The sequence below is a fragment of the Electrona antarctica genome, assembly GCF_951216825.1.
Source record: "Electrona antarctica genome assembly, chromosome: 2".
NCBI classification, from domain to species: Eukaryota; Metazoa; Chordata; class Actinopteri; order Myctophiformes; family Myctophidae; genus Electrona; species Electrona antarctica.
The window spans coordinates 33,089,229-33,150,176 of record NC_136807.1 but is presented as its reverse complement, the minus strand read 5'-3'; the positions used below and the strand labels follow the sequence as shown (position 1 = coordinate 33,150,176).

The window sequence follows — 60,948 nt, the reverse complement described above, 5'->3', positions numbered from 1 at the left end:
ATGCAGTTTTGACTAGGAGAAATGTGGGTTTGGATATCTAAAACATATATTACAGACAGGAGGGTGGTTCTATTAAAAGTTCAAATGGCTTGCCATAAAAGTGATGTCATTTCTCCTAGGAAGAATGGCGTTATGGATATCTGAAATGGCAATTCTGGATAGGAAGAATGTCATTGTGGATATCTTAAATTACAGTTTTGGATAGGAGGAATGTCATTGTGGATATCTGAAACGTTAGTTTTGACTAGGAAGAACTAAATTACAGATATCTGGAATACACATCCAGTCTAGCTATTAAATGTTAAAACGGCTTGCCATATGTACCTACATAATATTTGGTCAGTCGGGACTTGGTTGTATGGTAGTGAGTACAGCACTAGTACTCTGACAACGCATATATTACTACGTTCAACGTAGTAGTGTTATATTTATTTATCTAAATCAGTTTTACCTCTACACCAGGGGTTCTCAACGTGGGGTCTGGGGACCCCCAAGGGTCCTTGATCCCTGATAGTTAGGAACTCAGAGAGTGTACACATGGGGACATTTTCAGAATACATTTAACTCTCAACAAGCATTTTCAACCATATCTTCTTCATATTATGGCACCATTTGTGAGTTGGCTCTGTGTCTCATTGGTGGGCTTTGAACATTTCAAAGAAACCGACCTACCAATTATTGATGGGGTTTCAAAGCTAATGGAAACTGTCAGCCATGCATTCTCTTCCTGGAAAGAACATGCTGAAATTGAAGCCATTGTTCTTACATCAATAAAAGGTATTACCACCTCTGAGACAGAGTAAAGTAGACAGAAATTAAGCCTAGTCTGAGCATTTACTAATTATGTGGAATGTGGATATTATGGATAAAGGTTGAAAATGGGCGAAGTGAATCAAATGGGGGGTCTGTACCTAATGTATTATTAAATGCATATCAACTGGGGTCCTTTGAAATGAAAAAAGTTGATTCATCACTAATCTAAACTAAACATTTTAAACCTAAATATTCCTGGGATCGACTGAGAGAGCAGCACGAGGGTTAAACATGCATAACCCTTTAGCAAGGGGTTTGGTCCATTGCTGCCGTGATGGCCAACAGCAGTAGGAAAGGAAAGGAAGGGGAGGGAGCAGGGAGCAGGGAGGGGATTCTAACAGAACGGAGAATCTAAACACCTGCACACTTGATGGTCACTCCAGGCAGTCGGACAGCAAGAGCCTCAGAAAAGGATAAAAGGACCACCACCGTCTTGTCAGTGTTATTGGAATCAATATCGGACAACTTAAAGTTTTAGACACAGTGTTCGGGGATTAGTTGTTTTGTCTTGCGACTGACCTGGCTGGCATTTTATTTATTTATCAAGGGAATTTATTGAAGACAGTTTCGTGCCGCCTGGAGTTAATTTTGCTCGTCGAGATCTGGGAGCGATTCTTCAGTCCGGTGTTGTGCCAACGCGCGTTTACGCACGGAATGTAGCGATACCATCTCGTCAGTCTTGGATCTCCGAAGCCTTCGGGTGGTGGCGGGTATAGAACAAACAAACAAGGTAATTCCCTACATCTTTTTATGTCTTAACTCATGACATGCACTTGTGTTGTGTATGACAATTAAGTGTAGATGGTGAAGAGAGAATGAGAGATAACCGTTAACCCTACCCTAGACAAGCTGTTATCTGATGGTTCCTGTCTTGGGATGTGTTGAGTGAACAGGTAAACACATGACTTCACCATGTGAAGGTCGACCGTTCGAAGATTTTCTGTTATGATGATTTGTTGTGCTTGTGCAGTTGTCTTTTTTCTTCAGAGTTCTTTATTTTTATTTTTTTATCCAGTTAAATAATGATTTCTTTTTTTCTCTCAGTCTGTCAGACAGAGACAGAAATTAAGTTGCTTTTGTGAGATGGCCAACATTGGTATTGGTAGCCTACTTTGGTAGCCTACCAAATTTGCCATCCACAAATTCAAAATAAAATGTTATAAGTTCAGGAATCAGATTCAGTCTGATTAGATTTATTTCTGTTGGCCAGGATGATATTGAATCAAACGTGGTATCCATTGCTTTTATACACATTGACTTTGATGATTTGTATAGATTTCTGTGAATTACTGCAGTTTTCTATTGGTATCACTGCCACGATAATGGTGGATGGTTTGTTCACCATCATTTTGTTACTCCCTGATGGTCTGGCTACACCGAATTATTGAGAGAGAGCCAGTGGGTCCCCACAGTCACACACCTGCGGGGGGCCACAATTTAATGGACGTTATGGACTCAGCTTTGCCTTTTAGTATTCATAATTTATAGCCTATATGGAATAGGCTCAAGCAAAGTGCAGATGCATAATGAATGCATGAGTTAATGTCTAAGTTATTGGGCTGTAACCTTCAACACCCTGAAACACTTGAACGCTAGTGTCCCTGTTCTATGGTGAACATTCGGCAAAAACATTATTTGGTGTAAAGCGAAAAATGAACGCCCTGACTCCCGTCTCCTGTCAACTAAGATATACTTATAACAATAAAACAGTATAACAAAAATACATTTTAGAAACTGGAGCACCTGTAGTAGATTTCTGAACTGAACTGAGCTTTGATGAGATTAGAGAGAGAGAGAGAGAGAGAGAGAGCTCTCTGTATTGTAAAATAAGTAGACAGTAAGTAGACCATTATCTATAGTAATGAATAATATAATTACTCAGAACAGGAGTTGGGTTGTGTGCAGTCTTTACAGTTAAGCCTTCTATCCACAGTCCTCTAAATAAAGAGTAGGACCACTAATGTTATACAGAGCAGGTGTGTCGATTTGGACATCACATTCTTTCATGCCAAACGATAAATCTGCTGCTAACAGGCTGCGTGCCAATCGTCTGATCAGAGAGATCAGAGAGAGAGAGAGACACACACACACACACACACACACACACACACACACACACACACACACACACACACACACACACACACACACACACACACACACACACACACACACACACACACACACACACACACACACACAGGGGCTGTCTCCTGCTCTTCTTTCATCCTGGTTCTATCCTTTCTCATAACTGTCATAAGGCACTGTGCAATAATACTCATTTTCCATTTACATTTTTCTCCTGTTGTTTAATCCAGATTTAGATCTCTGTGGGTCGGTTACCTGCATGGTGGTTACCATGGCAGCCTGTGGAACCCTGCCTCTCCTGCTGGCCTTATGTGTTTACAGTATCTCCGGTCTCCAACTGTCCGCTCCACGAGTTCATCTGTCCTTCAAAGGTGAGTAGATACGCATCACCTAAAACCCCACGTGTCAGACTGGGATGGACGCGCACTGCAGCGGACGCGTTAGGCTGGGTTGGGTTCTATTGTTTCCCACTCACAAGGGAAAATGTGTGCACATATCCAGTTATCCACAGTTACAATGACACGTGTGTGCACTGTGCACGAACAATGCACGCACGCACGCACACACGCACGCACGCACGCACGCACGCACGCACGCACGCACGCACGCACGCACGCACGCACGCACGCACGCATGCACACACGCACGTGTACAAAAATATGTAACATGTACACACACATACATTTGCGCGCACACACACACACACATACACACACGTGTACACAAATCTGTAGCATGTACACACACACGTACGCTTGCACGCACACACACACACACACACACACACACACACACACACACACACACACACTCACACTCACCAGTTATGTTTCCCTTTTATACATAAAGAGCTTATTTCCTGGCTCCTGTCAAACAGCGCACCACAGAAAACAAAAGGTGGATATTGCGTGTGGTTGGCTTGCACTGTGCCCTTCGATACTTGTACATGTTGTACAAGTATTTTTCCTCACACCCAGCAAACAACCCCCCCCACACACACGCACGCACGCACGCACGCACGCACGCACGCACGCACGCACGCACGCACGCACGCACACACACACACACACACACACACACACACACACACACACACACACAAACACAGCTGTCTTGTTTCTTTGCTCCTGATGTTTAACCTGATCACAATAGTGAAACAGCTACTGGGGTGTAAATACAAGCTAGGGCAGATATCAGATAGTTTGTGGTTTTTCTGGCTTTTCTTGAAGGGTTTGGGTTTTTCCCTACAATGTCTCCTCCCTGTCGTCATTAAAGTGTAATGGTAGAGCACCAGGTTTCAAATACCTGGATGACATCTTTGATCAGAACCAGCCTGGAAGATTACTGTTATTTTGGCAACTCAGTGATGATTATCTCACACACACACACACACACACACACACACACACACACACACACACACACACACACACACACACACACACACACACACACACACACACACACACACACACACACACACACACACACACACACACTGAAATCATTGTAAATAAGAATTATAACAAGTATGATTCACATTTAGATAATTGCTCGTAGCTTTCATGTTCTTTGCTTTACAGATTTGTGTTCACACGATTGGCGTCTTGTTAAACACCAATAACTACTGAATATTCAAAAAAACCTGTTTGATTTACATGAGCAGCTAGTCTGGCCTGTGGTGGCACGCTGGTGGATGACTGGACAGTGCGTCAACCACTTAATCGATTCCATGTCCTTCCCTGCCTCTACCCTCAGTTTCCTGTCTTTCTATTATCCCATCTAAAAATAAAAACACAAAAAGCCCCCACAAATATATTAACTAAACTACGTAAGCACATACCTCAGTCATCATACGACGGTTAGTGAAAATAAGTACACAATGCGTTTACGAAGAAAAGCCAACTTTGTTGATTTGACCTGGCCTATTTCAATCAGGAAGAAGATCTGCAGATCTTGATCAGAATATTCAAATAGTAAAAGAATCAACAGGAAGTGGACTGTCTGTTTTATATATACAAATATTTTGTAATGTCACATACAATATTGTCAGGATCTGCCTCATTTGCTTTCATTGTTGTGCTAAAAGTTTGGTGTTGAGACCACGTTGCACCTTGCAGTGTCAACGTGGTCTCAATTAGTCAATTAGGAGAATATCTTGGATGATCAGTGAAGCAACTACTGAATATATCTCACCAATATTTGGAGTTATATAATGGCAAGGTAACAACTTCTACCAAAAGGGTAGAAGTACTACCCTTTTGCTGGAAGAAAAAGTAAAGAATTATGGCCCAATTTGAGGTGAATAACACAGACCAACTTAGGCCTCAATGGGTTCTGAAAGCTGTGATAAATGCATTGCACGTGCCTGCCTACAATAGATTCTACACAACTGAAATCAAAGGTGAATTCAACACAATTAATTTTGCAGCTGTAACCCAGTTTGCACTGCCTTTTTATTTGACCCTTGGCCTTGACACTAATCTCATTCAGTAAACAGCTTATAGTGTGCACACTAATGTAGAAGAGTTTTTGTCATTCTTGAGGTAATATATGCAGTAGCCGAGCCAATATGTGACAACTGAGAAGTGCTAAGTTATTGTTATGACATGTAGGCCGCCAAAATCAGTCCATTCATAGAAGTCATTAAATAACCCTTCCCCCAAATTCCAGAGAATTGTTGGAAAAGTGAGATTTACTCCCCAACTCTGTTTTCTGCCATTGGAAGGATTTATTGTTCATTGTTTGTGACAGGGACACTCTTTGTTCTCATAGGCGCCTGTGGAGGAGGTTTTGGGAGGGGGGTCGGGGTGGGCATGTGACTTCGCTGAATGAACATGCCCGCCTTGGTGACAATCTGGGTACCAGAGGCCTGCAGGGGATAGAGATCTCACATTGTTCCTGCTGTCTCTGGGAAGTTGTGTGATCCCACACTTCAGAAGGACTGACGGACTCTGATTTAACTGTGACTCAGGCTTGCTAGACAGCAAATGCGCTATATAATTAAAGACACATTCAGTATCTCTGCATCCTAGTCACTTGAACCCTGGTGTGCAGAATTTATTTTTTCCTACAAACATCCCTATGCTGGGTGCGAACATTTGGCGAAAATAGCAGTTCTGCTATTTTCGATTTAGTGCAGTGAAGTACTAGGATCTAGTATGGAGCTCTGCAGGGCCGCGGTCAACTAAATACATAGGGTTTAAGTAGTTAGAGCAGTGGTTCTCAAACATTTTCATTACAAGGACCTCCAAATCTTAGGATGTGGACGTCAATTTGAAAAGATTTTGTGTCAGGGACACAACTAAGAGTACACATTTCTGTTATTAGAATAGATTTATTACAGAATTCTAGGTACTGTATGTGGGGACTAGATGACAGTGGAGAGAATGAAAAAAAAATGTGTATATATATATATATATGTATATATATAAAAATGCAAACGACATGCACATCCCAGTCCCAGACCTACTTGGCAGGGTGCTGAATCAACAAAAGTTTCACCATGCAGGAAAAATAAAATCTGCACACCAGGTAGCTCCCGTTTCCAAAGATGTATTCTAAAGTTATGTGACGTTTCGAGCACCTCAGACTTTATAACAAAGTTTGAGGAAGAGCCTCCGTGCTCAAAATGTCACTCAACTTTACAATAAATTGGAAACCCAATTTATTTATTATAACACCTGCCTGGTGTGCAGAATTTATTTTTCCTACATACTGGAGAGAGAGTGAAAGCTATGATCTGATTAGTCATTGTTATAGATTCTCTTAGTGGGCAAAAACAATAGTTAAATTAACCTGTTCCTCATTTTACTGAGGACCCCCTGGAACCGCCTCAACATGCCTTAGGTGTCCCCGGACCCCACTTTAAAAACAGCTGTCTTAGGGAGGCTCAGAGTGTGGACAAGGTAATTGTTCCAGCAGCATTCTAGTGATAACTTGCTATCATCTTGTGTTACGGAAACTTGTAATGGCCTATGTGATCCTGTTACGTGGAACAAAGTGTCATAACAGTGTTGTTAGAATGTTGTCAGGGGATAAGTGTTTTGTGAATGTTTACTAGATGTAGATGATGCCAGTACATTGTCTGCTATTTACAGAAGATGGGGACATCGATCGTGCACAGTGTAGGGGTGTGGCGTTGCTAGTTTTAGCCTATCCTCTGAATCCACTATAACCCTCGTCCCTCGTGGAGTTTGGCTAGAAGGTTTGTTATCCTGTGTTTACCTCTCAGGAACAGAACCGGACTTGGCCCCACCTCCCTAAGACCCCAACCCCTGTCCTGTCAGCCGGAGATCCGATTGCATGGCTTATTTTAGTGGCACGTCTACTGCATCCTGTTAACGTTGACCTCAGAAGGAAAGATGGCAGAGGCACTTTGATGTAAATAAAGATATTCTTCCCGCTGCCTGCCTGCAAAGCCTGAAGGTCTCTGATCTGTGATCTGTTATGTGACTGCGGGCCTGTTATCGTTCACATGCCTTAGCCATATGTTAAGACTCTCTCTGTACACATTGTACACAAGGGAAATCCTCAGTGTCAATTTAGCTCCTAGAAATGGAACCAAATGGAACCGTAACACTGACACTTTACTACTACTAATATGTCGCACAACATGTTTTTGTTACTGATTTAATTTGTTGAGCGTGACCACAAACCCCAAGAATGTTATTTAGATAGCATGGTGTTTAGACAGATGCTAGGTTTGATGTTTACCTGGTATCCTAGATTCTTTGAAGCACTATAGTTCTCTTTGTACTCTGTGTGACTATTTACCCTGTCGTTTGTTGACTATGCGTTCAGGCTTACTCGGCTTACTCTGATTTCACACTTGTCACTCTGGATAAGGGTGTGTGCTAAATGGCTAAATTGTAATTGTACAACACAGATTACTATCTGATGTCAATATAAATTAAAGTATTGCATCAAAGCATAGTTGGGTGGTTATACATGACTGACACTGTGTACACAGAGTAAATCCTGAGTCTTAAGAGTTAAATTAAGACTTGGGATTTTGCCTTGGGGGGGGGGATTTAACTGGTTGAAACAATTAACATTTTGAAGTAGAATGCTGCAGAGCAAAGTCCATTTACCTTGCAGCAAATGAAAATGGTTTAATCAGAGCGTTCAGGGAGAACACGTTGTGAAACAAAAGAGCAGAGAGACGTTTCCCCATTTTCAACATGTCTTAACAACTTCATGCTCTGCTGAACACAGCCGTGCCCGCGATGCGAGGAATTATCCCAGAGTGCAAACGGGCCGCCGGTTTCTTTAGAAACGTGCTTTTTTCCCACTGAGCTCTGCAGGGCATTTAGTGGCCTTAAACTCCATCACACTTGGAGGGCATGAAATATTGAGATCTTAAAAGCAACGCCGTTTCTTAAACTGCTCTGAGATGGGTTATATTTAGTCTTTGACACACATTTGACTGAAAACAAGTGAGAATGGCGTGGGTCCAGCCAGGAGGGTTGTGAGGTCATTAGAAAAAAATGAGGCATTTCATGTGTGAGATGCCAGAGAAATAGTATGCAGTATGCACACGTAAGAAAGGGACACGTTTGCTCCCCCTGCTGACTGGTGTTTGTAATTCTTTGTGATGCATTCTTCAACTGTTGATGTTCTCATACGGACAGATACAGTGAGACCAATAGAGATCAATATTTTATTGGTCATGTACTGTACGTTAATTTAGCATATACAAGGACTTATGTTTACACCCGTGAAGGGTGTAATCAAATGAATGGAAATTAACTTCTATAATAGAATATTAATTAATATACCAGGGACAGTGGTTGTCCCTGGTATATCAGAGCATGATATTGCTCTGCCTGTAGGTACATTTGCTGAATTTGTACATAGGGTGACATAGACCTACTTCATTTAAAAGTTAAAGTTTCAACCTTGTATTTGTTAAATGCTCAAAAGGGCATCATTTGACTTTTTCATTTTCTTCAGCCTTATAAAGTAAAAGATACAAATAAAATACCAAATAAATCAAGACTAAAAGGTAAAATAAACTGTAGTACTATAGTGTACTACAGCATTTATAATGAAGTGACTGCAGTAATGTTGATAGTGAACACTGTACAGCACAAAAATGTGCATTTCTATGTTTGTGTGTTGTGGAAATATTTTGTGTATTTGTAAGTTTCTGAATGTGTACTCTGGTCCACAGAGTTGATGGAGACTCGGGCAGCCAGACCATTCAGCTTCTCCTTCAACACCAGTGACTATCGCATCCTTCTGATGGACCAGGATCAAGGTCGTCTCTACCTGGGCAGCAGAGAGTACCTTGTGGCTCTGGACATGCAGAATGTCAACAAGGAGCCCCTCATAGTACGTATTTTAAGCCTCATTTATACTCTGTAGTACGATGGTGTTGCTTTTCAAAAAGAACACATGTTTTTAGCTTGTAGGGTTCTTTTAGGGTCTAATACAGTGACTCAGCCTTTTTAATTTCATGGACCCCCATTTGATACATTTGTTTATATTATTTAATTTCTGGGACCCCAATCTACCGTGTAAATTGTTCATTTGTTAGTGTGCAGGTGCAGATCTTGTGTTTTTGCTAAAGATATGAAGCTCGATATGAAACAAAGGCTTACATAAATTTGTATGCATTTGTACACCCTGAGTTACCGATCTGTAAAGGTCTATTTTATCTCTTTGCGGTCCCATACCCCGAATTGAGAAGCAGTGGTCTAATATCTGGTAGCTGCCTGCAGGTAGGTACCCTGGTTGTCTGGAAGTAATTTCTGCCATGGGTTCCAACTTCCAACAGCAGATCTCCAATGGAATTTTACATTGGGTTTTTGCTAAATTAAGAAATGAAACAAAGGCTTATTTATACAGTATTGTAATCCTGTAATCTTGTAAATGGGGCCACTGTAGCTTAGTGGGTAGAGAGGCCACCTGGTAATCAGAACGAAGGTGACTGGTTCGCCATCCGGCGCACCCAGCTTACGTCGAAGTGTCCCTAACCAAGACACTTAACATGCTTCCGACGTCCGAACAAACTTCTGGTGGTCCATAAGAAAAAAGGTTCCTATTGACAAGACACCTTTCATACTCCATACTGCCAACTGAACTGTTCTGAGAGATGAGCCCATCACTCCCACCAACTCTCTGTCTAATTGGTCTTGCATGTGGATGTCTTCAGGCTTTCAGTCGTTTCAGGTTTATGTGTGAAAGAGAAGGGTGGGATTTCCCTATGAGTATATTGTTATGAATGTGGTGTAATTATACCTCCTTATCTGGAATCCAGTATCTGGTATCGGTTCCTGGTATATGGTATTGGCATTGTTCTTTGTATAATTATTATTGCTATTCAGTTATGTACAGTAATAATCCCTGGTGTTTGACAGCTGCTGTACGTTTGTCCCCCATAGATCCACTGGCCTGCATCTGCAAAAAGGAAGGGAGAATGTCAGATGACTGGGAAGGGAAGACAGGTGGGCTCAAGATTCTATATCCTGATTCTTTCTCATATAGCAGGAAGCGACTGTCCTTTACTGATAGCTGAAAATAGCATAGTATAAGTAAGGCTTTACTCCCTTTGGTTCCCAGGGAGAGTGTGCCAACTTTGTGCGGTTGATCCAGCCATGGAATCGGACTCACCTTTACACCTGTGGAACCGGAGCGTACCAACCTATCTGCACCTTCATCAACAGAGGATGGAAGTCTGAGGTGAGCCCCAACGAATAGCTTGAAACCCTCAAAACAACAGTACACTTTACAGCAGGGATAGGAAACCCTTTCAGGGACATTATGGTCACTTAACCGCTTTCCAGGGCTGACGTGATAACTCAGTGCCAGACAGTGAAATCACCATGGTTTTACATATCTTATTACATGGCTTGGTTGAATGCTTGATTCTGATTGGTCAATCGCTTAATTCAGCGGTGAATTATGTGTCGATAATGACCGCTGCCTAATCAAACCCTCTGAGCACCAGCTGCGCGGCTGCACCCCGCTTGATTTACTGCTGTTTCCAACATGACAGCCATGTAAACACACACACACTAGTGACACACAATGTCATTTACAGCTAAACATTGCTCTTAAAAATGTTTTTGAAAACATTTGAGCGAGAAATAGACGAAGCAGGACCCGAAAATGGATTGTATTTGATCAACTCACTTCCTTGTTTTCCGACAGTCCTGCAGCTGCAGACGCAGCCAGTGCGAACTTATGGAATACTTTTTTTGTTGTGTTTTGGGTCAATGTATTAATTTATGTTAGTTAGCCATGTAATAAGCCATGTAATACACTCCCTTCAGGGAGTGTAACCACCTCGGCTTCGCCTCGGTGGTTAAACTCCCTGTCGGTGAATTATCTCCCGATAATGACCACCTAGCCACTGCCAGATATTATCCCTTACTTATTATAGACTTGTTAAAAGCTTAAAGCACTATATTATATTCAGTATATACAGTAGTAGACTAATCATTACTGTTTGTTCACTGTCTCTCCGCCTCTTTAATAAGCAGAAAATACATTTTCAGGAGGGTTGCCAACCATCAGCCAATCAGGAAAGAGTACCCATTTGTCAGATTCAATTATTCAATTATAATTGTAGTGTTCCAGTTCCAAATTTGTCTGCTCATTTCTTAGTGCCAACTGCCATCACATCAGGTTCTATCTTAGTATCCCGGCCTGAAAATGCAATATTCTGATTACTAAATAACTGGAGAGACAGGGAGACTCCTGTTACTGAACGAACATTCTATATCAATTTCTATATAATTTCTATCTATATCAATATCTCATTTTAACATAAAGAAAAATCACTTACCTATCTTTTAATAATAATACAACCTAACAGAATCATGTAATATGAATAATAAAGGTAAGATGAATTCAAGATGAAATAAGATGGTTCTGATCACCTCAATAATCCAGTCTAATCACCCCGTCATAGATCAAAAAGAGACAGTTGCCCACCACTGCTTTACAGCAACGTTTCACTGCAGTAGAGCTGGGTATACATAAATATTTCAGGAGTACAAACCGGGCCACTGATTCGTCATATTAACAATTAATAGTACATTTCCATATTCCATTGTGACATTTTAGCAGTCTATTTTTACGCGTTCCGCTCATTTTTATCATGTGTCTTGGCAGGACTACCTCTTCAGGCTGGTTCCTGGCTATGTCGACTCAGGGAAGGGAAAATGTTCCTACGACCCCAACCAGGAGAACATTGCTGTTCTGATCAGTAAGGCCGATTTCTTTTACGGTTCAGTACATTGGCTCAGGAGGCTAAAAAAAAAACCCACACCAGACCTTTGAATTCCCTTGAACCACAATCTGTCCTGTCTCTGTTGTGGTCTTATCACATCTGTGCAGATGGGAACCTATACGCTGGTGTCCACATTGACTTCATGAGTACGGACGCAGCTCTCTTTAGGACCATGGGGGGCAAAGCAGTGATCAGAACGGAGCAGTATGACTCCCGCTGGATGAATGGTGAGTCAGTATGTGTGCATCGATTTAGAAAATGTTGTTAATAAATGATCAAAGTGGTTGGTTGGTTTATGATTCCTTTCACTGTATTTGACAACGCTCTCTCTCTCTCTCTCTCTTTCTTTCTTTCTTTCTTTCTTTCTTTCTTTCTTTCTTTCTTTCTTTCTCTCTCTCTCCTAGAGCCCGTGTTTATTACGATCCAACAGATCCCTGACAGCGCTGAGAGGAACGATGACAAGCTCTACTTCTTCTTCCGTGAGAAGACTCTGGATTCGGGTGGCGGGTCGAGTCCTAGTGTGGTGGCGCGGGTGGGGAGGGTGTGTCTGGTGAGTCTCACACACTGAAAATGTAATGAATCACTGTCTATATCTTGATTAATCATGATTTAACGATCAATTCATCAATTGTGTTCCGGCTTGGATCAATGGCACCCACGTACTTAAAATAATGTTGATTGATACAGTATCACTATGAAAACACATTTTTCAAGGTTTTAAAGAAACAAATAGAAAAATAAAACTGGCACATCCAGCTGAACGGCAGGTGCAGGACCAACAGTGGAATAAGATAAAGACACACTGTAACTTTTCAAGAAGCTCCCAGGCAAGGCTTTGTATCTGTAGAAACCTGGTAGCTCCCTAGCCTGGCTAATAAGCCAGACTAATATCACACAACACTGTCGCGGTATATTAGTCTGGGCTGGCTCCACTTGGATTTAATTTCCCGGGGGGCGGGTTCAAACATTTTCTCTTCGACGCAATTGGTCAGAGCTACTGTCAGTCAAAGGTCTCAAGCATTGAACGTCACTGTACCAAAGCCCGCCCATATTGCATACCGTGTCCCGATTGGCCCGACCTGTTCTCGGTTGTAGGAAAGAGGCGTGCTACTGAGCCTCGCCAGACCCTAATCCGCTGGCAGGCAAAACTTTTTTTGCCAACGGCTGATTCGGTCTGGTTTATTAACCAGGCTAGTAGCTCCCAGCCCCAGGCAAGGCTTTGTATCTGTAGAAACCTGGTAGCTCCCAGGCAAGGCTTTGTATCTGTAGAAACCTGGTAGCTCCCAGGCAAGGCTTTGTATCTGTAGAAACCTGGTAGCTCCCAGGCAAGGCTTTGTATCTGTAGAAACCTGGTAGCTCCCAGGCAAGGCTTTGTATCTGTAGAAACCTGGTAGCTTCTTGAAAAGTTACAGTGTGCAGACTTCTATTATTCTTTAAGAAAATAAATACTATGTCATTTTTTGGGGGTCCACTGCAACACCCTTGTGTCTTGCAAGTGGACATGTGGGTCCTAGCCCACAAGTTGGGAATCAATGATCTGCATGCTTTTATATGAATCACTACTGATCTGCATGCTTTTATATGAATCACTACTGATCTGCATGCTTTTATATGAATCACTGGTCTACATGGTTCCATATTGAACACAACATTCTTTTCCAACCTCTGAGCAGAACGACGAGGGCGGTCAGAAGTCACTGGTGAACCGCTGGACCACGTTCCTGAAGGCTCGTCTGATCTGCTCCGTGATAGGAGAGGATGGCGTGGAGACGGCGTTTGATGAACTGAGTAATGCTGCTATAAAATCACTCACCAATATTGTAATACACGTTAACAGTTGGGTTTACCTTACACCTGTTATACAGTAAGTGTAAGGTAAAGTGCAGATATAAGGTACTTTCAGGGCATCGATTAATGCAGACGTTGTCGCCTGGATCAACGACAGGTCTGCTCCAGGTCTGCTCATGAGGGGCGTGACAACGCAAGCGTAATAAAAAGCTCAACACAATCCAGTCTAGTCAGTCACGGGAACGAAACGAAAACGAGCACACGTGCGACAATTTCACGGGACCGCGCCCACATAATTACACTTGCGTTGTCGCCCCTTGACTTCTCTGCGTGTACAGAAAAGATAGTGTCTGCTTTCACTACCGAAAGTTCATACAAGCTAAAAATATCATTTTCATATCGGCCTGATAAAGATATTGGCTTTTCAAGTAAATATAGGCAGATACCGATATGGTGAACAATACATAATGCATCCCTAACGCAAACTAAGTTTTCAAAGGTTTGAGAAAATACTTAACGTATCAGACCTCTACAACCTCACAATACGTTGCATCTGGCAAATTTGGTGTGAACGTGTGGGTAGACTTTGCACCCCCAGGCCAGGTGTGTCTTGTTGTGAGCTTGTAGATCGGCTCTTTTTGCTGCTCGATACCGTCATGCATGTGACGCAAGTAAACAGACCAAGTGTTTTGTAACTGTCTGGAGCCCTTTGTGTTATTGATCGATCTATTTAAATATCTTTCCAGGGGATGTGTTTATCCAGCCGACGCAAGATGAAAGGAACCCCGTGGTTTATGCTCTCTTCACTTTAGCTGGGTAAGCAGATGAACCATATGTGGAGAATTCAGATATATATGGTACTACACAGCCATTTATCTGTTCATGTTCCTGATTGCCTCTCTCCCTGTGCTCCAGCTCCGTGTTCAAGGGTTCAGCGGTGTGTGTGTACTCCATGGCTGATATCCGCAATGTCTTCAATGGACCCTTCGCCCACAAACATGGACACAATTACCAATGGACGGAATATACAGGCAGGATCCCCTATCCTCGGCCCGGAACAGTACGTCTCTCATGAATCAAGAATCAAACACACGGGTTGCATTGATCCTGAATGTACATTTGTTTATATTTGTAAACTAAGACACACTGCCACTCATACAGGGTACAACATTTGTTCATATCGTTACAACATTATAAAGAGAGACACCACCTCTCTCTCTCTTCTCCCTGTCCCCAGTGTCCGGGAGGGACGTTCACCCCTGGAATCCACTCCTCCAAACAATTCTCAGACGAGGCTGTGAACTTCATCAGAGCTCACCCCTTGATGCACCACCCAGTGTATCCCATCCAACGGCACCCTCTAGTGGTGAGGACCGGCGTAGACTACCGCTTCACTGCCCTGGTAGTGGACCAGGTGGATGCAGTGGACGGGCGGTATGAGGTGCTCTTCCTGGGGACAGGTGAGAGATAGGCAACTACCATACGATTTGATCCAGAAACCAGGTTGTCAAGACAAACTACCATACGATTTGATCCAGTAACTAGGTGGTCAAGACACAAACTACCATACGATTTGATCCAGTAACTAGGTGGTCAAGACACAAACTACCATACGATTTGATCCAGAAACCAGGTTGTCAAGACAAACTACCATACGATTTGATCCAGTAACTAGGTGGTCAAGACACAAACTACCATACGATTTGATACAATAACTAGGTGGTCAAGACACAAACTACCATACGATTTGATCCAGTAACTAGGTTGTCAAGACACAAAACAAATTCAGAATGCTTGGTAAGTTGATCAAGCTTTTTTTCATACCTATCTTCCACTACAGATCGTGGCACGGTCCAAAAAGTAATCGTTTTGCCCAAAGACCCAACCAGCATGGAGGAACTCACTTTGGAAGAAGTCGAGGTTTTCAGGGTATGTCTTAAGTATGTAACTGTGATTAGTTTAATTTGAATAATTGATATAGTGTGTTTTATCCTACTGTTAGTTTAATTTACAGCATTGCATTCTGCAGGTACAATCACAATAAAGTTAAGTAAATTTAACCACATTAAGGCAGTAGGCTAACATTTTATAAAATAGCGAAAATAGACAATCTGCAAGCTTGTAGATCGGCTATTTTTGCTATTCTTTGTACGACGAATTATAGATTACGCTGTCCCGAAGATAGTACTGGTCTCAAATGTTGAGCTGTAGTGATGTCTTTTTATACGTTTTATTCACAGACCAGGGCTGCTGTGAAAACAATGAAGATATCTTCCAAAAGGGTAAGAGAAGTCCAGGGAAACAGTGACAGTGATGGATATCTGATGCAAAATTTCACAAGCATACTAAATGGAGAATAATTTTGTTTTCTTTACCCCTCCAACAGCAACAGCTGTATGTGTCATCAGATGCGGGGCTTACCCAGGTGTCCTTGCACCGCTGTGGGGCGTACGGCCGAGCCTGCTCCGACTGCTGCCTGGCACGAGACCCTTATTGTGCCTGGGACGGCGAAAGCTGCACCGCATTCACCCCTTCAACGAAGAGGTCAGAGGTCATATCATGCATTTACAATAGAGATGCACGATATTGAAATTATGACCGATATCCGATCTCTGATTATTTGCAGGGTCATATCGGCAGATACTTATTCCGATTTCTGATATTATAAATTATAATATATTTATATTGAACTCATTGCTGAATATTTTCATTAATTTTTGTTTTGCTGGTGATTTTAGATGGTAAGCCCCCTTCCCCACTAACATATGACGCTCTTAAAGAGACAGAGACAGGCAGACTGGCTGCTCTGCGAGTACAAAGCAGTTGACAGTCACATTATTATTGTGTCATCAATATCTATGAAAATAATCTGGATTATTTTGAGACCGATCCGATACCGATATGGCATTTTTATGGCCGATTTTGATACGCTACCGATTATATCGTGCATCTCTAGTTAATAAACTGTATAAATCACTTGAGAGTCGAGAACAAGGAGGAAGGTGCACCGACAGCGAGGCCTTAAATTGAGACTCATGAGGCGCACCCCAGTGAGCTGCTAGGTGATGGAGTGCCTGCACCGAGCAGCCTCGTGCATCATCGGGCGTACTGTCCGAGTTGGCAAACCATGATGGATGGCTCCCTTCCTCCGCGCATCACCCGCTCCCTCCGTGTGCCTCAGCCTATCACAGCTCCCTCCGTGTGCCTCAGCCTATCACAGCGATTGGGGGTGGAACATTTCCACCATATACTGCACATAGTAGCATACGCGAAGCAGTTGTTCCTATACTAGCACGGGCAGCGAACACCCAGCTCCTTCGCCTCTAATTCCATTAACATTTTCTCTTTTTTTTCCAAAGATAGATAGAAATATACTATGTAGCGAATATTAGCCAAACCCTTAGATCTCCATATATGTAGCTGACCTGTTCTGACAATCCATATGTTGATCCTTCCCCATCCATCCTTCCTCTACGATGTCTCCCTTTTGACTGATACCTGTCCATTTAAACTCTAGACGGGGCTGCCCCAAAGTTATTAGTGCAGTCAAGCAAGTTCTTAACAGGCCCGGAAATTAAGATCTTACCCCCCCTCATCCAGCAGTCTGCTGTCACCCAGGCAGATATGTTGATCTGACCCCCCATGCTAAAGCACCACCGCTCACCCAGCAGCCTGCCGGCAACGAGGCGGATGCGTGCACGCGACCTCACTTCTCGACCCAGGCGTCTTACTGGCTAATAATACAAAATAATCTATTTGAATAAAATGCGGTGCATTGTTTTTTACATCATCACAATGTCCTCTTCAATACCAGCTGGCGTGTCTTCCCCCCTCTCTGCCTTCAATCAGTTTCCTGTGTCTCTCTATGCTGTCCAGTACTGTACTGTATATTAAATACATGAACTAACTGCCTGAAATGAACCTGTAAATGTTGTTCTGTTGTCTCAGGAGGAGCAGGAGACAGGATGTGAAGCACGGCGATCCACTGAGGCAGTGCAGAGGGTACAACGCCAAAGGTTTGCCTGTTTTTCTGGAATTTTAACCACATGAACCCTATGGTCCCTATATCATAATACATAAACGTTCAGTCAAAATAGCCGATGTGGGGACCAAGTTCAGACCCCTAGGGGACACCGGGCAATGAAGTATAGGGTTTAAGTGGTTAATAAGGGCTCTTGTGTGGCCGGGGATGGGGATTCTCACCACAAATATCAGTTAAGGGCTGGCTCACCAAGTAAGAGCACACGTACCACACAAATACGAAAGACAATAGTGTTTTCTAGATGATGCCGGCTTGAATCCGTACTTTAATGCATGGCTTCCCTTTTCTCTCTCCCCTACCTGTATGTTCCCGGTCCTATAGTATCTGAATAAAAAATACTTTAAAAATAATAGATAGCTATATCAGTTGATCCTGTCTCTCATTTATTGCTGTACTTTTTTTCCCCCCAACATGTTCAGTAGAAAAACGTTTGACAGAAACAGTGCAGTTTGGCGTTGAGGGCAGCAGTGCATTCCTAGAGTGTCAGCCTCGCTCCCCTCAGGCCACAGTCAAGTGGCTTTTCCAGAGAGATGGCAGGAGGAAAGTGGTGAGCAATAAGAGTGGTTCTATTCAAAATTATAACATATACCTATATATTCCTATGTACAGAAGACCCACCTTGAACCTGAAATCCCCTCAATATGACGTGCTTTGTCTTTTCTTTGCTGTGAAGCTCAACCGCGAGGGCGGAGTGGTGAAGACCCACCACGGCGTCCTTCTGAAGAGTCTCAACCGATCGGACGCGGGGCTCTACCACTGCCTGGCCACGGAGAACAACTTCAAACACACCATGGCGCGCGTGGCGTTGCGCATCCTCGACCGAGACATCGTGGTGGCGCTCACGTCACCGGACGAGGAACAGGAGACTGGCAACGGTGATCCCCCGCCTGGACACAGCAGCCACAAGCACCACCACCACAGCGTCCCCCATCAACCTCAAACGCTTGCGTCCCCCGTCCCGACTCCCTTCCCCCCGGAGATTAGACTGATTAACCAGTACTGCCAGTCCTACTGGGAACAGCTCAGCCCCAAACAACGACAGCAGCGTAAACGCACCAGCCGCAGACACACAGAGAGTCAGGAAGAGGGTCTCGGATAGAGACAACAGTGCTGGTACTGGACACTCCAGGGTGGACTTCCATATTAGACACCCCCCCCCCCCCCCCCACTCATCCCTCTGACTAATGCTTAATTTATGCAGCGCCATACGACAGTGTCACGTGCTGAAAACAGCCGATCTACAAGTTCACAAAGCATCGCAGACACAACACGTTGTGAGCTTATAGTTCGGCTGTTTACGACACGCAACACCGTCGCACGACGACGCATAAATCGGGCTTGGGACGGGTGATGCTCTCATGTCATTCACATGTATCTCAAAATAGAGGTGTAATATATTGATTTTGAATATAATATATGGTCATGATCCATTGAGTCATTATTGTATTATATGATAATTAAATAAGGATGTAATTGGAAAATATTTTGCATGCTCAGTTGTTCGTAAATTGTCCGCTGTTTGGTTTTCAATGATTCTAATGTCTGTATGGTCAGGTGTAGTAGTGTATTTTAGCAAACTAATTCCATTGGATGTTGTCATGTGTTGTTACTGTCCCACGACCCAGTGACCTGTGTATGTATTGAAGATATGACATGCCGCTATGACATACAGTATTCTTCCAGTTATGCACTTTGATGGTGGTGGTTTTAGAGGGAATGAGGGCTCTTTGCACACTCAAAAATAGTGGACATTTTTATATACAAGCCTTTTCAAAAATGGGAATGAAACTGGCACAGGTATGGCGTTTTCTACATAATATGCTTCCAAATGTTAACAAATGCTCTTTTTGCTGGAGGGACACGTAAGGGTAAATAATTCAGAACCACCATTAATTTTAATGTGAGTGAAACAGTGCGTTGTGTGCAGTCAATCCTACACTGGAAATGTTCAACCAAATCCATAAAGACTTAAACATTCTCAAATTGGCCTGTATCCAGTCTTATATGTTATTTATTTTACATATTTACTCAGTCACTGTTTTATTAATATAATAAAGCCACCAGTGACTATTTTGCAGTTGAAGAGAGCAAAGAATTGATGGTTTTGTGTCAAGCAACAGCTGCTTCCAATCGTACTGATTTCAAAATAAAAGCCCCAACAATAACCTGTGTATTGTTGCAACATTCATTGGTGTTGATCAGACTTACTTGTGTTTAAATTTCGATTTTTACCCTAATCTATATCAACCCCATGTGGTTGGTTGGGGAAATATCTATTGCAAAAATGTAAAAACATTGGCTTGAACTTCTAGTAGCCTAGGCACAAACATTAACAAATCAGCAAAAGAAATGATAGGTTTAGCCCCCTGGGCTTCAACCACAAACAAGTCATAATCCAGTCTGTAATGAATGAAGCTTTAATAAAAATCCAACAGCAATTGAGTGTTTTAAATTAGCAGTTAAGAACAAATAAACAATCAATCCCAGTGTTCTGTGAAGTTTGATGAATAAAGAACATGAAAAGGAAAATTAAATCAGTCGTCCCATTCATCATCAAATTCATCATCATCCTCCTCTTCATCATCTGAAAGAGAACAAGAGAACATGTTTATGTCACAACCGCTGGGGGTCTGGTCTCTGGTATTTACTGACGCCAGCTGTGTCTCATCAGCTTGTGTGTATTCAGTGTTCTCTCGTTAGCCTGTGTTAATTGTTTGTTTGTTGTTTGTTATTCTGTGGTTCTTTGTACTCGCCTACTGTACCTGTTCTTTGTCCTCTGTGTGTGTGTGTGTGTGTGTGTGTGTGTGTGTGTGTGTGTGTGTGTGTGTGTGTGTGTCTGTGTGTGTGTGTGTGTGCGCGAGTGTGTGTGTGTACACACACATGTGTACTGCAGCTGGTCCTTTTTTACTACAATCCATTCCACACCTTGTGGTGGAAAGCATAGAAAACCTGCCAAATGAAATCTTGAAATCACCAATTCTATCTCACACTCTACTTGGTCTGTTTATTTTTATTTTTTTTAAATCCCCTCTATGTGGCTCAAATCCATTATAACACTTCTTAAACAATCTTTAAAAGTGATGACCCAAGGGTGCCTCTTAATTATAGAGGGATCAGTCTGCTGAGCACAGTTTACAAGTTATATTCCTCTATACTTAGGGTGCGTTCGGAAATGCGCACCGGGAGCGCACTCGCCTATTAGTTTGCATTGCACAGTGTGCTCAGTGCGCTATTTCCGAACGCGCCCTTAATGACAGGCTTATGTTCCATCTAGAGAATAGACACCCCTGGGAGTTAAACAAGGACAGCCTAGGTGCCCGGACCGCTAGGCCGGCCCAGGCCTATTTGCATGTATTTGAATGAAATGTGTTCAACTGTGATTTGGCTAATAGTTACCAGAGGAGTGGATGGCTTTACTTCTCTTCTGCATAACCATCATCAGAGCTCCAGCTAACCCAGAGCATTCCTCTGCTGGAGGTGGTTCAGGACACTCTGACACCTAGAGGAAAGGTCAGGACACACACAACAATGTTGGCACAATGGGCTCTATGCACACACGCCATTTTGGCCCCCTTGGCTCTGTTCCATTCTGGTCAAACAGTGTGAGGGTGCTGCTATTGTGCGTGTACTGTTGGCTCACTGGAAACACTAGTCTACACTGTCTACACCAGTGGGTCTCAAAGTGTCCTTGAGTGGGTTCCAAATGGCCCCGTACGGGTGTGTAACTCTGAGTGTACAAATGGAACCAAATGCCATTTGACTCCATTTGTACAAATAGTTCCATTTGTACAATCTCAGAGTTATGGGGGTACGTGAAATTTAAATGTTTGAGAACCACTGCACACTAAATGGAACAAAGCCTTAATTAGTATCATCGGTAACACCTGTGAAGGAAGTAGGGAAGCGGCCTGGAAGTAGAAAGAGTTTTTCTGTGTGCATTTATAGCCCATTGCAATGTGACATACAGTAATATATAGACTGTGAGGGGGAAAAAAGAAAACAAGAGGTGTGTTTACGTTTTTGAGCTTCCTCCCCAGGCGGATCTGATCCAGCAGGCCTCCTCTCCCTCCTCCATCTCCACCTCCACCCTCACCTGCAGGCTTAGGAGGAGGAGGAGGCGCAGGGAAACCGGCATTGCCGTGGACCGGGGCAGGTGTCGGCGGAGGGGGTGGCGGTGGCGGCGGCACAGGTCCAGGTTTGAACGCAAGGGGGGGAGGGGGAGGTCCGCCTCTACTGGGCGTGGATGCAGGAGGAGGAGGGGGAGGTCCGCCTCTACTGGGCGTGGATGCAGGAGGAGGAGGGGGAGGTCCGCCTCTACTGGCCGTGGATGCAGCAGGAGGTGGAAGAGGTGGTCCACCTCTACTGGGCGTCGACCAAGGAGGAGAAGGTCCACCTCTGCTGGGCGCTGATGGAAGAGGAGGAAGCGGTGCGGCGGCTATGGAGTGATGATGGGGAGCAGAGAGAGGCGGGGGTCGAGTGTGGGAAGTGTGGGAAGGGCCGGGGGGCGGCGGCGGTGGGAACCGGTCGTCTGCCGGCTCGGGCATAGAGTGCGGTGGAGGTGGTGGCGGGAACCCACCCCGAGACGACGAGGCGGAGGGGGGAGGAGGAGGCACCCCTCCCCGCGTGGAGGGAGGACGCGGGGAGGTCTGGCGACGATGGGGATGGCCACTCGGGAGAGGAGGTGGCAGGGAGCCGCGTGCTACGGAGGAGGCAGGGGATGGCGATGGCGCTTGGCCAGGCAGTGGAGGGAGGGGCCCGTGTCTGGGAGGTGGACCCCGGGGCGTGGCTTCTAACAGGACAAAAAGAAACAAGTTAGGAGATATTATTAGCTCACAAGGTGTGCTGAGTAGTGCATGCTTGTACAATCCGTCATTTTTATGTCCTCTTCCGTAGACGAGAGGTAATTGCAACCATGTCCGAACTACAATAAAGATCTAATGTCCACTGAGGTGCACCATCTGCTTCACTGCTAGTTTTATAGTGTGGTGGAAATCGGTCATAATCTCGTAGCCACAATGCAAGAGAGTTTTATAGAAATAATACGGACATCGTGGCATCGTGTGTGACTGTGACTGTTACATTGTGTGTGACTGTTTTCCTTCATAGGCCTATTGGTATAATCAGCGCATTCTTCATTCTTTTGCCTATCCTGTAAGTTATAGAGCGTCGCAGTCCCGCCCCCCCGACTAATGGCTGTAAGCCGAGGCTTACAGGTCTTTAAATACATACTTTTTGAAACGTCTATGGGAAAAATGAATGGGAAATTCTCTTCCGGGCCGCTCGTCGTCATGAAAGGGGGCGGGACTGCGACACTCTATAGTGTACTATAATTGCACTAATTGCAATCTGCATGGTGATGCTGAAGTCTGACCTTTGCCGGCCTCTTGTTTCACGGCGTCTATGCCTCCATACTCATTGATGATCTCTATGACCTTCTTGGAGGTCTCCTCATCATTCATCATCGCTGCGTCGATCCCGGCGCTCGACAGCACCTTCATCAGATCAGGGTCCGGGTTGTTGGGGTCCCAGCCGAAGTGAGACACATGTCTGACAACAGAGAGAGAGAGAGAGAGAGAGAGAGAGAGAGAGAGAGAGAGAGAGAGAGAGAGAGAGAGAGATGAGAGAGAGAGAGATGAGAGTGGTGAGAAATTAGCGACAAGGGGAGATACATTACTGTTCACTCATATTACTCTGTAGGAGAGAGATCATCAGACAATGGAAATAATAAAAATGGAATAAGAATATAATGATTAATGAACTTAAACGTACTGAAACCCACTGGGTCCTGAGATGTCTGCTTTTGACAACCCTTTGGAACCCTTTTTCTTGCTTTTCTTCTTGTCTTTCTTCTTGTCTTTTTTGCTGGTCACACGCGAAGGAACAGAATGGTGGAATGGGGTTTGTGTCTGTGGGCTCTGGATCTCCACCATGGTGTTGGAAGAAGCTATCAGCAGCAAATAAATGACATTTAAATCAGCCCACCTTTACCAGCTGCAACACAAGAAATTAGTAGTGAACTTGCACTACTAATTTACAGTCCGATAATATAATTGTGAAATGGAACATTATGCATAATAATCACTATACTTTTACGTTTGGTAGGACTATAACCATTTTTTGGTCCAATTTTACTCAACATTTTGAACACATGGTTTAAATTACTTGTAACACAGTATTTCTATTCTATTGTGGTATTGCTAAATTTATGTAAATTTAAGTAAAGAAATCTGAGTTGAGGTTGCTGCTTGTTTATCATTTACTTTTATCATAATTGTATTACCTTTGTATGTGTTTATTTATGTATTTGTCCATTTGAATTGCTGTTTCCATTTCTGTGCTCAAAATGGGGAGTGTGGAAGAGAGGTGAAGAAGAGAGTGCAAGCAGGGTGGAAAAGATGGAGAAAACTTCTGCTGTGATTTGTGACAGAAAGGTACCAGCAAGAGTGAAAGGAATGCACTGACGAAAAACAAGAGGCGGAGCTTGAGGTGGCAGAATAGAAGATGAGTAGCCTCAGGAACCCAATAACCCATGCATTTTTGAGTGGTGTAAACCACTCCTACAACTGGCTTTTGTGTGCAGAAAAAAATGAGCATGGTTGCTATGTTCAAAATAATTTCTGACGTAATTAAATCACACCCGGGTGAACTGGATGACCGTAGCAACCATGGTCATTTTTTCTGCACAAAAACAGCCAGTTGTGAAATCACATCCGGGTGTGAGGCTAAATAATACCTTACCTTATATAATACCTTAGACATTACGTCAGACCACAGCTGATCATGCTATATAAAACCTTACACCACTCAGTTCACACGGGTGTGATTTTTAGTTTACATTAGGAAAGACAAGGATGGACAAGATCAGGGATGACTAAATCCCTATCTTGCCTTGCCCCTTATCGCCCATATGCCTAAACTTCTTTGCCTTATTTCATATTTTGATAAACATTTTAAAATAGTTCAAATAGCCAATCTACAAGCTCACAACGTGTCAATAGAATAAAATGTTTTTAAAAATAGTAAAATATGGCTAATAAGTTTAGGGATAAGGGGGTAAGGCCCAAAGCAAGAGGTTGAGATGGTTTGGACATGTGCAGAGGAGGGATGAGGGGAGATGGATGCGAGGTGGATTGTGGAATTTGTGGAGAGGTGAGAGAGGACGTTGGAGTGACCGTGGAAGATGCAGAGAATGGAAACAGATGGTGATACACTGTGGCATCCTCATGATGGGAATTATCAGAGAGAGGAATTGCTGTGCTGAATACAGAACGTTTCCCTACATTTTCTACTACATATTTATTTTACGTGTAGTGCAACTGTGATATGTTTTGGTTAAAACCCAGGCCCAGGTTTTGTGACATCATAAAATTGACATTTCCACCCAGCTTCAATCAGACTACCGTAGGCTAATCAGCAAAGTAAGTGAATACACCTGTAGCGGCAGCCTATGAGTGTTCATCATCAGGGCTTTTAAAATACATCATGTTGCTTTGCAGTTTTAGGAATATAGGCCTACAACCTTTTGTGGTAAACAATTTGTGTGTGTGTGTTTTATATGCATATTATAACAAAATAGCGTAGAGATTAGATTAGCCGAAATAGGCCTCGAACGGCCACAGAAAAGGGAAGATAAATTGGGATGAACACGGTGCGATTCGTGCGAACCACACGCCACCAACATTTCACGAACCCCAAATGTTATGGTGCTTTCATTGAAATACGGTACATCACCAGATTAGATATCATCTCACATGCGTGTTCTGTACTTTTCTAGATGCCGTCAGATATATTCATTCATCTATATTTGTGTCTTACCTTTAGCTGACGGCAGGTGTCGCTGCTTCTTCTCTGCGACTTCTTTGGAATGGAAGGACAAGGTTGGTAGGATTAATACTAGCATGCATCGAAATTATTTCCACTTTTAAATACAGTGGCCACTGGCCAGTGGTGAAGTAACTCAGTACAGAGTTACTCACGTCTTGAACTTTAATATTTTTTACTTGTATGGGAGTATTTACAATTTACAGTAGCCTACTTTTACTTCTACTCTCTAACTCTCTAACATCTCAGATACAAATATTAGGCTATACTGTAGGTCTAGCTACTTTTACTCCAATAACTTTAGTTACTAGTTCCTTTGTAGTTATTTATTTATTATTATACATTACCCATGTTTTGAACATATAGATGATATATCGCAATGCATTGTGAGATCTGCTATTTTCAAAATATTTTTATACATATATATTTGTGAAATGAGACATTCTGCATAATGAGTACTTTTGGGCCTACTATAAATACATTTTGATACAAATACATTCCAGACAGGAAGAAGACACATTGCAGTATGATAGGGTGATAGTATGTCAAAGAGTGTTTGTTCAGAAACAGGGGTCCCCCCCAGTCTCTTCAGCTCTTTAGTTTAGTTTGGGATACCAATTGAATTTATGTTCCACTTACGATTTTGTCTAATACATCGGTATTGTTTATTCTGTATATTAGTTATCTTCTTTATTATTATGACTATATTTTGTAACAATCCTAACTTGTACAGAAAATCATTTCACTGGTTTGTTCCTCTTCATTTACAAAGTTCCTCCATGATGAATGTTGTTCCCCTCAGCCCTATGTCCCCTCATCCCTAACCCAAACCCTAAAGGTCAATGGGCCTCATGCGCCAACCGTTCTTAAGAAGTTCTTAAGAGGAAATTTGTTCTTAGACCCACTTAGGAAGTTTTTAAGAAGGTTTTGGGATCCCTCAATCTTTTCTTAGCTGTGATTTGTTCGTAGGTAAGAACAGAATCTACGCACACTGTGGAGCACTCTTAGGGTGCCTTTTTCGTTCTTAAGTGCAATCTGAAAACATAAAGGAAAAACAGCGCCATCTGCATGATGCTCAAAGTTTGGTCTGAGGACCTCAAGGGGTCCTTGAGGAAGTTCCAGGCAGTCCACAGCAAAATATGGAACATTTACCACTTTAATCCCATTTTATACTTTGAAAATAGCCAATCTACAAGCTCACAAACGCGTCCCATTACTGCCCATTTTGAGCTTGTAGATCGGCTATTTTCAAAACATTTTGATAAATCTTCAAAACATTTCCCTAGCAGAAAATATTTTCATATGGGGGTCTGCAGAATGCACGTCAATTTGGGGGTCCTTGACATGAAAATGTTTGAGAACCACTGGTTTAGAGTTCACAACCCAACCCAACGCACCATACCCACCACATAACCCCCACCCCATGCACCCACCATACATTCATGATTATTGAAAATATTGAAATATTGAAATTTTCTGTTCACTTCAGTACCTCCACAGTATTATTGGAGTCTGGTGTTCCACCATATTTAGACTTTAGTTTAGGTATTCTTGACTTCACTCAACTTTATTTCTATGTGTGAGGTCCTGTGATTTCTGTGTGCTGCAATCACACACAGGTGTGACTGCAGGCAAGGCCATGGAGTCATGCAAAACCACACCCACCTGGGTGAACACAGGTAGGAAAGTGAATTCCCAATGCCTTATATGGGATTGGTGGGGCGGTTCCCTATGGTAATTAGGATGTTAATTAGGATATGTGGGGCGTCTACCTATGATCATTTGAATGAACTGGCACACCCCTTCAAGTTACGAGGATTTGGATTCATCATCATAAGAACATGCTTACGAACAATTCTGCCTACTTAAGAACGTTTCATGAATCTGACTGGACTTCTCTTAGGAATTCACTTAGGAAGAAATGTAAGAGGAAAAGTTAGGAACTTATTGGCGCATGAGGCCCATTGTATGCTCCTTCTGACGTCTGGACAAAGTTCAGTTTTGAATGGGCTGTACAAACCCGTCAGAACTAGGTCAGACAGTCGGGATATCTGGGGGTGCAGTAGTGTTTAAAAAACAAAAAAACAAACAAAAAAACATCAGAAGTTCTGAATTATGTCAATGTATAGCTATCACCTCCCTAAGAAAAAGGTTAGGCATACGAAGGAGCATGCATGGCACTTACATGTAACCCCAAAACCTCTCTAACATTGATGGTGACCAACATGTCTTTTTCTAAAGTCTCAATTCTCAAAAACAAAATGAGATCCACCATGGAACAAATCAGAAGTAATCTGACATGCATGTCTTTATAAAGTAACTTGTTAAAGGAACTGGAATTGCGATATTTGGGCTTATTGATAGTATTGAGTAGTGTGGTGTGAATATCAGAGGAAAGAAAACATGCTGGCCAAAGTAATATAACATGATATGGTAGACATAAACCTTAAAGATGCTGATGTAAAGTCCATAAGGATATACTGACCGTGGCGATTAATTCTAAGGTTTATCTTCTCTTCTACAACATTTTGAAAATGTTGACCTTCTTGCGGATCTGCAAAGTTCAGGCCCACTTGACAGTCCTGCATGGTGTTAGAGTCAACAATATCATACACACTCATTTTATGATAAAACACAATAGATGGAATACTATTTGTTGCATAGAGATTCTGCATGCTACAGTAGATGCCATCAATATGCAGGACAGAATGACATAACCAGGCCACAAGTAAAAGGTTTTTGTTAACGAAACACTGTAAAGGACGATAGAGAGGGTGTTTGCTTACGTCTGCTGCAAATGTGTGAAAGTATGTGTGGGGGCAGTCATAGGTGATTTCGTCATAGAGTTCCTGTTCCCATAGCTGTTTTCCTGCCTGGGGAAAAAAGAGGATTTCAACAACAACCATCTGTATGCCATCCTTACTACCGGCTTACTTTATTATTTACTATAATAATAATAATTAATAATAATAGTTTTGTTGACTTCTAGCTGTATCCTTTTTTCTTTGTGCCGTTTCATTTCATTGCTGAGCCATGACAACTGCATTTCCCCTGTGGGATCAATAAAGTTCAGTCAGTCAGTCAGTCCTTCTGTCTGCCCATCTGTCCGTCCATCCCTCTGTCATTGTTCTCTATAAGATTGGCATTGGGTGTAACTAACGGCAGAGTTTTTTTTCATGGTCAGAGTTGAGGGACAGTCGTGGTGTGCTTAATACCTTCACGTCAAACATTCGTATGAAGTAGGAGCGCTGATGGTTGTCCTTGACGAAACATGCCACTGCAGTGTGCTGGAGACTCCAACAGGACGGACTGTGAGGTAACGCCATGTACAGCTGCACCACTGACGTGGCTAGAGACTACACACACACACACACACACACACACACACACACACACACACACACACACACACACACACACACACACACACACACACACACACACACAGACACTTGTGAGGATATCAGCATTTTAGGACAGATAATAAACAGATGAATGACATTTAATTAGTGTGGTTACAGTAGGCAACCAGACTGTAATAATTGCCCAACTTTATTCAGGATATTGCGGGGCGCTAGTAATGTGGAAGCTAAGTCTATGCATTTTTCATGTTTAGAAGAAAAATAATCACACCCATGTGCACACTTATCATCGTCCTTATTAGATGCCCGAACCGCTGGCTCCTTTCCAAGCAAAGAAGCAAAGTCTACTCCGAGTCTCTCTCGCGTAACTGAACTTCTCACCCTGCGCCACCCTTATCCCTTATCCCTAAACCTATTTGGCATTTTTTACTATTTTGAAAAACATTTTAAAATAGTTCAACTAGCCGATCTACTTCGACACGTTGTGAGCTTGTAGATTGGCTATTTTCATCTCATCCGAAATAACTGCCTTGCCATGATTCGGAAGGCCAAATCATCATATTACATTTCAACCTTGTCAGATTGTAGCAGAAACCCTGGCAAATTCTGGAGTACCATTAAAACATTATCCCAAAGTCAACCCTCATCGCTACCCAAACAGATCATCACAGACTCCACCACAGTATCAAACAAAAATTATCTATGCAATGTTTTTAATAAGCACTTTAGCACCGCAGGCCATCTCTTCGGGAATTCGGACACACCACCTAGTAACCCAGTCCATGACAGTCCATGACATGACTCTCAAAAATTCACCTTCAGGCACTTTTCCGGCGTAGAGGTAAAGGACGCTCTACTTGCCATTGACCCTAAAAGGTGGGCTAAACCCACAGCTTCTATTATTAGCTGCTCATACCATCTCTGACATTATAACACATATCTTTAATCAAACCTTAGTAACTGACAGCATTCCCACTTTATGGAAAACTGCATACGTTTCTCCGCTACACAAAGGTGGTCCTACAAGTGACCTCAATAACTACCGACCAATTTCTAAACTCCCCTGCCTTGCTAAGATTTTAGAGCAAATGATCAATACCCAACTCAAATCCTTTTCATCCCGAAATAACATCTTAAACTGCCACCAATCAGGTTTTAGACTGCCACTAAGGTGCTAAATGACCTTGTTCATGCCCTGGATTGATTGATTGATTGAAGAATGTATTAACAGTTTGCAGAATTACAGTACATTTCAAGCACAAACTCAATACAAAGGCTGTTAACTGTGAGTGGACGACCCAATTAAGCATTACACTTGTTTCCAATAGGGTCCACCATGTTCAAATCATCAAAACATTTAGAGACGTACAAATAGACACTATAGACAGAACAGTAATTCATCATAAAGGAGGTAAAAAGGGAAAAGAAACATATACAGTGAGGGGAAAAAAAGGGGTGGGCGGTGGGCGGTGGGGGGGATTCACGTTCAGCTCCGTTAATTTGTTTGTTTTCCTTGGAGGAGCTGCGTTGGGTCCCCAAGTCGGCTCCGTGGCCGTACCTTGAGTTGGCTGTGTGGCCGTGACCGTCTCTTGTGTTGTCCTTGCGTTGGGTCCCCAAGTTGGCTCAGTGGCCATACCTTGAGTTGGCTGTGTGGCCGCGACCGTCTCTTGTGTTGTCCTTGCGTTCGTGTTTGAGGGATTCCGATTTTACAGGGGCCAGTTTCGAATTGCAGCCGTCCGTAGGTGCCCTTTGAGAGCGGTTTTGAAAGAGTCAAGGGATTCGCATGTCTTAATGACAGTTGGTAGGGCGTTCCACATTTTGGTGGCATAGGAGCGAAAAGAATTTAGTCCCTTGTTTGTGCCGAATCTGGGTTGTACATGGTTCGTTGCACTCCCTCTGGTGTTGTGGGTGTGGACTTCGTTAACATTAAGGAAGTATCTAGACAGGTACATGGGTATCTTGGTGGTGTATCGAATCTTGTGGACCAGACCCATTGCAAGATGCTGTACTCTGTCGTCGACCCTAAGCCATTCCAGCCTGTCGAAGTGGGCAGGGGTGAGGTGGGTTCGGGGGGCTAGGTCAAGTAGGAGCCTGACCAGTTTGTTTTGGGAAGTCTGGAGCCTGGTTTTAAGGGCCTTTGAGGTGCTGTGGTACCAGGAGGTGCATGCATAGTCAAAGAAACCCTGTACAAGGGCTCCTGTTAAGGTCTTCAAGGTGTTTTTGTTGACCAGTGAGGAGATCCTGTAAAGGAATCTTGTTCTATGGTTGACCTTTTTGATTACGTTGGTGGCCATTTTATCACCGGAAAGATTAGCCTCCAGGATGGAACCTAGGTAGGTAATTTCATCTTTACGTGTGATAACATTGTCACCCACTTTAACCAAGAAGCCATTTGCCTTGCTGAGATTACTATTAGAGCCAAAGAGAATGTATTCAGTTTTTCCCAGGTGTAAAGATAGTTTGTTATCAGCGAGCCAGGTGCAGATTCTACCGAGTTCAGAGCTGAGGGCATTTTCAACCTGCAGTTTGTCCCTGTCCGAGACCAGCAGTGCTGAGTCATCTGCGAACAGGAACAATTTGCAGTCACAAGCTGAAGTCATGTCGTTTTACATATATTAGGAACAGTAGAGGCCCTAGTATGTTTCCTTGTGGAACGCCACAGCTCACTGGGAGGGGGGGGGGACAGTGTTCCGTTCACTTCCACCATCTGTTCTCTCCCCTCCAGGTAGGATTGCATCCAGCTCACTGATGTGCTATCGAAACCTATTGCTTTTAGCTTGTTAACCAGTATGGAGTGGTTCACGGTGTCAAAAGCCTTTTGGAGGTCCAGCATGACCATGCCGCAGTATTTGCCAGCGTCCACCTCTTGTTTGATGTGGTCGCTCAAATAGAGAAGGCATGTGTCAGTGGAGTGGGATGTTCTGAAGCCAGATTGGAACTCGTACAATAATTTATTAGTGGCAAGATACTTTTCAACCTGTTCATAGACTATTTTTTCCATCACTTTCGAGATGGAACTAAGAATAGAAATAGGGCGGTAGTTGCCGGGGTCTAATTTACTCCCTTTCTTGTGCAAGGGGGTTACTTTGGCCAGTTTGAAATCTTGGGGGACCTGTCCCTGTTTGATGGAGAGGTTTACTATGTGGGTGATGATTGGAGCTATAGAGATGGCTGAGTCTCTGAGAAATTTGGAGGGAATGTTGTCATGGCCTGTGGCCTTGTGGGGTTGGAGGGCACTCAGTTTCTTAATTACCTCATCAGTTGTTACCATAACTAGTTTAAAATCGTCTTTACAAACACCTAGGTTTCTGTAGAAGGTTGTAATGTGCTCTACACCAAAGAGCCCAGAGTGGGAGGGCAGTTTGTTAACCAGAGTTGTTGCTATGTTTGTAAAGAAGATATTCAAGTAGTTGGCCACATCAAGGTTGTCAGTGATGAGAGTGTTGTCCGATTTGATGTTTATGTTTGAAAACCTGGTTTTTAGTTTCTGACCATAGCCTAGTTGATTGTTTAGTAGCTTCCAGAGCTCATGAGGATTGTTTTTGTTTTCCTGTGCTTTATCATTGATGAAGTTACTTTTAGCTGATTTGGTCATGGCAGTTACACTGTTTCTTAGCTTGATTCGTTGGGTATTTAGGTTGTTCAAACGAGCTTGGCGAACACTGTCGAAGCGCTTGGCTAGCTTTGACTTGCATTTTAGAAATTCAGAGCATTTTTTGTCTCTGGCTTTCATAGCAGCCAGTATGTCCGAATTCATCCATGGTTCCGAGCGGGTTTTGCCCCTAGTGGTTCTCAAAGGAGCCATGTTGTTCAGTACTGATGTATATTTGGTTTTGAAGCCAAGCCAAGCTTCCTCGACAAGTGTGCTTTTAAGCTCATCGGACCAATCCAGACTCTCCAATACTTACTAGAGTAGTTTTTGAGGTCCCTTGACAAAAAACAGGACTGTGTTGCATTATTTATTGACCTTTCTAAGGCATTTGATAGTGTAGACCATGATCTACTTTTAAAAAGGTTGAAGGCTATTGGCTTTGATCAGAAGTCTTGCAACTGGTTTAAAAGCTATCTTTCTAAAAGATCGCAAGCGGTTATAGCGGACGGCTACACTTCAGAGTTTTTAAATATCAGCAAGGGGGTCCCTCAAGGTTCGATCCTAGCCCCGATTCTATTCACACTTTTTATAAATGATTTTAGCAGTGGAGTTACAAATAGTGCAGTACATCTTTACGTGGACAACACCGTCATCTATTCAGTCGCCCCCTCAGTTGATCTAGCTTTTCAAAACCTACAAACAGATTTTCACAAAATTCAACAGGGCCTCACCAATCTCAAACTGCTTTTAAACCCTGGAAAAACAAAATTCATTGTCTTAATGTCTTCTCTAGAAAACCAAATTCCACTCAAACAAACCTTAACATAACAACTAGTGAAGGACTCCTATTGAAAGAGTCTCAATCTATAAATATTTGGGCATCTGGTTAGACCCACATTTCACAACTCATCACTAAACTGAAACCAAAACTAGCACTCTATCGAAACAAAGCTTGCTTCAATTCAAAAAATAGGAAGTAGCTGATTCAAAGCACAATTTTATGGTGATATTATTTATATGCATGCAGCTCCGTCATCACTAACCCCACGCGACACAATCTACCACTCTGTCCTCCGGTTTATAACTGGAGATGGGTTCCTCACCCATCACTGTAGGTTGTATGAAAAGGTTGGTTGGCCTTCATTGGCTAAGAGACGAGAACAACACTGCACTGTTTTTATCTACAAAGCCTACATATCTTAGCAGCCCAAAACTGGCCAACATCACACCCGCTCCCAAAACTACCTTATGTTAGAAATCCCCAATTCCGAATTGGGTAAAACAGCCTTTCATTACTATGCACCTCACATGTGGAACTGTCTACAATCAATCTTAAAACTGAACAACTTGATTTCACTTCACAAGGATCCATTTGAGATCCAGATGTACTTGTTCACTCTAAACTGTTTCTTATCCTGTAATGTATTTGTGTTTATATTGTATGTTATGTGTACTGTAATCAGGGTGTTATTGAAAAAGAGAGCTTGCTCTCAACTGACTTCCCTGAATAAATAAAGGTTAAAGAAAAGAAAAGAACATTGATGCACAAACACTCAAAACTAGTCATAGGAAATGGTAGCAAAACAATGTTTGTGTTTACAGTTGACACTAGTTTTTGAGGGGCACTAGCCTTTCCTATATCCAGCTTTTAGTATATGTTCACAAACTTTGTCCTACACAAACATTAAATTCCCATTGACAATGAATGGAAAATGTTACATCATAGTGTCTGAGCATATACTGTAGACATAGGCATTAGACTTTTTTTTTTTTACTATTTTGACTATTTTTTGAACAATTCCAGCCGATATACTTCGACACGTTGTGAGCTTGTAGATTGGCTATTTTAACTATTCAAAAATGTTTTTCAAAATAGCAAAAAAAGGCAAAATAGATTTTACACAATGTTATAACGATTTGTTTTTTTTAAATTATTTACTATAGTCCTACTAGACCCCAGGAAATTACATCTGGCCACAAAAGATCACAGGATCTACTAAATGTGAAGGGTACTAGGGGGATGCCATACTGTGTTGTATGGCTCAACATGTCAGTTTGTCACCTCCTTCACATTCAGTAGATCCTGTGATCTTTTGTGTCCAGATGTCATTTCCTGGGGTCTAGTAGGACTATAGTAAATAATAAATAAAAAAAATCGCTATTAAATTGTGTAAAACAAATACCTATTTAGCCCCATGTTCGAATGCCCCCACCCCCCTGTAAAAAATAGCTAAAATCCCTAAAACAAAAGAAAGCAGCAAGAAAAAAAATGAACACTCATCTTTTACTTTCTCTAATAACAACCTAAAACATGAAGCTTGGTTGAAAAAAACTAAAGTTGTCCTTTAATATAGTCAGTCATTCCTCCAGCTAGAGAATAATCTCAAACTAGTATCTAGGGAATCTTACAGCACTATCATTATGTTTTAAGGATTTAAGTGACAATTCACAACCCAAACCAGTGCCCTAAGCACATTCTTCACTATAGGGTGTTAAAACATGCATAATGATTAGCTCTTTTGCCAGGTTTTCTACAACAGAATTAAGGTATATTATATGTTTTAATTTTATTATAATTAGTAGCTCACTTGGCAGCTTCCCCCTCGCTTTTAGGAAGGCCTCTGGGTTTTTTTGGCCTTTGATTTTTATTTATTTATTTTCATACAAACTTATTTTATCCCATTTGATTTTACCTTTGTTTTGTTTTTTTATGCTTTGTGCTTTGTGCTAATAAACTAAACTACACTAAACTAAGGTATGTGTTTGCCTTAAACTCAACAACGTCAAGGCAGTAAACAGGAAGGCAAGTTCTGCTGAAATGTGTGTGCTCAACGACAGGCTAATTCTCACCAGAGGAAGAATTGTTTAACCACTGTTTCCTGCCAGAGCTGCCTGCCTGCTATTTTGATGACCTAATATTAGCACCCAGCCACCCAAGAATAAACATATACTTTTATATGCAGCAAAGGTATTGCAGTACTATGACATGTCCAAAGCATACTACTACTATACTACTACTACTAATATTAATAATACAACCCAGTATTTCACTGCAACTGGAGTGTGCATGTAATTGAGGATAAAAACTACAATATGTAGTACAGAAGGAAGGTGCAATAAGCTCACTCTCACCTTTCGGCCTACTCATGGGAATTGTAGAGATTAGTTTCACCACCAACCGGAAGAGCAAAGATTTGAGGCAGGTGAAAATATTCAAATACTGTATACAGTGTATACTCTACATACAAGTTATAACCTACCTGTAACAACTTGGATAACTTATGTTGCATGGTCATTGCGTGTACAACAGTTCGATTAATAGACAAAATATAAGATAGGTTATAAAGGTTATAAAATAGTGAATTGCTAAACAATTTGGTTTATAATGTAAAAAATAAATGAATAGAATTGTTTTTGTGTCTATTAATTGATATTTCAAATATGACAAAACACATATGTAAAAACACACTGCTTGATTAATTGACTAATTGACTAATCAGAAAAGTAATTTTCACAAATTAGACCAGTGGTTCTCAAAGGTAGTCCATGGGCCCTTTTGGTTCCTTGAGGAGGTTCCAAATGGACCGTTACAGGTCTGAAACTCAGAGATTAAAACGTTTGAGAACCACTGATTTAGATACGTATTAGTCTGCAGACAACATCAAGGACGGATCAGTATACAGCATCCTGCAGTACAGTATAGCTCATGTTACATCCTCTCCTCCCACTCTCCAGAACTTACAGCACACCTTCTGCCTATTAGGTCCAGCACCGTGTCGTTCTCCTGTGAGCTCAGCAGGGCACTGGAGACGCTGTCACCCTTAGCTTTGGCTCGCCGGTTCATAATTCTCTTAAAACGTTGTCCCTCAGCTCAGCAGTAGTCTTGAAAGAGGGCTCGGGGAGCGGACATCCGTGAGAGCATCTGTCCTCTCTTCTGGGTGTCGTTCGTCTTCAGTGCTCAGCCTGTGTTGCACACAACGGCAGGAAGCAGGAAATGGACACAACCGCATTATTCAACACCCTACTTTTCTTCTCTTCTTTTCTCTCGGGGGCTGAAGTGATACTTCCAGTTTCTAGTTCAGCTGCTTTTATAATTGGCTGTCAGTTGTTGTTGTTCTTCCTCTTTTTGGCTTCACTTTGTGCTGAGAAATGTCTGCAGAGGAATGATAAGAGGTTAGGGGTGTATTCTTTCCATTGCTTCCCCTTTCGGTACACAATATACAGATGAAATGCAATAAAAAAAAACACAACAAAAAAGCATTTGGTACAAATGACAAACACTGATCTTTATTGACGGGTCACAATACTGAAATTAATTTACAAATGTACAGGACAAATCCTAAATATATTTTAAGTCATATATTTTAAGGACATTTTATTCAGATATGGCCTTCATTCTATATAACAGTGGTTCTCAAAGTGGGGTCCTTGAGGGGGTTCCAATCAAAGGGGTCCCACTCCCCAGCTAAATGAAGCACAGTTTACATATTTATTTTCTTTCCGAGCTATTTTAGAAAAAATTCTTGACAAATGTAGAGACATCTCTTATGGGTGTTCCTGGATCTGTGGCCATATATACTGCAAGGACCCTCGCATTTAAAACAAATGTATTTGTTCTAAATGCGAGGGTCCTTGAAAATGTTTGAGAACCACTGGTATATAGATGGCATAATTAAATTGTAGAGCGCATATTTCACGCTACCCAAATCCGATTTTCCGATCTACCTCATTCCTCATTCTTTGGTTCTTTTAACAGATATTTACACAATAGTCCTCAAGAGTATTCTGAAACGGTTTCAGAATTACATACATACTGCACCACAGGTCTGGTCTGCGCTTTCAAGTATTACGAGTTTGAGTTTATTAGAGTGTCATCAGCTAAATGGCGATAAACGTGATTCATAGTATGTCACGCTCAAATAACGAACTTCACAATTTTTGTTATCAAAGTGTATCAAAGTGTAGAATGATAAAAAAAAGAAGAATAACATATTCAACACAATAAAAGCCTCCCCTTAAAAAATACGTAATTCTTTGGTAGTCTGGATTCGGCATGTCTAGTGTGGTAATTACACAGAATCACAGCCCAGAGTAACAGTAAGTCAATTTCATGAGACTATCACAAAGTAAAAAAGGATGGACTGAGTGAAATGTACTCTTATTTAGTACAACAGAGAGCAAATTCCCAGAATTATGGGACATTTTTGGAAGGTGCCACAATATCAGATCGATTTAAAAGTGGAATTACAGGGAGGTGGTGATTAGACCGCTTCTCGGGACTGTGTGGGCATGTACAGACCATGATTGTGTGGGCATGTACAGACCATGATTGTGTGGGCATGTACAGACCATGATTGTGTGGGCATGTACAGACCATGATTGACTAACATTTAATGCTATGTTCACGCTGCCAGCCCAAATCAGTTTTTTAGCTTTTCTAGATTTGGAATCAAATTGGTTTTTATCAAGTCTGAACAGTATAAAAAATAAAATAATAAACGTGGATTTGTGCGTCGCGGAGTAAATATCTTCTTTTGGGTTTCCTACATTTTGTTTTTAATAATTCTCATTTCAAAACGTAAAAAACAAAACACATTTTGTTCACAGTTTTTCCATGAATTAAAAACAAATTCACATTTTTCAAAACAATTTCATGAGTACAAAAGTACAAAAAATCTAAAATTTCTTAAATTAGAGAAATAAAAAAAAATGAGTACTGAAAATAGCCGATCTAGTAGATCGGCTATTTTCCCTATAGTTTGGGTTCTGGGGAAACTTCTCTTTTGGGTCTTGAGGCAAAACGTTTGGGAACCGCTGCTCTAACCTCTCAAGTTGAAACTGAAACATTTACAGTAACTTTCCAAAAACATTTACTTGCACTGCTACACATAACGATGACGTAAGTGGCATACAGTAAAGCATTATTTTTGGAGAAATGAATGCCATGATGACTGCAGCATAGAAAATGCATTGCTTTATATATCCACCTCCTCCATCGAGCACCGTTACTAGGGAGAGCTGAGAAGAGGTCTACTAATCAGCCTGTGTGTGGACTGGATGGGCCCAGGGGCTTTAACCACATGAACCGTATTGTCCCTACTCTGCGGTGAACATTCGGTGAAAATATCCAATCTACAAGCTCACAACGCATTGCAATGCGATGCGATGCGCATTTACCCAAACCAAAGATGTTTATTTAGAACGAAAACTGGCGGCAGTATAGACCCCTGGGGGACTCGGGTCAACTAGTATCTTAGTAGTATAGGTTTGAAGTGGTTGAAGTCATACTGTGTAACATACATTTTTGGCAACACCTATATACAGTACATAATGGTAACTCTGGTGTCAGGATCTGTCTATGGTCTGATAGAACTTTGATTCCAGAATTCAGTTCAAAACAAAACCAACTGAAGTACCACACTAAAGCGAATGCTGAGGATATTGGAAAGGAACAACATTGTGGGGGCGACTGTGGCTCAGGAGGTAGAGCAGGTCGTCCAATGATCCATGGGTCGGCGGTTCGAATCCCGGCTCCTCCTGTCTACATGTCGAAGTGTCCTTGGGCAAGACACTGAACCCCAAATTGCTCCCGATGTGCTGGTTGGTACCTTGCATGGCTTCCGCCGCAATCGGTGTATGAATGGGTGAATGTAATGCACAATCTATGTAAAGCGCCTTGGATAAAGGCGCTATATAAATGCACCATTTACCATTTACCATTTACATTGTCAGAAATGGTACGTATTAACTTAAAAAGTGAATAAATAAATACATTAATTTGTTTAATTGGAAAAAGTTACACAGCATGACTTTAACATGGATAGGAATGACTCTGGCAGTGATGGAGCTATTCAATGGAAAGCACCACCGTCTCTCCGCAAATTTCCATCGAGTTCCTTCCTGTCATTTCAAAGTCTCCATTTCTGACCATTTCCTCTCATCGTTCATTAGGCCCCTATCTTGCTTATTTCTATTCGTAATGTGAGCCCGCAGTATTTGTTAATGGAACACAATTTGCTTTGTGTTCTCTTGGACTGGTGTGCTCTCTGACCTACACTCAGCCTCCCACTGAAGGTAAAAACTCAAAATGTTCTTGTTGGGGAAGGATCATCACATCGTCCCTCCGTTCTTTGGCTTTGGTTGAGTACAGGGCAGGTCGGGCCGGGCCGGGGGTAATTTAATGACTGAGAGCCAGGGCTTTTGATTTGGCATGCTGTTCATGTGTCACTTCAGTCTCAACGGTTATGGCTAGTGACCGCCTCCACTTCGAGACTCCCCGGTCGACCAGTCGATGATGATGAAGGACAGACTCATCACCATGAATATAACCCCCAGTCCAGCAAAGACGGCAGCCTGTTGACGAGAACAGAACGCATTTAAGCAGTGGTGGAGGAAGTACTCCGAAAAGTAGCAATACCACATGTCAAAATACTATAGTCTGTTACAAGTCAATTCCTGCATTCAAAAGTACTAGTGTATATACTTACAGTAGTACTAAACATAACGGTACTCATTATGCAGAATGGACGATTTCTAAATCATATTATTGGATTACCCAGATATGGCTATGGCTCCCATAATATTGATAATGTCATAGAAACATCCATACGCTATTATCTTGGAGGCACAAACAAGTGAAACAACGCAGGTATCACCATTGAGGTTGTGCGACGGATCATATACAAGTCATGTATTTTTATGTCCTGGTGCAAAACTGTGTTTAAGTATCATAGTGCAGGGACCTGCAACATGAAAAAAAGTGAGTGAGAAGAAAGATTTATTTTTCAAGCTCCCGAGCCAGAAAAATGAGCCCAATCTTTGACAGAAGCACCTTCAGTTCCAACACACTCATGTGATGTTGATTTCCTTTCCCACTTCACATGTAGGGTGTGGGGTGTGTCACTATAGCTAAAATTAAATTGTAAAATGTATGCAATGAGCAAATTACCTGGATTTTGGGTCGAGAAAACAAAGGCTCCTGCTCTTCTGGAACAATCCTGATGTAGAAGACTCCAGGGAGAATGAAGATAAGGCTCGGGGCAGAAGTGGCTCCTGAACGTCCAACGGATGGAGAACAGAAAAGTGAACAAGACTGAACATGGTAAATAATTACTGCAGACATTTTGGTATACGCAAAGAGAACGGAGAGGGTATCCCATTCTGTGCCTTTACCTATGATGCCAAAGATGTCTCGTATGGAGGGCACGAAGATGACGAGCACGTTGACAATGCAGAGCAGGCAGATGGCGATGATGATGTGCCTGCCCCAGTGGAAGGGCTTATCTGGGAACAGGATCTGAAGCAGCGCCCGACGGATCTGAGGGAAGACAGAGAGAGACAATAATTATGACATCCCCATAGCGATGGAAGGCAAATGTTGTCTTGACCCATTAACACTTGTGTTATGTGTCTTGTCAAAGAATGTGGTTCAGTGGTTCTCGAACTTTTTGAAATATATGTATTTAGCCGCCAACCACCATCTAAAAAAATGTGCTCTAGGGACCCTCAGAAGCCAATACTTTGCTGTGAAAACGTTTGCTGTGAAAGAATATATATTCAGAGATTTGCACACATTTTCACGATCTACAAGCTCATAGCGAGGCACTCTGTGCCGTGCTATGAGCTTGTAGATCTGCTATTTTTCAACAGATTTTAAAATAATGGTTAAAGTGGTTAAAAGACACAGATGACACAGATGCGTACGCATTAAATCATTAATGCAGGGCTGTGTATCGTTGACCCAAGCGCCACATAAACAAAGAAAGAAACCTTGTATGTACTGTAAAATAAGGTAGTGAAACCAGTATACGGCATTGCGGTTGTATGACTGCCGCTAACTACTTGCATTGTACACTTGCATTCAGCTATGACCACCGTCTCAACGTCAATGTCAGACAGGGACACACAGTGACGTCAGTCCAGGAACAACGTATCCAAAAGGAATCAGCTGACTCTGAACTGATTAACAAGTTGTAACTCACTCTCTCTCTGTGTGTGTGTGTGTGTGTGTGTGTGTGTGTGTGTGTGTGTGTGTGTGTGTGTGTGTGTGTGTGTGTGTGTGTGTGTGTGTGTGTGTGTGTGTGTGTGTGTGTGTGTGTGTGTGTGTGTGTGTGTGTGTGTGTGTGTGAGAGAGAGGGGTTTAGACATTAGGTGTATTCAATGACGGTTCTTTGATGAGTGAAGGCCCTTCTCCCTGTCACCCCCATTCATGGTTCTATCACTCTGACTTTGCCTGCACTTCGTGGTTTGAATTTAACTGAATTCCACAAAGTCGAGTTGGAGTCGACTCACAATAGAGTAGGGTCATACTAGGGCATGAGCATAGTGGGTAGGACGTAGGAGCCTATTCAAAGCGATCCCAGTGGAATCTTAGGGTCATTCTGTCTAGGACTGGTTGTCATTGTACATAACCAACCTGCACAATATATAAGAAATAACATTTCAGTTAACTATAATAAAAAAAGTGTTTACAAAAAAGAAGAAGAGAAGATAACATACTGAAACTGTATTGTGTGTTTACAAATAAACCTAGTTTTAGTCTTTGTCAATAATTCATACATTAGCCTAGTATTTTGGGGTATTATGAAATCTATCTTCAAATCCTTCGTTCGATCTATTATTATTGCTGCTTTTATAGAAGCGGGCCTTGACATAATTTAAACAAGCCAAACTCTTGGGCAGCTAAAGATGGACAGGTGCATAGGAGAAGACCAAGCAGCTAAAGATGGACAGGTTCATATAATCATCTTATGAAGATCATGTGATGAAGGTCTCTGGACAAAAACAATGCACTTTTATTACATAATTTATGTTGTTGGATGTCTGCTTACGATGTTGGTGGATGTAATCATCACTTAAGCCCTATTTTGTAGCATACCTCGTCAAATGACAGTATGAATCAAAGATTTGAGTTAAAAATGTTCGCTGGGAAAGAATAAATATTTGAATAAATATTTTGAATAAAAGATTTGCACACATTTTCACGATTTTTCAAAAATAGCACATCTACAAGCTCGTAGCGTGGCACTCGGTGCTTGTAGATCTGCTATTTTTCAACAGCTAAAGTATAAAATAATGGTTAATGTGGTTAAACGCTGAAGTGACACAGATGCGTTCCAGGTCTTAATGCTGTGTGTGCCTGACGTGTGTGTGTCGTTAGGTGTAGGTGTGTCTCACCGGGAAGAGCACCACAGGGACGGTCAGAGTGACGGCCACCAGCACGGCCAGGCGCACGCAGAGGATCAGCGTGTCCAATGGGTCCACTTTGCTGTAGGTCGCCAACAGCTCCGACTCCACTTCAGCTGCACACAGCAAGGTTTGATTAAAAAAATTTACTTGACTTTTGATTAAAATGGCATATATTAGTCATCTGAAAAGTTTTAGTTTTAGTCAGTCAAATTTTAGTCGACTAAATCTACAGTTAATTTTGTCTACTAAAATGCATGTTGGTGCCGGCCTTGATGGCTGATAGCTGATTTTACACTTGGTTGTATGCTAAAAATAGCCGATCTACAAGCTCACACCACGCTGAGCTTGTATAACTGCTATTTTCAGAGCGCAACCAATGACTTGTTTTTTAGTTCTGGATCTCTTCTCCACTAGTCCCTCCCTATAACATTTTAAGTTTTCATTTGTTAACAAAGATGCCAATATATTTAGTCCTAATAGTCATCATAGCTTCGTTTTTATTAAATTTTTATTGAATTTTCATCAGCGACAAAGGTAGTCAACACTGCAGAGAAACGCACAACCCCTGGCTTTTCACTCACAATGACACAACACATGACGTTCAATCCATATGATTGTCAAGTGCCGGACTCTGGCCGGAATATTACTTGCACGCCAGTGTCATCGCACACCGAAAATAGGCGACGTACAAGTCGTACAAGCTCACAACGAGTCGCACCGTGTTGCGTTGTGAGCTTGTAATATAAGCTATTTTTATATGAATCATTATAAATAAGGCCTGAGGAGGCATGTAGCGACTTACTGTAGAAGGTGAGGTAGCCAAAGAGAGCAGTTAGCAGGTACATGACGAACATGGCCAGGATGGAGACGTTAGCGACGGTCTGCATGCGTTTCTTGGTAGCACTGCAGTGAGAGGTGATCACAGGAACTGCATGGATTAGTTTACAGCAGTGGCTTTCAACCCTTTTCATATAAAGGCCCAATGTTTATTCGGCATTTGAGCCACGGACCACCATTTGATGAGATTTAGCCTCTCAGAACCAAAACTTAGAATATTTTTATATCATTGGATAAGATTTTGTCCACAATTCCATGATGTATTGATGTTGTAACTTGGTGCCATAGGAGGGATAACAGGAAAACGTTGATCAAAATAACAAATTCTTCTAGATTCCATAATTGTGTAGACTTCTTGTAAATTAAGTAATGCAGATGCTTAACAATAATTTAACCCTTATGGGTCCATTTTGTTTCATTTTACGGTCTCGAGAGTTAAAGATCTATAAGGCTTCATTTGGTTACCAACTCTTCATCATTTATCTGGAACCCCCTCAAGGACCACTGGTGGTCCCCGGACCACTTGTTGAAAACCACTGGTTTACAGGAAAACCTGCAGCCTTTCCTCTTAGGGGTGTAACAAAATGTGGATACACATCGCGATAATGTTTTGCAATACTGTATTGGTTCTCAGAAACGCTATTGTTTACTTTTTTCTTTTGCTGATATAGGCAAACGTTAATCCCTTTGCTCAGATTGCACAAGAAATATTAGACTATGCTGAATAACTGCAGTTCCCCTTGTTGTGATTGCATGGTTGTGTGCTCTTTATACTATGACAGTTTTCCCCAAATTAGATTGTTGCAATACATTGAATCGGAACCCCTGTATCATGATATAGGCTAGATTCTTAACAGTGTTATTGTGAATGTACAGCAGAGGGCACACTTGAGACAGATTTGTTTCCTTGTTGGGGAGCTCTAAAACAGGGGTCCTAAATGTTTTACAGCTTGAGACCCGACACACAACTTGGCCTCAACTTGGCATTTACGAAATAATGAAAAATCAACAAAATTTGAAACTAAACAAACAAAATAAAAAGTGTAGCAAAAGTAAAAGAAATATCTGGACATTTACTCGCGACTCATGAAAACGGGTTCACGTCACGACGCATGTTTGGGAAACACTGCTGTGTGTGGTGTGACTCACTCTCTGAGTTCTGTGTAGATAGGGAGGACCTCAGGATGACAGACGAAGGCAAAGGCCAGGATGGGGACGGTGTACGCTGTCTGGAAAGACAAAAACAAACAAAGTACATGAGGAACAGTAAACTGAGAAGCAGCATTTCAAGTCCGACAGGTAGGCCTAAAGGCAAAATGTATTATTTCCCTGGAAATAAAAATCTACAAGCTCACAACACAAATCATGTAGGCTATAATGGGAGTCCCTGGCACAAAATATTTTCAAACGAGGGTCCAGGACGCTGCTGAACACATGTTAATTTGGGGGTCCTTGACATGGGAAAAGTTTGAACTATACTGATGATAACCTGTGAGTTCATGGTGAACATCTTGGCCTCGCAGGAGTCATCAATCATTGTGTCCGTCCCGTTGACCTGAGGGAGGTCCATCCAGGAGGTTGTATTGGTAAGAGTCTCGCCCAGTGGACATGGGATGTTGAACTTCTTATAGATCACCTGGTGGGACACAGTCAGACACACTCCGGTTAAACACCTTCACTGTCATTCATTAATGAACGCTTTCAAGAAATCTAACTAAATCTCAGTGGTGTAAAGTAACTAAGAACATTTACTTAAGTACTGTACTTATGTACAATTTTGAGGTATTTGTAGTTTACTTGAGTATTTCCAATTTCCAATACTTTTACTTCTACTCCTCTACATCTCAGAGGCAAATATTGTACTACATTCGAAAACTTTATTTAGTAGTTACTTTGTAGATTTTTATTATTATGAAACATACTTCCTTCAGACCTACAGTACAGTACATTTTGGCAATTTGAAAATATTTACTACTTAGTACTTTTACTTTTACATTACAAGTACATTTTCAATTCCAGACTTTTACTTACTAGGGGAGTATTTCTATATTGCAGTATTGAATTGATACTTTAAAGTAAAACATTTGAGTACTTTTTCCACCACTGCTAAATCTTTCTAATTTGTTTAACATGGCTGTAGTGTAGACTCACCGAGATGAGGAAGAACACCATGCAGGAGAGAGAGAAGCCGCTGGTGTAGCCCAGGTAACCTGCAACGTCAGCCATTCATCATGATCACATTTCTTTTTTGCCTTTTAGGCATCGTAATCACAAATTGCACAAGGCAGATATGAAAAATAGCTTAAGTATACAAAGAAATCACTGGCACATTTTTTTTAATAATTTCTTTTCTTTCAAATTTCTTTACAAAATAGCGGAGATAGATCTGCTATTTTTGAAAATGTATGGACATTTTTCAACATGGAAACGATTATGCAAAAATAATTTCGATCATCTCAAATAATTGTGATTATGTAATAATTGTGACAGGCCTAATCATTCAAAACAATGAGTGTAGATGATGATGGTGATGATAGACGGTAACGCATGGAGGTGTTGATGGGAGGACATACCAAGCTGCTTCATGGTAGCCAGTGGCAGGATGATGGTAGTGCTACAAATCATGATCAAATAGTTCCCATTCATGAACCACTCTCTAAGAGACACACGGACAGACAGATGGACAGACACACAGACAAACAGACAGACAGATGGACAAACGGTCAGAACGCCACATGTCATGGTGAATGGTGTGGGGGGCCACCAGGGAGTGTGGGGGGGTGGGGGTGGGGGGTGGTTGGCAGGAGGGGGAAAAGAAAAAGAAAATCAAAATAGTATGGCGATGCGTAGTGAACTTGTCGATTTGTCGCTATTTTTCTTATTAAATTCTTATTCTTAAAACCATTTTGCAATAGGTGGGCCACAACCAGAGGCTACGGTTATTTGGGGGTCCTTGACATGGAAAGGTTTGCATTGTGTTTGGCTGCACGCGCATAATGGGGCAAAGACAATACATATGGCAGCAAATAGCAATCGTAGGGAGCAATGTCAATAGCGCTCAATAGCGAAGACGCAACGCTGAAGTGCGTTATGGAGCTGGTGGCTACAGTACTGACGTGTGATAATTAGAGATGTAATGTGAGCAAACATAGCAATGCAAAGTGGAAAGTGGGGGCAGTGATAACGGTAGCGTGATAACCCCACTTCCACCGCTTTCCCTATGTAAGATAAGATGCGGTGTACATGAATCGGTGCTGAATGTGAGCTCTCACCCTGTGTTCTCAGTTTGACCAAGGAAAGCCTGGATGACCAGCGGAAGCTCAGACTTAACGATGAAGAGGTAGCTGGACATCGCTGGAAGAAAGGGGAAAAAACACAAGCGTTTTCACAAATGTGGTGGAAAAAGTACTCAAATGTTATACTTAAGTAAAAGTATCAATACTGCAATATAGAAATACTCTGTTACAAGTAAAAGTCCGGAATTCAAAATGCACTTGAGTAAAAGTACAAAGGTATTGGCATAAAAATATCCTTAAAGTACCAAAAGTACAAGTACTCATTGTGCATACGTTTTCATATGTATACACATTTTTTGAAAATAGCTGATCTACAAGCTCATAATGTGTCGCTATGGCTGAAACGTGCATAGGGTTGAACTGCTTAATGTATGTTTTGTAATAATAATCAAAATCTACAGTAACTAACTAGTAACTAAAAAAAAAAAAAGCATGAAGTAAAAGTAAAATATATGATGTAGGCCTAGTGGCGCAGAAGTAAAAGTACTGGTAATTAGAAATACTCAAGTAAAGTACAAATAACTCAAAGTTGTACTTAAGGACATGTACTGTAAATGTACTTAGTTACTTTCCACCACTGTCAAATTGCACGGTACCAGTACCTCCGATGTTGTGTACTGTTATGATGCAGGCAGCCACAACTTTGCCCGGGTGTCCAAAGGCCCGGTTTCCAAGCTGCTCATAGGCCCGAATGCCTACAAATCACACAGATTCACATTATGTGGCGGACATTCTTGACTACTGGTTGTTGACTAGTTTTGTTTTATTTTTGCATGACTAAAATAGGTGGACCAGAAATAGTTATAAGCTATCTTGTTACATTAAGCTAGTTTACAACTTTACATGTTCTTTGTTCTATACCATCCCTGTCGGTGGAAACCTTGTAAGTCCAAAACGTTTTAAAGAAATGGAAAAACATCCTATTTTCCAATGGATCCAATGTAGTTGTTATTTAGTCACAATCTCTTGTTAATACTTTTCATTGGTTAAATATTTATAAAACCCACAGACTTAACCACTTTCACTTAACAACTTTTTCAACATTTTGTTAGAAATAGCACAAATAGCCAATCTACAGCACGTTTTATTTGGATCCTGCTAGGAGGAGTTCGTTAAAGTATGACCTGTGGAAATGGCATAAATGATGCCAAAACGCCACAATAAATTCAAAATGGATGACTTCCTGTTTGGTTTAGGTCAATTTTAGGTCAATTTGCATAAATGTAGGTGAAACCGTATTGTGGGGCTTCAAGCACAAACTTTTGTAGGGGGGCGCTATTGAGCCATTAAGCTATGCCCCTTTTTGGGATGATTAAAATACGTAATCTTTCGCCACTTGTCATGTGTGTGCAAAGTTTTGCAACTTTCCGAGTACGTTTAGCAACTCAAAAACGCGATTCATTTCGCATAAAAGAATGAATCACTGCGATTTCAATAGGGCTTCACACTACTGTGCAGTGCTCGGGCCCTAATAATAATAATAATAATCATTGCGATTTAAATAGGGCTTCGCACTACTGTGCAGTGCTCGGGCCCTAATGATACTCCTACACCATATATAGTGGATCCTTTTCAGCACGATTTTGAACGATTTCGTTATTAACAGAGATGAGGAGATGATTATGAATAGCTTAGGCTAGCTGGCATTACCGCAGGTAGGCTCACCTCCTTATAATTATTAATGAATCAGATTATCCATAGTTGTATCCTGTCTTTCAGCACCACGGAGGCAGAGATCTCTCTCTCTCTCCCCCTTTCTCACTCCATGTGGGCTCTGACACCGCTGGACTGCGCAGTGTGTGTTTGAAAACATAACTTTCTTGTTCTTCAGTGTGTTATGCAGGCACACATGTACACATAGACATCAAAGGGGGCTTGAGCCTCTGACCTTTTACCATCTGTAAAAACCTGCCCTCTCCAGACCATGTTCTATGGTGAAAGAAATGCAAATACCCCCCCTTTCCATACATACCCGAAGGCAGCATTCAGTAAATTGCCTGTTTCTGAACTCTTCTGAACTTGAACGCAGCATTTATCGTTGAAACAATTTGTTTCAAAATCCATGTTGTACGCCACATCTTCAGACAGTAGCTAATGAGTGCAGGGTTTCGCCGTGAAAATAGCTGATCTACAAGCTCGAGCTTGTATTGTAGATCCACTATTTTCTGCTAAAAGCACCCTTCTGGGAACAGAAGGGCCTCTCTAACATTCTCTGCACGTGCCTGGTGTTATGGACGCTAACTTCATTATAGTCATACCGTAGTTATCGTGCTCAGTGTTAGTGGAATTCATTAAAAAAAACATACAAAGCTGAAATATGGAGATACAGTACAGGGTTTCGATATGTTGATGTTTATTGATCAGTTCTATGTGTTGGAAGTTTATTGATGACTCACCGACAACTCCGGCACTCTTCAGGAGCAGATGGATGGAATAGCCTGACAGAATAGCAATGGACACCAACAGAATTCTGCAACACATCATCAGACCATGAAATGAACCTCAAAGACAAAACCAATGGTTCAGCCATTCACATTTGTTTAACCCATTAAGACTTGAGGTCGATTCTTTAATGTCTTCACAATCAAACCAAAAACAGTTTTCTGAAAAACTTATTTTGCTATATCAGTGGTTCTTTTTCATGTCAAGGACTCAAAATATGTTGTTACAGGGACCCCAGGAAGCAATTTGAGTTACAAAGATTGTCTTTAAAAATGTATATACCGGTATTTATTTGCAAAAAATGTCACGATTTCTCGAAAATAGCAGATCTACAAGTGACGTGCTAAGTGACGTATATCTGCTAAGTTTGAATAGCCAAAGCATAAAATAATGGTTAAAGTTGAAATCTAATATGACACTTTCCCGGTTTTAATGGTTTAAGACAGTGGTTCTCAAAGTGAGGTCCGGGGACCACCAGTGGTCCTTGAGGTTATTCCCGGTGGTCTCCAGTAAAATTAAGGTAACATCAAAATCAAAACATCAAAGTAAAAATAGACTATCTAACAAGCTCACAAAACACCTCAATGTGAAGTATTGTGAGCTTGTAGATCGGCTATTTTCGAAACAAAACAAAAAGAATCTATATAAATTGTGACAAGATATTAATCATTTTGTTTTGTTTTGACAACACACATGTTCTCTTTCTCTTAGATGGGGCTAAATGCATGCCAATTTTGGGATCTTCTTGAACATAGTTGAGAACCATTGGTTTAGGAGAGCTAAACCTCCATGTTTATTTAGCTGGCTTCAAGATGGCAACATCAATCTGTTAATTCACCTCAGAGATATTAAGTGCTGAAGATTAGTTGATGACGCATCTGCCTGCCAGCCAGCCTGCCTCCCTCCCCCCTCCACCCCCTGCTGCCAGGGCTGATCCAGGCCTGTGTGTGTGTGTGTGTGTGTGTGTGTGTGTGTGTGTGTGTGTGTGTGTGTGTGTGTGTGTGTGTGTGTGTGTGTGTGTGTGTGTGTGTGTGTGTGTGTGTGTGTGTGTGTGTGTGTGTGTGTGTGTGTGTGTGTGTGTGTGTGTGTGTGTGTGTGTGTGTGTGTGTGTGTTTGATCTGATCACTATGGGTGAGCTATATTTAACTCCTACTAAACCTCAGAGCATATGTGAGAGCTAATATACGCGCTGATAGATCAGGATGCCTGGTCACGATGCCAACTCACTCACTCACTCACTCACACACACACACACACACACACACACACACACACTCACACTCACACACTCTCTCTCTCTCTCTCTCTCTCTCTCTCTCTCTCTCTCTCTCTCTCTCTCTCTCTCTCAGACACACACCAAGCAGTTGTTTCAGTTGATGGATGGACTTGCGAGCAGAGGGTAAAGCATGTTATGGTCTGGACATTCTCCTGAGCTGATGCACCATGCAGAATATATACAGCGCAACGGTTCTGAATCAACATCATGTTTGGCTGCAAAAGGACATGTTGATGAGAACCTGGACCGGACTTATTTTTTATTTTTATGGACGGATGGATGGATGGATGGATGGATGGATGGATGGATGGATAGATATTTCAATAACATTTTAATTTATAAGATTATTGTGCCAGTTTAACCACTTTCAACCTGGTGTCCCTATTTTGGGCATGTCATTGTAAAGGCATTTTTAAAACAAATCCAGAATAGCAGATCTACAAGCTCACACCTCATTGCAATGCAACACATTGTGAGCATGTAGATTCCAAAACCTCAGCAGAAAACACAAAACACATACACTTAACAGTATAGGCCTGTGTGGGATGGGAGGTTTGGCTTGCATACTCACAAAAACAGAATGATTCCGGTATTGGACATCGCATACGCCAGTCCCAGGATTCCACTGCCCATTATGGCGTTGCTGAGGTTAAATATGGACATGCCAAATGACGTCTTCCCCTCAAACTGCAGAGGTTAGAGAGTTCAAAACAATACATTCATCTCATGATCCACGTCAATGTATATGAAACTGGCATAAAGATGTATTTGTAAACAGGGCCTGACGGATCGGTTTGGCTGCTATCGGTCAACAGTTGACTTTCTTTTCTTTTCTTTTTTTTTACAACATTGGTATTGTATTATGTCATATCAGTGTGTAAAGCTAAGAAAAAGTGAAGGTTTTTGGCAACTGTGTCATGGCCTGATACTTTACCGAATAGAGATGTGGTTAAAATAAAGTTCATTTTATATTTACTTGTTGGCTTGTTCATTGTATGGTTTAAATTAAATCTTTTTTCATATATTGAAGTTTAATCAAAATATAGTTTAATTAAATATACATTTATAAATGTATACATATTAAAGTTATTAGTCTTTTTTTAATTGAACAAAGTAATCCGTGGTCTAGGTAGGACTCTCCTAAATGGGGACCATATGGCATCAGTCAGGCAGTGTTGCTGACACATTACTGATGTGGATGAATAATAATGGCACCAAAAACCATTCAACAAAACAAAACAAGTGCCAAATTACTCACATCTGTGAAGTGCATTTCTTTCTTCTCGTCACTTTTACCCGGAAGAAATTCATCACGCTCAGCCATGCGTTCCAGCCCATCAAATCTGGAAAGAAAATGAACAGAAAATTAGTATAATACACCAAAACACATATAGTCTTGCATTGCCAGACTGTTGTCTCTCACAATTTTCAAATGCTTCTATATAGCATTCGGAAATTGTGGAATAGTTGTCTGGCTACGCAAGACTAAAACACAGATATGGCACAAAGACTGCTGTAGAAACATAACCTTTATATCCGGTGACAAACCTCCCTGGCCAGTTTCATGATTTTATCTATTTGGTTTGTGTTGTGATAATATCTACTTATCCGTCACTACTGCTCAGTAAGTCTGGTTATCAGTAAACTATAAGGAAAGGTATTTAAAGGAATTGTACCCATCACTGGTGGTGGTGGATAAACTGGATATACTTTTCAAGTAGTGAAATGTAGTAGTAATGTTACGTGTTATGATCTAAGACAAGTGGTACTGTGTCACTGTATTTTAGTTTGTTCTTAAAACAGACTTTGAGTGTTCTAGTTTTACAGTATTTACACATTGTTCCCATTTTACCTTGTTTTGTCTTACTTTCTGTGGTATCTTGTTTTATTATTATATCAGGGTATAAGGATTAAGATTAGCATTCTTGATAAACTCCTCTGTATATTAACAATGACTTCTAACGTACTGTACTGTCATTGAATGCCATGTTCATTCATATATATTGTCCCTCTCAAATAAAGTAAAAGTATGTAAAGTTGTTCATGAACCCTAACAATTCCTACTGCAATGCTTTATCTAACAGGGAACCTGATAAAGGAAACTAAACTAAACGTACCCATCATCCTTGCTGTGCCCGTTTTTCATTTTCTGCAGCTCCATTGCTGGTCTCTTAAAGCTGGATGATTTTGAAGACTTTTATTGAACCTTTAAGGAAAGGAGGAGGAGAGTTCTGATTAAAATACAGGTATGTGTGTGAGTGTTTAAACTTTGTGCCTCGTCGAAAATAACCGCTTCTCAACTATACCACACAACGACAAGTATAGGGCTTTATGCCTGAATGGACCATTCATTGAATACATGCCACAACCACTCAACCAGGTAGTCATCCAACATATAGTAGGGGGGCAACAGTTAATCAAACGTAATCAATGTAATCGATGATAAAACATAATCGAAAAGACCAGATCAAGCTCACAAGCGACACATTGTGAGCTTATAGATCTGATATTTTCACAATAATGGGGCTTAGGCGGTTAATCAGTAAGATAGTCAGCTTGTTGAGATATTAAAAATAAGACAAATAATATAAAAACGCTTCTTGATTGTTTGATTAATCGACAGATAATCACTAAGAAACATTTCCGATAATTGCAGCCCTAGTATATTAGTAATTAGATCCTGAACTTCCTGACACAGAGGAGTAAAACAGGAGCAACACATCTAAACCGAATTGAACTGAACACAAGATCTCCTCAGGGCTGCGTTCTGAGTCCCTTATTATTCACTCTATACGCACGACCGCTCGGCCAGGCTTAAAAGCAACCACATAATAAAGTTTGCTGATGACACCACCATGGTCGGCCTCATCACTGATGAGGGTGCCTAAACAACTTCAGGAAGTGGACCAGACCACAACACCATCCAATGATGACTATCGATAGCTCAGCTGTGTAGAGGCCAAGTACAACATTGTTGGGAGTACTGCTGACAGACAACCTGGCCCCGAGCAGCAAAACCACTGCCATCACAAAGAAGGCCCAACAGCGTCTCTACCCACTTCGCCAGCTGAAGAGAGTTGACCATCCCATTCGAACCCCGGCCATGTTTTACAGAGGTACCATACCATCAAGACAAGCCTCATTCTCACCCACTGCTTCACGTCCTACGGCACACACTGTACGACTTCAGTCACATGGACCGTGAGAACAGCCGGAAAGATCATTGGTACCTCGCTGCCATCCCTGCCAGATATAGATATACCAGTAAGACGCCCTGACGGCTGGGTGACGGCAGACTGCTGGGCGAGCGCTGGCGCTTTTTCAACATATGGAATGAATCCTGTACTGGCCATATATGGAGCATGTCTTCAGTGTACAGGGTTTGATTAGGTCAGATCAACATATGGAATGTCAGAACAGGTCAGCTCCATATATGGAGATCTAAGAGCGGTAGCAGGTGCAGTGTCTTGAGTGTACAGGGTTTGAGGTCTCAGGTCTGGCCATATATGGAGCGTATCTTGAGTGTACAGGGTTTGATGAGGTCAGATCAACATATGGAATGTCAGAACAGGTCGGCTCCATATATGGAGATCTAAGGGTGGCAGCAGGGGTGGTGTCTTGAGTGTACAGGGTTTGATGAGGGCCCAGGTAGGGCCGGGCTTTAATTTTCAGGCCTAACTTTGGGGCGGCCCGTCTAGAGTTTGAATGGACAGGTATCAGTCAAAAGGGAGACATCACAAAGGAAGGACGGGTGGGGTGGGATCAACATATGGAATGTCAGAACAGGTCAGCTCCATATATGGAGATCTAAGGGTTTGAGGTCAGATGTAGAGTTCTTCATCTTCATATATGGAGACATATATAGAGTGTGTCACGAGGCGTGCCGGACTGGCGGACATATATGGTGGCGTGACGGAACGACTGGCGGAACGACAGGTTTTGCAGGTTTTCATAGTACTCAGTACTGTAATCTACGACCTATGGTCACAACCAACAACGATGCACGAGGAGTGACTAACATCATCAAGGACACCATCCACCCCTCTCACAGCCTGATCTCCCTTCTGCCGTCAGGGAAACCATGCAGGAGCAGTGGAGCACCAGTGAAACCATACAGGAGCAGTGGAGCACCAGGGAAACCATACAGGAGCAGTGGAGCACCAGGGAAACCATGCAGGAGCAGTGGAGCACCAGTGAAACCATACAGGAGCAGTGGAGCACCAGTGAAACCATACAGGAGCAGTGGAGCACCAGGGAAACCATACAGGAGCAGTGGAGCACCAGGGAAACCATGCAGGAGCAGTGGAGCACCAGTGAAACCATACAGGAGCAGTGGAGCACCAGGGAAACCATGCAGGAGCAGTGGAGCACCAGGGAAACCATACAGGAGCAGTGGAGCACCAGGGAAACCATGCAGGAGCAGTGGAGCACCAGTGAAACCATACAGGAGCAGTGGAGCACCAGTGAAACCATACAGGAGCAGTGGAGCACCAGGGAAACCATACAGGAGCAGTGGAGCACCAGTGCCCAGATGGAAAGGATGCAAAACGTTTCCTTTTCAGACTTTTGAACTCCAATCTCCCTACTAGGTATAGTATATGACCTCTCCCTACTAGGTATAGTATATGACCTCTCCCTACTAGGTATAGTATATGACCTTGGGACGTATGCATTCCTATGCATTAGATTAGATTAACTCTATAGATCAGGGGTTCTCAACCCGTGGGTCGCGACCCCTCGGGGGGTCGCCAAATTATTTTAGGGGGTCCCCAAATTATTAAAAAAATAAAATAAAAAAATAAAGATTTTTTTAAATGTTTTATTTTCACGATTTTTCAAAAATAGCAGACCTACAAGCTCGTAGCGCGCCACTCGGTGGCGCGATATGAGCTTGTAGATCTGCTATTTTTCAATAGCTAAATTATAACAATGCTTAAAACACCAAAAGGGGTTCCCGCCCAAAATGGTTTAAGGTTATTGTAGCAGTCAATTTATATTGGGGGTCGGGAGGGGGCGGTGCGGGGCGGGGGTCCCGAGACATTGCCAAAGCATTTCCGGGGGTCCCCGGCCAAAAACGTTGAGAACCCCTGCTATAGATGAGAGATTAATTTCATTCCGTTTTCATATGCTTGTTTTTAACGACATTAATTCTTCTAGTTTTTAGGATTTTAGGAGTATTTTTTTTGCACTATTTATTCATTATTTTATGGTTTTTTTGCTGTCTTTAACTTGGTCTTTTCCCAAAGTTGGTTGCAGATGGAAAACAAATAACAAATAAAGCAATCTTGATCTCCTAGTCCAACATTTAAAGGGGAGGCGTCCAAAGGCGTCCCATGGCATGGATTAATATAGTGTATATTCTTCCACATGCTACATCCCAGGACTATTGCACTTATCTTGCAAATTCTCCATTGTTTGCTAATAGATTCCATCCCTAAACTCACAGGGTGGCTAGGCTACTAGGCCTGCCTGTGACCAAGTTCAATCCACACCATGGATCCATAGGCAGGCAGTCAGTCTAATTTGAGATTTAGAGCAGATCTGCTCTATTTTTGCGATGAATAGTTGAATACAGGTGTTCAGATTTAGACCTGCCCACTGGTGTGCCTTAGGCACAAACACTCCTGGTCTAGACAATCGTGTATGTCATATTCTGTATGAGTCAACATTTCAGAATGGCCATCTTCTGCCAGAAACTGCCAAGAAACAAAGTTCCCCCAGTTTGATACTCCCTTAAAATGAATACTATATTTGTGTTCTAGCCAAGTCTAATGACACAAATCAAGTTGTGATGATACAGATGAGACCAGCTGCCTTCTTAAATCACTTCGGTCTCAGCCCATTTTTATCTTACAAGGTTACTGATAATTGAAGTGAACAAAGAAACAAGATGGACTGATGTTCGACAGTTACAAATTAATCTGCGCATTCCAGTGGAAAAACAGGGTTAATTAGTAGCATTGAGAAACGTGTCGCTATCGGTTTTCTCGCCTGGCAGGAGTGATAGGAATTTGCTTTTTCCCGAAATGTTTCTCACAGCACTGCCATTGTAGTTTCACTGGCAACTATCGAAGTGATACCTTTCTTTTAAGCCTCTTACGTTAGATAGACGGATAACAAAGCGTCTAGTTAACAATTATGATTCCACAAAATATTGAAAAAACGTTTCAATAAAAGTTTAAGGTTCAAGGGTTCATGGTTCAAGGTGTCTTCATTGTACAAGTACACAAGAGTTCTGGTTCCTCATATATTGTAGGTGTGTGTGTGTGTGTGTGTGTGTGTGTGTGTGTGTGTGTGTGTGTGTGTGTGTGTGTGTGTGTGTGTGTGTGTGTGTGTGTGTGTGTGTGTGTGTGTGTGTGTGTGTGTGTGTGTGTGTGTGTGTGTGTGTGTGTGTGTGTGCGCGCGCGCGTGCGTGCGTGCGTGCGTATCTACTATACTAACAACAGTACTTTTTCAAGCACCAGTATTAAGGAAGAGAAGAACAGTTCATGTCCATTTGTAAACTGCTCCGGGCAGCAGAGAGTTAGCATGGAGAGACTCTGGGGAATGATGGGTCACCTCCCTACTCTCTGGGTCAGGCGGAGCTCAGGGGTCGTCATCGTCCGAGCCCCTAGGGCCACGCTCACGCCACGATGTGTCATTCCTGAGGAGCTTTCACATGAAACTGGAATTCGTATTATTCCCACGCCGATCATTGAACAGACACTGTGCACTTTATTCAGACAATGTGGTCGCATAGAGCAATGGGCCTTGGCGATAGAAACAATAGACTTGCGGTCTAAAAGGTAGTCGTTAGTCTGAGCGCTGGTTTGACTTGACCCCTGCATCCTCGGCTGAGGTCAGGTTGGTCAGTGTGACTTTACATAGCTATCTGCACAGCCGACCCAGTTCCCATGAACCTCAGCCAACAAACACAGCACACAGAGAAGAAAAGTCTTTGCATGTGACAAGTTGCATGGAACAGCAAGTTCCACTCAACTTCAGGAGTTGTTCTCAGGGTTCTACAGGAGAACACTGGAAATGCTGCTCAGATCTGGTTAACATGCAATCACTGATCATTACTGATCACAGTGAAGAGAGGGCATGCATTTTGGACTTTCTTTTTTAAATCTTGAAAAAGTATAACCTTAACCCTAACTTTTTGAACACATTTTATTACAAAAATAAAATTAATACAGACTCCATGGTGAAAAAGTATAGTAATATCTTGTGTGTGTGTGTGTGTGTGTGTGTGTGTGTGTGTGTGTGTGTGTGTGTGTGTGTGAAATCATGCTGTATAATCTAATAACTACAACATCCATCAATATATAACACATTAGCAACCACTCATAATATCCTGCTGTTTTGTGTGTGTGTGTGTGTGTGTGTGTGTGTGTGTGTGTGTGTGTGTGTGTGTGTGTGTGTGTGTGTGTGTGTGTGTGTGTGTGTGTGTGTGTGTGTGTGTGTGTGTGTGTGTGTGTGAAATCATGCTGTATAATCTAATAACTACAACATCCATCAATATATAACACATTAGCAACCACTCATAATATCCTGCTGTGTGTGTGTGTGTGTGTGTGTGTGTGTGTGTGTGTGTGTGTGTGTGTGTGTGTGTGTGTGTGTGTGTGTGTGTGTGTGTGTGTGTGTGTGTGTGTGTGTGCGCGCACGCGTGCGTATGGGTAACACATGGAGCTTGTCTGATGCAAGACCGACTCACTATGACAGTTAGCCCTTCCCTTTCCTCTAGTAAAGGACACATCATGTAGAACTCATTCATAAGAGTCACTTACCCTGTAGGTCAGCAGCAGTTTCCTGTCCACGGTGGGATGCCTTGCCCAGTGCCCCCACACACACACACACACACCGATGATTAACTCCTCAGGGACACCGTACTAATTGTCTCTTCTCCCTCAGTGTTTGTGTCCAGTTTCCAGTGAGTAGTTTGTCTAGTCTGCTAAAGCAAAGCTCCTTGGTAGAGAGAGAGAGGGGAAGGGAGGAGAGTGTGAGAGAGCTTAAGGTCTAGGAGGGAGGGATGAGGGAGGAAAAGGAACACCCATAATACTTAACCCTTTGTTCAACCAGTTTGCAGGTAGTTCAGTTTCACAGGAGGCACGTTTTATTACAAAGGGAATGGGGGGAATTGTGCCCCGGGTGAGAAATCACTCAACCAGTGTTCCCATTCAGGAGGTGGTGATACTGGCAGTCTGGCACAAGGAGAAGAGAGAGAAAGGAGAGTCTCTCTTGGGTTTGCACTTTGCAGCTGTCTGCTTTTAATTCCCTGAGACACTGTTGTGATGTTAATGTCAGTAATTAACATTCCACTACGTAGTGGACCTAGTGGTCCATGGCAGAGGGGAGTGTCTTCACTGGGGGTCAGCTCAGGTGGGCTTTGTAGTTTGTTTACAAGCAGTGGTTCTCAAACATTTTCACGTCGAGGAACCCCAAATTGATACATATTAGGCTGCTGACACCCATTTGAAAAGATATTGTGCCATCGACCCCCGTAAGAGAAGACTTTTTTTTGGTTAGACTAATAATTCTGCAAGTGGTGGGGATTAGAAATAATTAGTATTAGTTCCCCGCGGGAACTAATACCGCCCCCCTCCTCAACCACCATGAGGGTCCCCAGACCCCACTTTGAGTAGCACTAAAAGCACTGCTGGATACTTGAAGTTTCTACCATGCGGGGCTGGAAGTCGCTGTCCCAAGTTAATTAGCTTAGGAGATCAGTTCTTTTTAAAGGTGGCTTGTCGTCGTTGCATGTGATTCTGCTGCATTTAGCATGCTAACACGCTATCATGTGCCTCCACGTTAATCAGGGCAGGCATGTCTAGCAAAGAACAAGCTGTATTAACCACAGCATTCTGTCAATTAAGAAAATCCTAAAACTTTAGTCCACACAGTGCCTGATGCCCGGGTGTTCTCCAGGGGTCAATACTAGGTCCCCTACTTTTTTTTACTCTTCGCTAAAAATAGAAGCTCACGGTAGATTTTTGTAGATGTTGTTCGCCCCAGAATACTGACCCTAAGTTCTATGTGGTATTTTAAAACGAAACAATTTAATAAAATAATCAGTTCTGGGAGAAAAAACACGAAATGTGACATTTTATAAAACGGCTAAAATGAACTTGTAGATCTGCTATATTTACACAACACCGCTGATGAAGTATGTAGTTAATAATCAGTCTAAATTAGATAATCATGAAAAATGTAAATCCATTTCATGTGAATTTGTCGTTTTAAAACAATCTGCTTTTCGATTATTCAAACAAGTTGATATCGTTAAGAAAATAATCCATAGCTGCTCTACTTTGCTTAAAAAGTGCCCCAATGATCACAGTACAATTTCATTGGTGTTCAGAGAACCTGGAATCTGGAATTCTCAATTTCCTTCCATGTAAAATAAAAGGTTTAACACCAAAAGAAAAACACAACACTGAATGTAATGGCAGAGACCTTACTGACCTCAGTGACATGTATTCAAACAAAGTGGTTTGGAAAACCCAACATCTCCTTGGCTTTTGATTTAATTAGACATCTTCATTTCACAAAATGGACACATTTGGAAATGAAAACGTGGGAACTGTAACTGAAATGACTCATAAAACGTTATGACAAGGATGTGCTTAGATATACTGAGAAGATGGACTACAGGACTATATTCTTAAGTCTTAACAGTAATAACCCAGTTGTTTTGATGCTTAACTGTCAAACATGCATGAATGGACGATTGTCTCATGCTGAAACACTGCCACATTATTATACTTAAGACAGGAAGATATTTGTTGTACTCACGTCTTGAGACAGATGTCTTCAGTACACAGTATGGCCAAAATGCACCTCAAAAACCTTTTTATTTAGGGTTCATCATGTAACTGGTGAAAGTAGAGAAACTAGAATGAAGAAAGGCTAAGGGTTGAGGCAGAGGGGGGGGGGGGGGGGGGGTGTATTAGCGCGGGGTTTAGAAGCATCCTGTCATGTTACAATCTAAGCCACTCCCTTTTCCTCCAGAGGCAGATAAAGCCACGTGTGGAGCTGCTAGTTTATGAAAGAATCTTATTGTAAATATTGAGTCAGAATGTTTCCACGTGAGGCACTACTGCAGCAGGATACCCTGGAGTTAAATGTCTACAGACCATAGATAGACCCAGGGTTGGATCAGTTAAGTTGTTGGCGTGAAATG

The 60,948-nt window shown here is 42.0% G+C and overlaps 4 protein-coding genes and 1 long non-coding RNA gene across 9 annotated transcripts in view; 2 read left to right on the top strand and 3 right to left on the bottom strand.

Moving 5' to 3' along the window:
* Window positions 1-1,163: 1,163 nt before the first annotated feature.
* LOC306912544 (semaphorin-3F-like) lies at window positions 1,164-20,158 on the top strand. Of its 2 annotated transcripts, none has more exons than XM_079488843.1 (18): window positions 1,164-1,543; window positions 3,132-3,272; window positions 9,077-9,237; window positions 10,290-10,352; window positions 10,468-10,587; window positions 12,025-12,118; window positions 12,250-12,369; window positions 12,547-12,692; window positions 13,816-13,930; window positions 14,677-14,746; window positions 14,846-14,990; window positions 15,168-15,390; window positions 15,771-15,859; window positions 16,171-16,212; window positions 16,317-16,474; window positions 17,879-17,946; window positions 18,395-18,519; window positions 18,646-20,158. In XM_079488843.1, exons 2-18 carry the CDS (start codon window positions 3,161-3,163, stop codon window positions 19,069-19,071), a joined length of 2,277 nt encoding a protein of 758 aa, XP_079344969.1. In that variant the 5' UTR covers window positions 1,164-1,543; window positions 3,132-3,160; the 3' UTR covers window positions 19,072-20,158. The 2 variants fall into 2 exon arrangements, with proteins under 2 accessions (XP_079344969.1, XP_079344968.1); XM_079488842.1 differs by having other exon boundaries at window positions 18,392-18,519.
* Window positions 20,159-20,321: 163 nt separating this feature from the next.
* wasa (WASP actin nucleation promoting factor a) lies at window positions 20,322-36,731 on the bottom strand. 2 transcript variants are annotated; one of them, XM_079489071.1, is made up of 10 exons: window positions 36,490-36,731; window positions 29,009-29,149; window positions 28,580-28,666; window positions 28,279-28,375; window positions 25,788-25,829; window positions 23,742-23,916; window positions 23,344-23,519; window positions 21,989-22,761; window positions 21,369-21,471; window positions 20,322-20,556 (listed from the first exon to the last, which is right to left on the bottom strand). In XM_079489071.1, exons 1-10 carry the CDS (start codon window positions 36,589-36,591, stop codon window positions 20,507-20,509), a joined length of 1,746 nt encoding a protein of 581 aa, XP_079345197.1. In that variant the 5' UTR covers window positions 36,592-36,731; the 3' UTR covers window positions 20,322-20,506. The 2 variants fall into 2 exon arrangements, with proteins under 2 accessions (XP_079345197.1, XP_079345198.1); XM_079489072.1 differs by having other exon boundaries at window positions 36,497-36,548.
* On the top strand, window positions 25,411-51,347 carry LOC306912928. Of its 3 annotated transcripts, XR_013788451.1 has the most exons (5): window positions 25,517-25,694; window positions 25,794-25,849; window positions 42,907-43,062; window positions 44,940-45,071; window positions 50,860-51,347. It is a non-coding gene; the product is annotated as an uncharacterized lncRNA (long non-coding RNA). The 3 variants fall into 3 exon arrangements; XR_013788449.1 differs by lacking the exons at window positions 25,517-25,694; window positions 44,940-45,071 and adding an exon at window positions 25,411-25,499; XR_013788450.1 differs by lacking the exon at window positions 44,940-45,071.
* On the bottom strand, window positions 39,476-52,991 carry slc38a5a (solute carrier family 38 member 5a). Its single transcript, XM_079489193.1, has 15 exons — window positions 52,904-52,991; window positions 52,045-52,129; window positions 51,358-51,473; window positions 49,465-49,538; window positions 47,671-47,763; window positions 47,045-47,126; window positions 46,346-46,428; window positions 45,924-45,982; window positions 45,262-45,408; window positions 44,922-45,001; window positions 43,738-43,838; window positions 42,924-43,048; window positions 40,920-41,064; window positions 40,696-40,799; window positions 39,476-40,100 (listed from the first exon to the last, which is right to left on the bottom strand). Exons 1-15 carry the CDS (start codon window positions 52,945-52,947, stop codon window positions 39,996-39,998), a joined length of 1,443 nt encoding a protein of 480 aa, XP_079345319.1. The 5' UTR covers window positions 52,948-52,991; the 3' UTR covers window positions 39,476-39,995.
* Window positions 52,992-60,799: 7,808 nt separating this feature from the next.
* LOC306912686 (DNA-(apurinic or apyrimidinic site) endonuclease 2-like) overlaps window positions 60,800-60,948 on the bottom strand; it is a 6,885-nt gene continuing 6,736 nt past the window's right edge. Inside the window, exon 7 of the mRNA XM_079489094.1 lies at window positions 60,800-60,948. This exon is cut by the window's right edge and continues 2,064 nt beyond it. The gene's annotated coding sequence lies outside the window, so the exon portion shown is untranslated.

What these genes read in the sequence shown, in the direction of transcription:
- slc38a5a (XM_079489193.1), bottom strand. Translation starts at nt 52,947, where the DNA reads ATGGAGCTGCAGAAAATGAAAAACGGGCACAGCAAGGATGATGG. An exon ending in AACAGTACACAACATCGGAG is followed by an intron (nt 47,127 to 47,670) that starts GTACTGGTACCG and finishes CCTTTCTTCCAG; the next exon opens with CGATGTCCAGCTACCTCTTC. An exon ending in GGTCAAACTGAGAACACAGG is followed by an intron (nt 46,429 to 47,044) that starts GTGAGAGCTCAC and finishes TGTGTCTCTTAG; the next exon opens with AGAGTGGTTCATGAATGGGA.
- wasa (XM_079489071.1), bottom strand. Translation starts at nt 36,591, where the DNA reads ATGAACCGGCGAGCCAAAGCTAAGGGTGACAGCGTCTCCAGTGCCCTG. An exon ending in TAATAGGCAGAAGGTGTGCT is followed by an intron (nt 29,150 to 36,489) that starts GTAAGTTCTGGA and finishes GTGTGTGTGTAG; the next exon opens with TCTCTAGCCACGTCAGTGGT. An exon ending in TAAAGCCATCCACTCCTCTG is followed by an intron (nt 20,557 to 21,368) that starts GTAACTATTAGC and finishes GTTCTCTTTCAG; the next exon opens with ATGATGAAGAGGAGGATGAT.
- LOC306912544 (XM_079488842.1), top strand. Translation starts at nt 3,161, where the DNA reads ATGGTGGTTACCATGGCAGCCTGTGGAACCCTGCCTCTCCTGCTGGCC. An exon ending in AAGAAGTCGAGGTTTTCAGG is followed by an intron (nt 15,860 to 16,170) that starts GTATGTCTTAAG and finishes TTTTATTCACAG; the next exon opens with ACCAGGGCTGCTGTGAAAAC. An exon ending in CAGAGGGTACAACGCCAAAG is followed by an intron (nt 17,947 to 18,391) that starts GTTTGCCTGTTT and finishes CAACATGTTCAG; the next exon opens with TAGAAAAACGTTTGACAGAA.